The following is a 72089-nucleotide window of genomic DNA, read 5'->3' on the forward strand; positions in this document are numbered from 1 at the left end:
TTTGACTAAGAAGTAAAAAGAAAATCTTGAATAATATCTCACCTGGAATTTAGGTTTGGTTTAGTGCTGATCTAGGATCAGGTTTGCCTTTCAGATCATAATGAACAAGATATGGGGGACCTGATCCTAAATCAACACCCGTACTCTGAGACACTTTGTGAATACAGGCCCTGGAGTGTGTTTTACATGGCATTTAGTTTTCAGAATGTTTTTACATTGAAATAATAATAATACAGTATTTTATTTAACTCACGGACTCTACAAGATGTGTAAATACGTCAATTTTCAGTGCATTTGTAAGGTAAAATATAAGTTACAACATATTGCAACACTGCAATGATGCTCAAAACCAAACGTATTGAATTTCCGAAAAACACACTCAAATATATGCACGGTATTTGTCGCAAATGTGAAGAGTATCAGTGAGTAAACTGGCAAATTATGGGAATGTTTATGTGACGTGAGTATTTGTGAAAAACTTGCAATGTGAATAGTCAAATTAGAGAAATTACAATTTATAGTCAAACTATAGGCAAACATATAGTAGTCATTAAAGTAAGCATTGTCCACGTCAGAACAACCTATAGGTGTAACGGTTTTCTTCGTGAGAAGGAGAGTCGGACCAAAATGCAGCGTGTAGATTGCGATCCATGTTTTAATGAACAAACGTAAAACACGAATCAATGCAAACACTACAAAATAAAGAACGTGATGAACGTAACGAAAACCTAAAACAGCCTATCTGGTGAAAAACACATAGACAGGAACAATCACCCACAAACACACAGTGAAACCCAGGCTACCTAAATATGGTTCCCAATCAGAGACAATGACGAACACCTGCCTCTGATTGAGAACCATATCAGGCCGAACATAGAACTAGACAAACTAGACATGTAACATAGAATGCCCACTCAGATCACACCCTGACCAATCAAAACATAGAAAATACAAAGTAAACTATGGTCAGGGCGTGACAGTACCCCCCCCCCAAGGTGCGGACTCCGGCCGCAAAACCTGAACCTATAGGGGAGGGTCTGGGTGGGCATCTGTCCGCGGTGGCGGCTCTGGCGCTGGACGTGGACCCCACTCCATGACAGTTTTAATCCCCCTCCTAAACGTCCCTAAATAGGTTACCCACCACAATGATAACATGGGACAGAGGGACAGCTCGGGACAGAGGTAACTCGGGACAGATGGGTAGCTCAGCACTGAGAGGAAGCTCAGCACTGAGAAGAAGCTCAGCACTGAGAGGAAGCCCAGGCAGGTAGTAGAAACTACCAGAACCTGGCTGGCTGGCGGTTTCAGCAGATCCTGGTCGACTAGCAGATCTGGAAGAATCTGGTCGACTGGCGGATCTGGGAGAATCTGGTCGACTGGCGGATCTGGGAGAATCTGGTCGACTGGCGGATCTGGGAGAATCTGGTCGACTGGCGGATCTGGGAGAATCTGGTCGACTGGCGGATCTGGGAGAATCTGGTCGACTGGCGGATCTGGGAGAATCTGGTCGACTGGCGGATCTGGGAGAATCTGGTCGACTGGCGGATCTGGGAGAATCTGGTCGACTGGCGGATCTGGGAGAATCTGGACGACTGGCAGATCTGGGAGAATCTGGACGACTGGCAGATCTGAGAGAGTCTGGACGACTGGCAGATCTGGAAGAGTCTGGTCGACTGGCAGATCTGGAAGAGTCTGGTCGACTGGCAGATCTGGAAGAGTCTGGTCGACTGGCAGATCTGGAAGAGTCTGGTCGACTGGCAGATCTGGAAGAGTCTGGACGACTGGCAGATCTGGAAGAGTCTGGACGACTGGCAGATCTGGAAGAGTCTGGACGACTGGCAGATCTGGAAGAGTCTGGACGACTGGCAGATCTGGAAGAGTCTGGACGACTGGCAGATCTGGAAGAGTCTGGTCGACTGGCAGATCTGGAAGAGTCTGGTCAACTGGCAGATCTGGAAGAGTCTGGTCGACTGGCAGATCTGGGAGAGTCTGGTCGACTGGCAGCTCTGGCTGCTCCATGCTGACTGGCTGCTCCATGATGACTGGCAGCTCTGGCTGCTCCATGCTGACTGGCTGCTCCATGCTGACTGGCAGCTCTGGCTGCTCCATGCTGACTGGCTGCTCCATGCTGACTGGCAGCTCTGGCTGCTCCATGCTGACTGGCTGCTCCATGCTGACTGGCTGCTCCATGCTGACTGGCTGCTCCATGCTGACTGGCGGCCCTGGCTGCTCCATGCTGACTGGCGGCCCTGGCTGCTCCATGCTGACTGGCGGCCCTGGCTGCTCCATGCTGACTGGCTGCTCCATGCTGACTGGCAGCTCTGGCTGCTCCATGCTGACTGGCTGCTCTGGCTGCTCCATGCTGACTGGCTGCTCCATGCTGACTGGCGGCCCTGGCTGCTCCATGCTGACTGGCGGCCCTGGCTGCTCCATGCTGACTGGCGGCCCTGGCTGCTCCATGCTGACTGGCGGCCCTGGCTGCTCCATGCTAACTGGCAGCTCTGGCGGCTCCTTGCAGACTGGCAGCTCTGGCGGCTCCTTGCAGACTGGCAGCTTTGGCGGCATCCTGCAGACAGGCAGCTCTGGCGGCTCCTTGCAGACTGGCAGCTCCTTGCAGACTGACAGCTCTATGCAGACTGGCAGCTCCTTGCAGACTGGCAGCTCCTTGCTAACTGGCAGCTCTATGCTAACTGGCAGCTCTATGCTAACTGGCAGCTCTATGCTAACTGGCAGCTCTATGCTAACTGGCAGCTCTATGCTAACTGGCAGCTCTATGCTAACTGGCAGCTCTATGCTAACTGGCAGTTCTGAACAGGCGGGAGACTCCGGCAGCGCTGTAGAGAAGGAAGGCTCTAACAGCGCTAAACAGGCGGGAGACTCCGACAACGCTGGAGAGGAGGAGGGCTCCGACAGCGCTGGACAGGCGAGGCGCACTGTAGGCCTGATGCGTGGTGCTGGCACTGGTGGTACTGGGCCGAGGACACGCACAGGAAGCCTGGTGCGGGGAGCTGCTACCGGAGGGCTGGGGTGTGGAGGTGGTACTGGAAAAACCGGACCGTGCAGGCGCACTGGAGCTCTTGAGCACCGAGCCTGCCCAACCTTACCTGGTTGAATGCTCACAGTCGCCCTGCCAGTGCGGCGAGGTGGAATAGCCCGCACTGGGCTATGCAGGCGAACCGGAGACACCGAGCGCAAGGCTGGTGCCATGTAAGCCGGCCCAAGGAGACGCACTGGGGACCAGCTGCGTAGAGCCGGCTTCATGGCATTAGGCTCGACGCTCAATCTAGCCCGGCAGACACGCGGAGCTGGAATATACCGCACCGGGCTATGCACCCGCACTGGAGACACCGTGCGCACCACTGCATAACACGGTGTCTGTCCGGTCTCTCTAGCCCCCCGGTAAGCACAGGGAGTCTGCCCAGGTCTCCTACCTGGCGTAGCCATACTCCCTGTTAGCCCCCCCCCAATAAATTTTTGGGGCTGCCTCTCGGGCTTCCTTGCCAGCCGTGTTCCCTCATATCGCCGGCTCCTCTCTCCGGCTGCCTCTGCTCTCCTAAGTGCCGCCACCTGTTCCCATGGGAGGCGATCTCTTCCAGCCAGTATCTCCTCCCAAGTGTAACAGCCCTTGCCATCTAAAACGTCCTCCCATGTCCATTCCTCTTTACGCTGCTGTTGCTGCCTGTTTACACGCTGCTTGGTCCGTTGGTGGTGGGTGATTCTGTAACGGTTTTCTTCGTGAGAAGGAGAGTCGGACCAAAATGCAGCGTGTAGATTGCGATCCATGTTTTAATGAACAAACGTAAAACACGAATCAATGCAAACACTACAAAATAAAGAACGTGATGAACGTAACGAAAACCTAAAACAGCCTATCTGGTGAAAAACACATAGACAGGAACAATCACCCACAAACACACAGTGAAACCCAGGCTACCTAAATATGGTTCCCAATCAGAGACAATGACGAACACCTGCCTCTGATTGAGAACCATATCAGGCCGAACATAGAACTAGACAAACTAGACATGTAACATAGAATGCCCACTCAGATCACACCCTGACCAATCAAAACATAGAAAATACAAAGTAAACTATGGTCAGGGCGTGACAATAGGGCAAGAACCTCTGTTTCTGAAGAGGGACAGTAGACATCAAATCACATTTTATTTGTCACATACACATGTTTAGCCGATGATAATATGAGTGTAGCGAAATGCTTCTAGTTGCGACCATGCAGTAATATCTAACAAGGATTCTAACAATTCCACAACAACTACCTTATACACACTAGTATAAAGGAATGAACAAGAATATTTACATAAAAATATACAGTGGGGCAAAAAAGTATTTAGTCAGCCACCAATTGTGTAAGTTCTCCCACTTAAAAAGATGAGAGAGGCCTGTAATTTTCATCATAGGTACACTTCAACTATGACAGACAAAATGAGAAAAAAAATCCAGAAAATCACATTGTAGGATTTTTAATGAATTTATTTGCAAATTATGGTGGAAAATAAGTATTTGGTCAATAACAAAAGTTTATCCTTGTCCTTGATGATCTTTTTGGCCTTCCTGTGACATCGGGTGGTGTAGGTGTCCTGGAGGGCAGGTAGTTTGCCACCGGTGATGCGTTGTAGAAAATCTTAAGACAGTTGTGCTACAAGTCATCTAATGCTATGAGCAAATGTTAATAAGCAATTTTTATGATGACGATAAAAGTAATTCGGTAGGATTTCTCTATTAAGAGGAAGGGAGTGGCATTTATAGGGAACTCTATACTTCTAGAGTTTCGTTTCCGCAGCTTTCATAGCCATATAACCTTGCATGTTGCACCATACTTTAAACCTGCAATAAAATGAACCAATGGAAACATGTCAAATGAGTTCAGCTAACTGCTCATGAATCTTTTGACATTATCTGAGATGGAAAATGTATGTAATTACATTATCAAAAAAAATGTTATTAGTCACATGCACAGAATACAACAGTCTGTCTGTGAACAATTGTTGGAAAAATTACCTGTGTCATACACAAAGTAGATGCCCTAACCGACTTGCCAAAACTATAGTTTGTTAACAAGAAATTTGTGTAGTGGTTGAAAAACTAGTTTTAATGACTCCAACCTAAGTGTATGTAAACTTCCGACTTCAACTATATGTACAGCCACTGTGGGGACCACGTCATCGATGCACTTATTTATGAAGCCAGTGACTGATGTTGTGTACTCCTCAATGTCATCGGAAGAATCCCGAAACATATTCCAGTCTGTGCTATCTTATGGCCGTATACAGGTGATTGAGTGCGGTCTTAGTGCCATCATTGGTTTGTGGTGGTAAATAAACAGCTACAAAGAATATAGATGAAAAATCTCAATGTAAATAGTGTGGTCTACAGCTTATCAAGAGATATTTTACCTCAGGCGAGCAAAACCTTGAGACTTCCTTATTATTTTGTGCACCAGCTGTTGTTTACTAATATACTGTAGGCAGATTACCCACTAGCCGTCGGATCCTTACAAGGAACCCAGAGCTACGTCCCCGATATCTCCGTCTCATTCTCCTGTGAATGACGGGGATGAGGGCCTTGTCGGGTGTCTGATTAAAACCTTCGTGTTGGACTCATTAAAGAAAAAAATCTTCTTCCAGTACGAGGTGAGTAATCGCTGTCCTAATGTATAGAAGCTATTTTCGGTCATAAGAGACGGCAGAAACATTATGTACAAAATAGGTTACACATAACGCGAAAAAACACACAATAGCACAATTGGTTAGGGGACCGTAAAACGAACAACAAAGCGGCAGCCATCTCTTCCGGCGCCATTATATTGGGATGTGAAGTTACAAAAACGTTATATTGAAATATTTCATTCAATAAAGGATTGTATTTAACGAGCAAGGAAAATATAGACGATGTGGGAAAGCAGTCCTAATTATCTATTTGTTTTTGTTGAAATAACTGTTAGAAAACTGTACTAATGATTCATTCTCTACCACCCAAAACAGCAAATACAGCCTCATCAACTGATTTCACTATAACATCTAAAGAGAAAATTCATCCACCAACAGATGGGATAACAACATTTAAAATGGGGCTGAAAAACCCAGACAGACTCAAAACAAATATAAATGCATCTGTGAGGAATATGGTGGCAGCAACAAGTGCCTTGCAGGAAATAAAACCCTCACAACCTCCTACGGTTACAAATGAGTCTGCCACTAATAATGAACAATCTTCAGCAGTCAAGGAAGGGAAAATATCGGCCACTACCGTTGGACTCTCATCTACCCAGAGAACTGAAAGTACAACTGCAGAGCCAACTGACTCCACAACTGCAGCGGGAACGACCCTTGAAGATCACACAACAACGTTAGAAATGTCAACAATTCCAGCTGAAACAACTACCATTGTTACACAAGAACCATCAGCTAGCCCAGATACTGTGACAAGCCCATCTCCCACAATCACTACTGGTCACACAACAGTGCCCTCTGATGTTACAAGTGAGTCTCTAACTAGCACTGCTGGTACCTCAACATCAGGTGAGGCATCAACAACTTCTGAAGCAAACACATCTGCTGAACAATCGACAGCGACTTCAGCTGGTTTAACAAGTGCAACTGTGGAAGCTACGTTTTCAACATCGGGAGTGACCATGACACCAGCATCAACCGAAGACACAATGGAAACAACTACAGCTATGTCATCAAGTGTAACAGAAACTTCAACCAGTACCTCGACGGAAACAAGTCCCTCACAACATTCTACGATTACCAGTGAGCCTGCCACTACAAATGAACTAACTTCAGCAGTCACGGGCGGGCAAATATCTTCCACTACCGTTGGACTCTCATCTACCCAAGGATCTGAAAGTACAACTGCAGAGCAAACTGACTCCACAACTGCAGCGGGAACGACCCTTGAAGATCACACAACAACGTTAGAAATGTCAACAATTCCAGCTGAAACAACTACCATTGTTACACAAGAACCATCAGCTAGCCCAGATACTGTGACAAGCCCATCTCCCACAATCACTACTGGTCACACAACAGTGCCCTCTGATGTTACAAGTGAGTCTCTAACTAGCACTGCTGGTACCTCAACATCAGGTGAGGCATCAACAACTTCTGAAGCAAACACATCTGCTGAACAATCGACAGCGACTTCAGTTGGTTTAACATGTGCAACTGTGGAAGCTACGTTTTCAACATCGGGAGTGACCATGACACCAGCATCAACCGAAGACACAATGGAAACAACTATAGCTATGTCATCAAGTGTAACAGAAACTTCAACCAGTACCTCGACGGAAACAAGTCCCTCACAACATTCTACGATTACCAGTGAGCCTGCCACTACAAATGAACTAACTTCAGCAGTCACGGACGGGCAAATATCTTCCACTACCATTGGACTCTCATCTACCCAGGGATCTGAAAGTACAACTGCAGAGCCAACTGACTCCACAACTGCAGCGGGAACGACCCTTGAAGATCACACAACAACTTTAGAAATAACAACAATTCCAGCTGAAACAACGACGATTGTTACACAAGAACCATCAGCTAGCCCAGATACTGTGACAAGCCCATCTCCCACAAGCACTACTGGTCACACAACAGTGCCCTCTGATGTTACAAGTGAGTCTCTAACTAGCACTGCTGGTACCTCAACATCAGGTGAGGCATCAACAACTTCTGAAGCAAACACATCTGCTGAACAATCGACAGCGACTTCAGCTGGTTTAACAAGTGCAACTGTGGAAGCTACGTTTTCAACATCGGGAGTGACCATGACACCAGCATCAACCGAAGACACAATGGAAACAACTATAGCTATGTCATCAAGTGTAACAGAAACTTCAACCAGTACCTCGACGGAAACAAGTCCCTCACAACATTCTACGATTACCAGTGAGCCTGCCACTACAAATGAACTAACTTCAGCAGTCACGGACGGGCAAATATCTTCCACTACCATTGGACTCTCATCTACCCAGGGATCTGAAAGTACAACTGCAGAGCCAACTGACTCCACAACTGCAGCGGGAACGACCCTTGAAGATCACACAACAACTTTAGAAATAACAACAATTCCAGCTGAAACAACGACGATTGTTACACAAGAACCATCAGCTAGCCCAGATACTGTGACAAGCCCATCTCCCACAAGCACTACTGGTCACACAACAGTGCCCTCTGATGTTACAAGTGAGTCTCTAACTAGCACTGCTGGTACCTCAACATCAGGTGAGGCATCAACAACTTCTGAAGCAAACACATCTGCTGAACAATCGACAGCGACTTCAGCTGGTTTAACAAGTGCAACTGTGGAAGCTACGTTTTCAACATCGGGAGTGACCATGACACCAGCATCAACCGAAGACACAATGGAAACAACTATAGCTATGTCATCAAGTGTAACAGAAACTTCAACCAGTACCTCGACGGAAACAAGTCCCTCACAACATTCTACGATTACCAGTGAGCCTGCCACTACAAATGAACTAACTTCAGCAGTCACGGACGGGCAAATATCTTCCACTACCATTGGACTCTCATCTACCCAGGGATCTGAAAGTACAACTGCAGAGCCAACTGACTCCACAACTGCAGCGGGAACGACCCTTGAAGATCACACAACAACTTTAGAAATAACAACAATTCCAGCTGAAACAATGACGATGGTTACACAAGAACCATCAGCTAGCCCAGATACTGTGACAAGCCCATCTCCCACAATAACTTCTGGTCACACATCAGTGCCCTCTGACGTTACAAGTGAGTCTGTAACTAGCACTGCTGGTACCTCAACATCAAGTGAGGCATCAACAACAACTTCTGAAGCAAACACATCTGCTGAAGAATCGACAGCGACCTCAGCTGGTTTAACAAGTGCAGCTGTGGAAGCTACGTTTTCAACATCGGGAGTGACCATGACACCAGCATCAACCAAAGACACAATGGAAACAACTACAGCTATGTCATCAAGTGTAACAGAAACTTCAACCAGTACCTCGACGGAAACAAGTCCCTCACAACATTCTACGATTACCAGTGAGCCTGCCACTACAAATGAACTAACTTCAGCAGTCACGGACGGGCAAATATCTTCCACTACCATTGGACTCTCATCTACCCAGGGATCTGAAAGTACAACTGCAGAGCCAACTGACTCCACAACTGCAGCAGGAACGACCCTTGAAGATCACACAACAACTTTAGAAATAACAACAATTCCAGCTGAAACAACAACGATTGTTACACAAGAACCATCAGCTAGCCCTGATACTGTGACAAGCCCATCTCCCACAAGCACTACTGGTCACACAACAGTGCCCTCTGATGTTACAAGTGAGTCTCTAACTAGCACTGCTGGTACCTCAACATCAGGTGAGGCATCAACAACTTCTGAAGCAAACACATCTGCTGAACAATCGACAGCGACTTCAGCTGGTTTAACAAGTGCAACTGTGGAAGCTACGTTTTCAACATCGGGAGTGACCATGACACCAGCATCAACCGAAGACACAATGGAAACAACTACAGCTATGTCATCAAGTGTAACAGAAACTTCAACCAGTACCTCAACGGAAACAAGTCCCTCACAACATTCTACGATTACCAGTGAGCCTGCCACTACAAATGAACTAACTTCAGCAGTCACGGACGGGCAAATATCTTCCACTACCGTTGGACTCTCATCTACCCAAGGATCTGAAAGTACAACTGCAGAGCAAACTGACTCCACAACTGCAGCGGGAACGACCCTTGAAGATCACACAACAACGTTAGAAATGTCAACAATTCCAGCTGAAACAACTACCATTGTTACACAAGAACCATCAGCTAGCCCAGATACTGTGACAAGCCCATCTCCCACAATCACTACTGGTCACACAACAGTGCCCTCTGACGTTACAAGTGAGTCTCTAACTAGCACTGCTGGTACCTCAACATCAGGTGAGGCATCAACAACTTCTGAAGCAAACACATCTGCTGAAGAATCGACAGCGACTTCAGCTGGTTTAACAAGTGCAACTGTGGAAGCTACGTTTTCAACATCAGGAGTGACCATGACACCAGCATCAACCAAAGACACAATGGAAACAACTACAGCTATGTCATCAAGTGTAACAGAAACTTCAACCAGTACCTCGACGGAAACAAGTCCCTCACAACATTCTACGATTACCAGTGAGCCTGCCACTACAAATGAACTAACTTCAGCAGTCACGGACGGGCAAATATCTTCCACTAACGTTGGACTCTCATCTACCCAAGGATCTGAAAGTACAACTGCAGAGCAAACTGACTCCACAACTGCAGCGGGAACGACCCTTGAAGATCACACAACAACGTTAGAAATGTCAACAATTCCAGCTGAAACAACTACCATTGTTACACAAGAACCATCAGCTAGCCCAGATACTGTGACAAGCCCATCTCCCACAATCACTACTGGTCACACAACAGTGCCCTCTGACGTTACAAGTGAGTCTCTAACTAGCACTGCTGGTACCTCAACATCAGGTGAGGCATCAACAACTTCTGAAGCAAACACATCTGCTGAACAATCGACAGCGACTTCAGCTGGTTTAACAAGTGCAACTGTGGAAGCTACGTTTTCAACATCGGGAGTGACCATGACACCAGCATCAACCGAAGACACAATGGAAACAACTACAGCTATGTCATCAAGTGTAACAGAAACTTCAACCAGTACCTCAACGGAAACAAGTCCCTCACAACATTCTACGATTACCAGTGAGCCTGCCACTACAAATGAACTAACTTCAGCAGTCACGGACGGGCAAATATCTTCCACTACCGTTGGACTCTCATCTACCCAAGGATCTGAAAGTACAACTGCAGAGCAAACTGACTCCACAACTGCAGCGGGAACGACCCTTGAAGATCACACAACAACGTTAGAAATGTCAACAATTCCAGCTGAAACAACTACCATTGTTACACAAGAACCATCAGCTAGCCCAGATACTGTGACAAGCCCATCTCCCACAATCACTACTGGTCACACAACAGTGCCCTCTGACGTTACAAGTGAGTCTCTAACTAGCACTGCTGGTACCTCAACATCAGGTGAGGCATCAACAACTTCTGAAGCAAACACATCTGCTGAAGAATCGACAGCGACTTCAGCTGGTTTAACAAGTGCAACTGTGGAAGCTACGTTTTCAACATCAGGAGTGACCATGACACCAGCATCAACCAAAGACACAATGGAAACAACTACAGCTATGTCATCAAGTGTAACAGAAACTTCAACCAGTACCTCGACGGAAACAAGTCCCTCACAACATTCTACGATTACCAGTGAGCCTGCCACTACAAATGAACTAACTTCAGCAGTCACGGACGGGCAAATATCTTCCACTAACGTTGGACTCTCATCTACCCAAGGATCTGAAAGTACAACTGCAGAGCAAACTGACTCCACAACTGCAGCGGGAACGACCCTTGAAGATCACACAACAACGTTAGAAATGTCAACAATTCCAGCTGAAACAACTACCATTGTTACACAAGAACCATCAGCTAGCCCAGATACTGTGACAAGCCCATCTCCCACAATCACTACTGGTCACACAACAGTGCCCTCTGACGTTACAAGTGAGTCTCTAACTAGCACTGCTGGTACCTCAACATCAGGTGAGGCATCAACAACTTCTGAAGCAAACACATCTGCTGAACAATCGACAGCGACTTCAGCTGGTTTAACAAGTGCAACTGTGGAAGCTACGTTTTCAACATCGGGAGTGACCATGACACCAGCATCAACCGAAGACACAATGGAAACAACTACAGCTATGTCATCAAGTGTAACAGAAACTTCAACCAGTACCTCGACGGAAACAAGTCCCTCACAACATTCTACGATTACCAGTGAGCCTGCCAATACAAATGAACTAACTTCAGCAGTCACGGGCGGGCAAATATCTTCCACTACCGTTGGACTCTCATCTACCCAAGGATCTGAAAGTACAACTGCAGAGCAAACTGACTCCACAACTGCAGCGGGAACGACCCTTGAAGATCACACAACAACGTTAGAAATGTCAACAATTCCAGCTGAAACAACTACCATTGTTACACAAGAACCATCAGCTAGCCCAGATACTGTGACAAGCCCATCTCCCACAATCACTACTGGTCACACAACAGTGCCCTCTGACGTTACAAGTGAGTCTCTAACTAGCACTGCTGGTACCTCAACATCAGGTGAGGCATCAACAACTTCTGAAGCAAACACATCTGCTGAACAATCGACAGCGACTTCAGCTGGTTTAACAAGTGCAACTGTGGAAGCTACGTTTTCAACATCGGGAGTGACCATGACACCAGCATCAACCAAAGACACAATGGAAACAACTACAGCTATGTCATCAAGTGAAACAGAAACTTCAACTAGTACCTCGACGGAAACAAGTCCCTCACAACATTCTACGATTACCAGTGAGCCTGCCACTACAAACAAACTAACTTCAGCAGTCACGGACGAGCAAATATCTTCCACTACCGTTGGACTCTCATCTACCCAAGGATCTGAAAGTACAACTGCAGAGCAAACTGACTCCACAACTGCAGCGGGAACGACCCTTGAAGATCACACAACAACGTTAGAAATGTCAACAATTCCAGCTGAAACAACTACCATTGTTACACAAGAACCATCAGCTAGCCCAGAGACTGTGACAAGCCCATCTCCCACAATCACTACTGGTCACACAACAGTGCCCTCTGATGTTACAAGTGAGTCTCTAACTAGCACTGCTGGTGCCTCAACATCAGGTGAGGCATCAACAACTTCTGAAGCAAACACATCTGCTGAACAATCGACAGCGACCTCAGCTGGTTTAACAAGTGCAACTGTGGAAGCTACGTTTTCAACATCGGGAGTGACCATGACACCAGCATCAACCGAAGACACAATGGAAACAACTATAGCTATGTCATCAAGTGTAACAGAAACTTCAACCAGTACCTCGACGGAAACAAGTCCCTCACAACATTCTACGATTACCAGTGAGCCTGCCACTACAAATGAACTAACTTCAGCAGTCACGGACGGGCAAATATCTTCCACTACCGTTGGACTCTCATCTACCAAGGGATCTGAAAGTACAACTGCAGAGCCAACTGACTCCACAACTGCAGCGGGAACGACCCTTGAACATCACACAACAACTTTAGAAATGTCAACAATTCCAGCTGAAACAACGACGATTGTTACACAAGAACCACCAGCTAGCCCAGAGACTGTGACAAGCCCATCTCCCACAATCACTTCTGGTCACACAACAGTGCCCTCTGACGTTACAAGTGAGTCTCTAACTAGCACTGCTGGTGCCTCAACATCAGGTGAGGCATCAACAACTTCTGAAGCAAACACATCTGCTGAACAATCGACAGCGACTTCAGCTGGTTTAACAAGTGCAACTGTGGAAGCTACGTTTTCAACATCGGGAGTGACAATGACACCAGCATCAACCGAAGACACAATGGAAACAACTACAGCTATGTCATCAAGTGTAACAGAAACTTCAACCAGTACCTCGACGGAAACAAGTCCCTCACAACATTCTACGATTACCAGTGAGCCTGCCACTACAAATGAACTAACTTCAGCAGTCACAGGCGGGCAAATGTCTTCCACTACCGTTGGACTCTCATCTACCCAGGGAACTGAAAGTACAACTGCAGAGCAAACTGACTCCACAACTGCAGCGGGAACGACCCTTGAAGACCACACAACAACGTTAGAAATGTCAACAATTCCAGCTGAAACAACTACCATTGTTACACAAGAACCATCAGCTAGCCCAGATACTGTGACAAGCCCATCTCCCACAATCACTACTGGTCACACAACAGTGCCCTCTGATGTTACAAGTGAGTCTCTAACTAGCACTGCTGGTACCTCAACATCAGGTGAGGCATCAACAACTTCTGAAGCAAACACATCTGCTGAACAATCGACAGCGACTTCAGTTGGTTTAACAAGTGCAACTGTGGAAGCTACGTTTTCAACATCGGGAGTGACCATGACACCAGCATCAACCGAAGACACAATGGAAACAACTATAGCTATGTCATCAAGTGTAACAGAAACTTCAACCAGTACCTCGACGGAAACAAGTCCCTCACAACATTCTACGATTACCAGTGAGCCTGCCACTACAAATGAACTAACTTCAGCAGTCACGGACGAGCAAATATCTTCCACTACCGTTGGACTCTCATCTACCCAGGGATCTGAAAGTACAACTGCAGAGCCAACTGACTCCACAACTGCAGCGGGAACGACCCTTGAAGATCACACAACAACGTTAGAAATGTCAACAATTCCAGCTGAAACAACTACCATTGTTACACAAGAACCATCAGCTAGCCCAGATACTGTGACAAGCCCATCTCCCACAATCACTACTTGTCACACAACAGTGCCCTCTGATGTTACAAGTGAGTCTCTAACTAGCACTGCTGGTGCCTCAACATCAGGTGAGGCATCAACAACTTCTGAAGCAAACACATCTGCTGAACAATCGACAGCGACCTCAGCTGGTTTAACAAGTGCAACTGTGGAAGCTACGTTTTCAACATCGGGAGTGACCATGACACCAGCATCAACCAAAGACACAATGGAAACAACTACAGCTATGTCATCAAGTGTAACAGAAACTTCAACTAGTACCTCGACGGAAACAAGTCCCTCACAACATTCTACGATTACCAGTGAGCCTGCCACTACAAATGAACTAACTTCAGCAGTCACGGACGAGCAAATATCTTCCACTACCGTTGGACTCTCATCTACCCAAGGATCTGAAAGTACAACTGCAGAGCAAACTGACTCCACAACTGCAGCGGGAACGACCCTTGAAGATCACACAACAACGTTAGAAATGTCAACAATTCCAGCTGAAACAACTACCATTGTTACACAAGAACCATCAGCTAGCCCAGATACTGTGACAAGCCCATCTCCCACAATCACTACTGGTCACACAACAGTGCCCTCTGATGTTACAAGTGAGTCTCTAACTAGCACTGCTGGTACCTCAACATCAGGTGAGGCATCAACAACTTCTGAAGCAAACACATCTGCTGAACAATCGACAGCGACTTCAGTTGGTTTAACAAGTGCAACTGTGGAAGCTACGTTTTCAACATCGGGAGTGACCATGACACCAGCATCAACCGAAGACACAATGGAAACAACTATAGCTATGTCATCAAGTGTAACAGAAACTTCAACCAGTACCTCGACGGAAACAAGTCCCTCACAACATTCTACGATTACCAGTGAGCCTGCCACTACAAATGAACTAACTTCAGCAGTCACGGACGGGCAAATATCTTCCACTACCGTTGGACTCTCATCTACCCAGGGATCTGAAAGTACAACTGCAGAGCCAACTGACTCCACAACTGCAGCGGGAACGACCCTTGAAGATCACACAACAACGTTAGAAATGTCAACAATTCCAGCTGAAACAACTACCATTGTTACACAAGAACCATCAGCTAGCCCAGATACTGTGACAAGCCCATCTCCCACAAGCACTACTGGTCACACAACAGTGCCCTCTGATGTTACAAGTGAGTCTCTAACTAGCACTGCTGGTGCCTCAACATCAGGTGAGGCATCAACAACTTCTGAAGCAAACACATCTGCTGAACAATCGACAGCGACTTCAGCTGGTTTAACAAGTGCAACTGTGGAAGCTACGTTTTCAACATCGGGAGTGACAATGACACCAGCATCAACCGAAGACACAATGGAAACAACTACAGCTATGTCATCAAGTGTAACAGAAACTTCAACCAGTACCTCGACGGAAACAAGTCCCTCACAACATTCTACGATTACCAGTGAGCCTGCCACTACAAATGAACTAACTTCAGCAGTCACGGGTGGGCAAATGTCTTCCACTACCGTTGGACTCTCATCTACCCAGGGAACTGAAAGTACAACTGCAGAGCAAACTGACTCCACAACTGCAGCGGGAACGACCCTTGAAGATCACACAACAACTTTAGAAATAACAACAATTCCAGCTGAAACAACGACGATTGTTACACAAGAACCACCAGCTAGCCCAGAGACTGTGACAAGCCCATCTCCCACAATCACTTCTGGTCACACAACAGTGCCCTCTGACGTTACAAGTGAGTCTCTAACTAGCACTGCTGGTGCCTCAACATCAGGTGAGGCATCAACAACTTCTGAAGCAAACACATCTGCTGAACAATCGACAGCGACCTCAGCTGGTTTAACAAGTGCAACTGTGGAAGCTACGTTTTCAACATCGGGAGTGACCAAGACACCAGCATCAACCAAAGACACAATGGAAACAACTACAGCTATGTCATCAAGTGTAACAGAAACTTCAACTAGTACCTCGACGGAAACAAGTCCCTCACAACATTCTACGATTACCAGTGAGCCTGCCACTACAAATGAACTAACTTCAGCAGTCACGGACGAGCAAATATCTTCCACTACCGTTGGACTCTCATCTACCCAGGGATCTGAAAGTACAACTGCAGAGCCAACTGACTCCACAACTGCAGCGGGAACGACCCTTGAACATCACACAACAACTTTAGAAATAACAACAATTCCAGCTGAAACAACGACGATTGTTACACAAGAACCACCAGCTAGCCCAGAGACTGTGACAAGCCCATCTCCCACAATCACTTCTGGTCACACAACAGTGCCCTCTGACGTTACAAGTGAGTCTCTAACTAGCACTGCTGGTGCCTCAACATCAGGTGAGGCATCAACAACTTCTGAAGCAAACACATCTGCTGAACAATCGACAGCGACCTCAGCTGGTTTAACAAGTGCAACTGTGGAAGCTACGTTTTCAACATCGGGAGTGACCATGACACCAGCATCAACCGAAGACACAATGGAAACAACTACAGCTATGTCATCAAGTGTAACAGAAACTTCAACCAGTACCTCAACGGAAACAAGTCCCTCACAACATTCTACGATTACCAGTGAGCCTGCCAATACAAATGAACTAACTTCAGCAGTCACGGGCGGGCAAATATCTTCCACTACCGTTGGACTCTCATCTACCCAAGGATCTGAAAGTACAACTGCAGAGCAAACTGACTCCACAACTGCAGCGGGAACGACCCTTGAAGATCACACAACAACGTTAGAAATGTCAACAATTCCAGCTGAAACAACTACCATTGTTACACAAGAACCATCAGCTAGCCCAGATACTGTGACAAGCCCATCTCCCACAATCACTACTTGTCACACAACAGTGCCCTCTGATGTTACAAGTGAGTCTCTAACTAGCACTGCTGGTGCCTCAACATCAGGTGAGGCATCAACAACTTCTGAAGCAAACACATCTGCTGAACAATCGACAGCGACCTCAGCTGGTTTAACAAGTGCAACTGTGGAAGCTACGTTTTCAACATCGGGAGTGACCATGACACCAGCATCAACCAAAGACACAATGGAAACAACTACAGCTATGTCATCAAGTGTAACAGAAACTTCAACTAGTACCTCAACGGAAACAAGTCCCTCACAACATTCTACGATTACCAGTGAGCCTGCCACTACAAATGAACTAACTTCAGCAGTCACGGACGAGCAAATATCTTCCACTACCGTTGGACTCTCATCTACCCAGGGATCTGAAAGTACAACTGCAGAGCCAACTGACTCCACAACTGCAGCGGGAACGACCCTTGAAGATCACACAACAACTTTAGAAATAACAACAATTCCAGCTGAAACAACTACCATTGTTACACAAGAACCATCAGCTAGCCCAGATACTGTGACAAGCCCATCTCCCACAAGCACTACTGGTCACACAACAGTGCCCTCTGATGTTACAAGTGAGTCTCTAACTAGCACTGCTGGTGCCTCAACATCAGGTGAGGCATCAACAACTTCTGAAGCAAACACATCTGCTGAACAATCGACAGCGACTTCAGCTGGTTTAACAAGTGCAACTGTGGAAGCTACGTTTTCAACATCGGGAGTGACAATGACACCAGCATCAACCGAAGACACAATGGAAACAACTACAGCTATGTCATCAAGTGTAACAGAAACTTCAACCAGTACCTCGACGGAAACAAGTCCCTCACAACATTCTACGATTACCAGTGAGCCTGCCACTACAAATGAACTAACTTCAGCAGTCACGGGTGGGCAAATGTCTTCCACTACCGTTGGACTCTCATCTACCCAGGGAACTGAAAGTACAACTGCAGAGCAAACTGACTCCACAACTGCAGCGGGAACGACCCTTGAAGATCACACAACAACTTTAGAAATAACAACAATTCCAGCTGAAACAACGACGATTGTTACACAAGAACCATCAGCTAGCCCAGAGACTGTGACAAGCCCATCTCCCACAAGCACTACTGGTCACACAACAGTGCCCTCTGATGTTACAAGTGAGTCTCTAACTAGCACTGCTGGTACCTCAACATCAGGTGAGGCATCAACAACTTCTGAAGCAAACACATCTGCTGAACAATCGACAGCGACTTCAGCTGGTTTAACAAGTGCAACTGTGGAAGCTACGTTTTCAACATCGGGAGTGACCATGACACCAGCATCAACCGAAGACACAATGGAAACAACTATAGCTATGTCATCAAGTGTAACAGAAACTTCAACCAGTACCTCGACGGAAACAAGTCCCTCACAACATTCTACGATTACCAGTGAGCCTGCCACTACAAATGAACTAACTTCAGCAGTCACGGACGGGCAAATATCTTCCACTACCGTTGGACTCTCATCTACCCAGGGATCTGAAAGTACAACTGCAGAGCCAACTGACTCCACAACTGCAGCGGGAACGACCCTTGAAGATCACACAACAACTTTAGAAATAACAACAATTCCAGCTGAAACAACTACCATTGTTACACAAGAACCATCAGCTAGCCCAGATACTGTGACAAGCCCATCTCCCACAAGCACTACTGGTCACACAACAGTGCCCTCTGATGTTACAAGTGAGTCTCTAACTAGCACTGCTGGTGCCTCAACATCAGGTGAGGCATCAACAACTTCTGAAGCAAACACATCTGCTGAACAATCGACAGCGACTTCAGCTGGTTTAACAAGTGCAACTGTGGAAGCTACGTTTTCAACATCGGGAGTGACAATGACACCAGCATCAACCGAAGACACAATGGAAACAACTACAGCTATGTCATCAAGTGTAACAGAAACTTCAACCAGTACCTCGACGGAAACAAGTCCCTCACAACATTCTACGATTACCAGTGAGCCTGCCACTACAAATGAACTAACTTCAGCAGTCACAGGCGGGCAAATGTCTTCCACTACCGTTGGACTCTCATCTACCCAGGGAACTGAAAGTACAACTGCAGAGCAAACTGACTCCACAACTGCAGCGGGAACGACCCTTGAAGATCACACAACAACTTTAGAAATAACAACAATTCCAGCTGAAACAACGACGATTGTTACACAAGAACCATCAGCTAGCCCAGAGACTGTGACAAGCCCATCTCCCACAAGCACTACTGGTCACACAACAGTGCCCTCTGATGTTACAAGTGAGTCTCTAACTAGCACTGCTGGTACCTCAACATCAGGTGAGGCATCAACAACTTCTGAAGCAAACACATCTGCTGAACAATCGACAGCGACTTCAGCTGGTTTAACAAGTGCAACTGTGGAAGCTACGTTTTCAACATCGGGAGTGACCATGACACCAGCATCAACCGAAGACACAATGGAAACAACTACAGCTATGTCATCAAGTGTAACAGAAACTTCAACCAGTACCTCAACGGAAACAAGTCCCTCACAACATTCTACGATTACCAGTGAGCCTGCCAATACAAATGACCTAACTTCAGCAGTCACGGGCGGGCAAATATCTTCCACTACCGTTGGACTCTCATCTACCCAAGGATCTGAAAGTACAACTGCAGAGCAAACTGACTCCACAACTGCAGCGGGAACGACCCTTGAAGATCACACAACAACGTTAGAAATGTCAACAATTCCAGCTGAAACAACTACCATTGTTACACAAGAACCATCAGCTAGCCCAGATACTGTGACAAGCCCATCTCCCACAATCACTACTGGTCACACAACAGTGCCCTCTGACGTTACAAGTGAGTCTCTAACTAGCACTGCTGGTACCTCAACATCAGGTGAGGCATCAACAACTTCTGAAGCAAACACATCTGCTGAACAATCGACAGCGACTTCAGCTGGTTTAACAAGTGCAACTGTGGAAGCTACGTTTTCAACATCGGGAGTGACCATGACACCAGCATCAACCAAAGACACAATGGAAACAACTATAGCTATGTCATCAAGTGAAACAGAAACTTCAACCAGTACCTCGACGGAAACAAGTCCCTCACAACATTCTACGATTACCAGTGAGCCTGCCACTACAAATGAACTAACTTCAGCAGTCACGGACGGGCAAATATCTTCCACTACCGTTGGACTCTCATCTACCCAAGGATCTGAAAGTACAACTGCAGAGCAAACTGACTCCACAACTGCAGCGGGAACGACCCTTGAAGATCACACAACAACGTTAGAAATGTCAACAATTCCAGCTGAAACAACTACCATTGTTACACAAGAACCATCAGCTAGCCCAGATACTGTGACAAGCCCATCTCCCACAAGCACTACTGGTCACACAACAGTGCCCTCTGATGTTACAAGTGAGTCTCTAACTAGCACTGCTGGTGCCTCAACATCAGGTGAGGCATCAACAACTTCTGAAGCAAACACATCTGCTGAACAATCGACAGCGACTTCAGCTGGTTTAACAAGTGCAACTGTGGAAGCTACGTTTTCAACATCGGGAGTGACCATGACACCAGCATCAACCAAAGACACAATGGAAACAACTATAGCTATGTCATCAAGTGAAACAGAAACTTCAACCAGTACCTCGACGGAAACAAGTCCCTCACAACATTCTACGATTACCAGTGAGCCTGCCACTACAAATGAACTAACTTCAGCAGTCACGGACGGGCAAATATCTTCCACTACCGTTGGACTCTCATCTACCCAAGGATCTGAAAGTACAACTGCAGAGCAAACTGACTCCACAACTGCAGCGGGAACGACCCTTGAAGATCACACAACAACGTTAGAAATGTCAACAATTCCAGCTGAAACAACTACCATTGTTACACAAGAACCATCAGCTAGCCCAGATACTGTGACAAGCCCATCTCCCACAAGCACTACTGGTCACACAACAGTGCCCTCTGATGTTACAAGTGAGTCTCTAACTAGCACTGCTGGTGCCTCAACATCAGGTGAGGCATCAACAACTTCTGAAGCAAACACATCTGCTGAACAATCGACAGCGACTTCAGCTGGTTTAACAAGTGCAACTGTGGAAGCTACGTTTTCAACATCGGGAGTGACCATGACACCAGCATCAACCGAAGACACAATGGAAACAACTACAGCTATGTCATCAAGTGTAACAGAAACTTCAACCAGTACCTCAACGGAAACAAGTCCCTCACAACATTCTACGATTACCAGTGAGCCTGCCAATACAAATGACCTAACTTCAGCAGTCACGGGCGGGCAAATATCTTCCACTACCGTTGGACTCTCATCTACCCAAGGATCTGAAAGTACAACTGCAGAGCAAACTGACTCCACAACTGCAGCGGGAACGACCCTTGAAGATCACACAACAACGTTAGAAATGTCAACAATTCCAGCTGAAACAACTACCATTGTTACACAAGAACCATCAGCTAGCCCAGATACTGTGACAAGCCCATCTCCCACAATCACTACTGGTCACACAACAGTGCCCTCTGACGTTACAAGTGAGTCTCTAACTAGCACTGCTGGTACCTCAACATCAGGTGAGGCATCAACAACTTCTGAAGCAAACACATCTGCTGAACAATCGACAGCGACTTCAGCTGGTTTAACAAGTGCAACTGTGGAAGCTACGTTTTCAACATCGGGAGTGACCATGACACCAGCATCAACCAAAGACACAATGGAAACAACTATAGCTATGTCATCAAGTGAAACAGAAACTTCAACCAGTACCTCGACGGAAACAAGTCCCTCACAACATTCTACGATTACCAGTGAGCCTGCCACTACAAATGAACTAACTTCAGCAGTCACGGACGGGCAAATATCTTCCACTACCGTTGGACTCTCATCTACCCAAGGATCTGAAAGTACAACTGCAGAGCAAACTGACTCCACAACTGCAGCGGGAACGACCCTTGAAGATCACACAACAACGTTAGAAATGTCAACAATTCCAGCTGAAACAACTACCATTGTTACACAAGAACCATCAGCTAGCCCAGATACTGTGACAAGCCCATCTCCCACAATCACTACTGGTCACACAACAGTGCCCTCTGATGTTACAAGTGAGTCTCTAACTAGCACTGCTGGTGCCTCAACATCAGGTGAGGCATCAACAACTTCTGAAGCAAACACATCTGCTGAACAATCGACAGCGACCTCAGCTGGTTTAACAAGTGCAACTGTGGAAGCTACGTTTTCAACATCGGGAGTGACCATGACACCAGCATCAACCAAAGACACAATGGAAACAACTACAGCTATGTCATCAAGTGTAGCAGAAACTTCAACTAGTACCTCGACGGAAACAAGTCCCTCACAACATTCTACGATTACCAGTGAGCCTGCCACTACAAATGAACTAACTTCAGCAGTCACGGACGAGCAAATATCTTCCACTACCGTTGGACTCTCATCTACCCAAGGATCTGAAAGTACAACTGCAGAGCAAACTGACTCCACAACTGCAGCGGGAACGACCCTTGAAGATCACACAACAACGTTAGAAATGTCAACAATTCCAGCTGAAACAACTACCATTGTTACACAAGAACCATCAGCTAGCCCAGATACTGTGACAAGCCCATCTCCCACAAGCACTACTGGTCACACAACAGTGCCCTCTGATGTTACAAGTGAGTCTCTAACTAGCACTGCTGGTGCCTCAACATCAGGTGAGGCATCAACAACTTCTGAAGCAAACACATCTGCTGAACAATCGACAGCGACTTCAGCTGGTTTAACAAGTGCAACTGTGGAAGCTACGTTTTCAACATCGGGAGTGACCATGACACCAGCATCAACCGAAGACACAATGGAAACAACTATAGCTATGTCATCAAGTGTAACAGAAACTTCAACCAGTACCTCGACGGAAACAAGTCCCTCACAACATTCTACGATTACCAGTGAGCCTGCCACTACAAATGAACTAACTTCAGCAGTCACGGACGGGCAAATATCTTCCACTACCGTTGGACTCTCATCTACCCAGGGATCTGAAAGTACAACTGCAGAGCCAACTGACTCCACAACTGCAGCGGGAACGACCCTTGAAGATCACACAACAACTTTAGAAATAACAACAACAATTCCAGCTGAAACAACGACCATTGTTACACAAGAACCATCAGCTAGCCCAGATACTGTGACAAGCCCATCTCCCACAAGCACTACTGGTCACACAACAGTGCCCTCTGATGTTACAAGTGAGTCTCTAACTAGCACTGCTGTTACCTCAACATCAGGTGAGGCATCAACAACTTCTGAAGCAAACACATCTGCTGAACAATCGACAGCGACTTCAGCTGGTTTAACAAGTGCAACTGTGGAAGCTACGTTTTCAACATCGGGAGTGACCAGGACACCAGCATCAACCGAAGACACAATGGAAACAACTATAGCTATGTCATCAAGTGAAACAGAAACTTCAACCAGTACCTCGACGGAAACAAGTCCCTCACAACATTCTACGATTACCAGTGAGCCTGCCACTACAAATGAACTAACTTCAGCAGTCACGGACGGGCAAATATCTTCCACTACCGTTGGACTCTCATCTACCCAGGGATCTGAAAGTACAACTGCAGAGCCAACTGACTCCACAACTGCAGCGGGAACGACCCTTGAACATCACACAACAACTTTAGAAATAACAACAATTCCAGCTGAAACAACGACGATTGTTACACAAGAACCACCAGCTAGCCCAGAGACTGTGACAAGCCCATCTCCCACAATCACTTCTGGTCACACAACAGTGCCCTCTGACGTTACAAGTGAGTCTCTAACTAGCACTGCTGGTGCCTCAACATCAGGTGAGGCATCAACAACTTCTGAAGCAAACACATCTGCTGAACAATCGACAGCGACCTCAGCTGGTTTAACAAGTGCAACTGTGGAAGCTACGTTTTCAACATCGGGAGTGACCATGACACCAGCATCAACCAAAGACACAATGGAAACAACTACAGCTATGTCATCAAGTGTAACAGAAACTTCAACTAGTACCTCGACGGAAACAAGTCCCTCACAACATTCTACGATTACCAGTGAGCCTGCCACTACAAATGAACTAACTTCAGCAGTCACGGACGAGCAAATATCTTCCACTACCGTTGGACTCTCATCTACCCAAGGATCTGAAAGTACAACTGCAGAGCAAACTGACTCCACAACTGCAGCGGGAACGACCCTTGAAGATCACACAACAACGTTAGAAATGTCAACAATTCCAGCTGAAACAACTACCATTGTTACACAAGAACCATCAGCTAGCCCAGATACTGTGACAAGCCCATCTCCCACAATCACTACTGGTCACACAACAGTGCCCTCTGATGTTACAAGTGAGTCTCTAACTAGCACTGCTGGTGCCTCAACATCAGGTGAGGCATCAACAACTTCTGAAGCAAACACATCTGCTGAACAATCGACAGCGACCTCAGCTGGTTTAACAAGTGCAACTGTGGAAGCTACGTTTTCAACATCGGGAGTGACCATGACACCAGCATCAACCAAAGACACAATGGAAACAACTACAGCTATGTCATCAAGTGTAACAGAAACTTCAACTAGTACCTCGACGGAAACAAGTCCCTCACAACATTCTACGATTACCAGTGAGCCTGCCACTACAAATGAACTAACTTCAGCAGTCACGGACGAGCAAATATCTTCCACTACCGTTGGACTCTCATCTACCCAAGGATCTGAAAGTACAACTGCAGAGCAAACTGACTCCACAACTGCAGCGGGAACGACCCTTGAAGATCACACAACAACGTTAGAAATGTCAACAATTCCAGCTGAAACAACTACCATTGTTACACAAGAACCATCAGCTAGCCCAGATACTGTGACAAGCCCATCTCCCACAAGCACTACTGGTCACACAACAGTGCCCTCTGATGTTACAAGTGAGTCTCTAACTAGCACTGCTGGTGCCTCAACATCAGGTGAGGCATCAACAACTTCTGAAGCAAACACATCTGCTGAACAATCGACAGCGACTTCAGCTGGTTTAACAAGTGCAACTGTGGAAGCTACGTTTTCAACATCGGGAGTGACCATGACACCAGCATCAACCGAAGACACAATGGAAACAACTATAGCTATGTCATCAAGTGTAACAGAAACTTCAACCAGTACCTCGACGGAAACAAGTCCCTCACAACATTCTACGATTACCAGTGAGCCTGCCACTACAAATGAACTAACTTCAGCAGTCACGGACGGGCAAATATCTTCCACTACCGTTGGACTCTCATCTACCCAGGGATCTGAAAGTACAACTGCAGAGCCAACTGACTCCACAACTGCAGCGGGAACGACCCTTGAAGATCACACAACAACTTTAGAAATAACAACAACAATTCCAGCTGAAACAACGACCATTGTTACACAAGAACCATCAGCTAGCCCAGATACTGTGACAAGCCCATCTCCCACAAGCACTACTGGTCACACAACAGTGCCCTCTGATGTTACAAGTGAGTCTCTAACTAGCACTGCTGTTACCTCAACATCAGGTGAGGCATTAACAACTTCTGAAGCAAACACATCTGCTGAACAATCGACAGCGACTTCAGCTGGTTTAACAAGTGCAACTGTGGAAGCTACGTTTTCAACATCGGGAGTGACCAGGACACCAGCATCAACCGAAGACACAATGGAAACAACTATAGCTATGTCATCAAGTGAAACAGAAACTTCAACCAGTACCTCGACGGAAACAAGTCCCTCACAACATTCTACGATTACCAGTGAGCCTGCCACTACAAATGAACTAACTTCAGCAGTCACGGACGGGCAAATATCTTCCACTACCGTTGGACTCTCATCTACCCAGGGATCTGAAAGTACAACTGCAGAGCCAACTGACTCCACAACTGCAGCGGGAACGACCCTTGAACATCACACAACAACTTTAGAAATAACAACAATTCCAGCTGAAACAACGACGATTGTTACACAAGAACCACCAGCTAGCCCAGAGACTGTGACAAGCCCATCTCCCACAATCACTTCTGGTCACACAACAGTGCCCTCTGACGTTACAAGTGAGTCTCTAACTAGCACTGCTGGTGCCTCAACATCAGGTGAGGCATCAACAACTTCTGAAGCAAACACATCTGCTGAACAATCGACAGCGACCTCAGCTGGTTTAACAAGTGCAACTGTGGAAGCTACGTTTTCAACATCGGGAGTGACCATGACACCAGCATCAACCAAAGACACAATGGAAACAACTACAGCTATGTCATCAAGTGTAACAGAAACTTCAACTAGTACCTCGACGGAAACAAGTCCCTCACAACATTCTACGATTACCAGTGAGCCTGCCACTACAAATGAACTAACTTCAGCAGTCACGGACGAGCAAATATCTTCCACTACCGTTGGACTCTCATCTACCCAAGGATCTGAAAGTACAACTGCAGAGCAAACTGACTCCACAACTGCAGCGGGAACGACCCTTGAAGATCACACAACAACGTTAGAAATGTCAACAATTCCAGCTGAAACAACTACCATTGTTACACAAGAACCATCAGCTAGCCCAGATACTGTGACAAGCCCATCTCCCACAATCACTACTGGTCACACAACAGTGCCCTCTGATGTTACAAGTGAGTCTCTAACTAGCACTGCTGGTGCCTCAACATCAGGTGAGGCATCAACAACTTCTGAAGCAAACACATCTGCTGAACAATCGACAGCGACCTCAGCTGGTTTAACAAGTGCAACTGTGGAAGCTACGTTTTCAACATCGGGAGTGACCATGACACCAGCATCAACCAAAGACACAATGGAAACAACTACAGCTATGTCATCAAGTGTAACAGAAACTTCAACTAGTACCTCGACGGAAACAAGTCCCTCACAACATTCTACGATTACCAGTGAGCCTGCCACTACAAATGAACTAACTTCAGCAGTCACGGACGAGCAAATATCTTCCACTACCGTTGGACTCTCATCTACCCAAGGATCTGAAAGTACAACTGCAGAGCAAACTGACTCCACAACTGCAGCGGGAACGACCCTTGAAGATCACACAACAACGTTAGAAATGTCAACAATTCCAGCTGAAACAACTACCATTGTTACACAAGAACCATCAGCTAGCCCAGATACTGTGACAAGCCCATCTCCCACAAGCACTTCTGGTCACACAACAGTGCCCTCTGATGTTACAAGTGAGTCTCTAACTAGCACTGCTGGTGCCTCAACATCAGGTGAGGCATCAACAACTTCTGAAGCAAACACATCTGCTGAACAATCGACAGCGACTTCAGCTGGTTTAACAAGTGCAACTGTGGAAGCTACGTTTTCAACATCGGGAGTGACCATGACACCAGAATCAACCAAAGACACAATGGAAACAACTACAGCTATGTCCTCAAGTGTAACAGAAACTTCAACCAGTACTTCGACGGAAACAAGTCCCTCACAACATTCTACTATTACCAGTGAGCCTGCCACTACAAATGAACTAACTTCAGCAGTCACGGGCGGGCAAATATCTTCCACTACCGTTGGACTCTCATCTACCCAAGGATCTGAAAGTACAACTGCAGAGCAAACTGACTCCACAACTGCAGCGGGAACGACCCTTGAAGATCACACAACAACGTTAGAAATGTCAACAATTCCAGCTGAAACAACTACCATTGTTACACAAGAACCATCAGCTAGCCCAGAGACTGTGACAAGCCCATCTCCCACAAGCACTACTGGTCACACAACAGTGCCCTCTGATGTTACAAGTGAGTCTCTAACTAGCACTGCTGGTACCTCAACATCAGGTGAGGCATCAACAACTTCTGAAGCAAACACATCTGCTGAACAATTGACAGCGACTACAGCTGGTATAACAAGTGCAACTGTGGAAGCTACGTTTTCAACATCGGGAGTGACCATGACACCAGCATCAACCGAAGACACAATGGAAACAACTACAGCTATGTCATCAAGTGTAACAGAAACTTCAACCAGTACCTCGACGGAAACAAGTCCCTCACAACATTCTACGATTACCAATGAGCCTGCCACTACAAATGAACTAACTTCAGCAGTCACGGGCGGGCAAATATCTTCCACTACCGTTGGACTCTCATCTACCCAAGGATCTGAAAGTACAACTGCAGAGCAAACTGACTCCACAACTGCAGCGGGAACGACCCTTGAAGATCACACAACAACGTTAGAAATGTCAACAATTCCAGCTGAAACAACTACCATTGTTACACAAGAACCATCAGCTAGCCCAGAGACTGTGACAAGCCCATCTCCCACAATCACTTCTGGTCACACAACAGTGCCCTCTGACGTTACAAGTGAGTCTCTAACTAGCACTGCTGGTGCCTCAACATCAGGTGAGGCATCAACAACTTCTGAAGCAAACACATCTGCTGAACAATCGACAGCGACTTCAGCTGGTTTAACAAGTGCAACTGTGGAAGCTACGTTTTCAACATCGGGAGTGACCATGACACCAGAATCAACCAAAGACACAATGGAAACAACTACAGCTATGTCCTCAAGTGTAACAGAAACTTCAACCAGTACTTCGACGGAAACAAGTCCCTCACAACATTCTACGGTTACCAGTGAGCCTGCCACTACAAATGTACTAACTTCAGCAGTAACGGACGGGCAAATATCTTCCACTACCGTTGGACTCTCATCTACCCAGGGATCTGAAAGTACAACTGCAGAGCCAACTGACTCCACAACTGCAGCGGGAACGACCCTTGAAGATCACACAACAACTTTAGAAATAACAACAATTCCAGCTGAAACAACGACGATTGTTACACAAGAACCATCAGCTAGCCCAGAGACTGTGACAAGCCCATCTCCCACAATCACTTCTGGTCACACAACAGTGCCCTCTGACGTTACAAGTGAGTCTCTAACTAGCACTGCTGGTGCCTCAACATCAGGTGAGGCATCAACAACTTCTGAAGCAAACACATCTGCTGAACAATCGACAGCGACCTCAGCTGGTTTAACAAGTGCAACTGGGGAAGCTACGTTTTCAACATCGGGAGTGACCATGACACCAGCATCAACCAAAGACACAATGGAAACAACTACAGCTATGTCATCAAGTGTAACAGAAACTTCAACCAGTACCTCGACGGAAACAAGTCCCTCACAACATTCTACGATTACCAGTGAGCCTGCCACTACAAATGAACTAACTTCAGCAGTCACGGACGGGCAAATATCTTCCACTACCGTTGGACTCTCATCTACCCAAGGATCTGAAAGTACAACTGCAGAGCAAACTGACTCCACAACTGCAGCGGGAACGACCCTTGAAGATCACACAACAACGTTAGAAATGTCAACAATTCCAGCTGAAACAACTACCATTGTTACACAAGAACCATCAGCTAGCCCAGATACTGTGACAAGCCCATCTCCCACAATCACTACTGGTCACACAACAGTGCCCTCTGACGTTACAAGTGAGTCTCTAACTAGCACTGCTGGTACCTCAACATCAGGTGAGGCATCAACAACTTCTGAAGCAAACACATCTGCTGAACAATCGACAACGACCTCAGCTGGTTTAACAAGTGCAACTGTGGAAGCTACGTTTTCAACATCGGGAGTGACCATGACACCAGCATCAACCAAAGACACAATGGAAACAACTATAGCTATGTCATCAAGTGTAACAGAAACTTCAACCAGTACCTCGACGGAAACAAGTCCCTCACAACATTCTACGGTTACCAGTGAGCCTGCCACTACAAATGAACTAACTTCAGCAGTCACGGACGGGCAAATATCTTCCACTACCGTTGGACTCTCATCTACCCAAGGATCTGAAAGTACAACTGCAGAGCAAACTGACTCCACAACTGCAGCGGGAACGACCCTTGAAGATCACACAACAACGTTAGAAATGTCAACAATTCCAGCTGAAACAACTACCATTGTTACACAAGAACCATCAGCTAGCCCAGATACTGTGACAAGCCCATCTCCCACAAGCACTACTGGTCACACAACAGTGCCCTCTGATGTTACAATTGAGTCTCTAACTAGCACTGCTGGTGCCTCAACATCAGGTGAGGCATCAACAACTTCTGAAGCAAACACATCTGCTGAAGAATCGACAGCGACTTCAGCTGGTTTAACAAGTGCAACTGTGGAAGCTACGTTTTCAACATCGGGAATGACAATGACACCAGCATCAACCGAAGACACAATGGAAACAACTACAGCTATGTCATCAAGTGTAACAGAAACTTCAACCAGTACCTCCCCGGAAACAAGTCCCTCACAATCTTCTACGATTACCAGTGAGCCTGCCACTACAAATGAACTAACTTCAGCAGTCACGGACGGGCAAAAATCTTCCACTACCGTTGGACTCTCATCTACCCAGGGAACTGAAAGTACAACTGCAGAGTCAACTGACTCCACAACTGCAGTGGGAACGACCCTTGAAGATCACACAACAACGTTAGAAATGACAACAATTCCAGCTGAAACAACAACCATTATTACACAAGGACCATCAACTAGCCCAACAATAGAAGCAATAACCACAACACAGTCTCCAACTCCCACATCTACCACACCCTTTCTAACTACTCAAACTACATTACCTTTCACAACCACACCCAACACACCATCAACTACATCAACTACCCCACCTACCACACCTTCTACAACTACCCTAACTACATCAACTACACATTCTACTACATCTATCCCAACTGCCCCTTCTACTACACCTATCCCAACTACCCCTTCTACTACCCCTTCTACTACACCTAACCTAACTACAACACCTACCCCAACTACCCCTTATACTACACCTATCCCAACTACCCCTTCTAATACACCTACCCGTTCTACTACACCTACCCCAACTATCCCTTCTACTACACCTATCCCAACTACCCCTTCTAATACACCTACCCCTTCTACTACACCTACTTCAACTACCCCAACTAACCCTTCTACTGCATCCAGTCCAACTTCTACAACTGCATCTGCTTCATTGACGTCAACTTCACTCTCAACAACTGGACCTCCGATAATTGTGACTGTGGGTGAGTGATCACATGACCTGATCAGGAAATACTCTGTGATACTACTAGGGTTTGGAGGTTTTTTGTCAGTAAAAAAATGCCAGTCCTATGGAATATATTGTCCTGGTTTATCTAACTACTACTGGTCCATAAATGGTCTAATTGTTGTTCCTTATCGTCCTATTCATGTCAATGAACTACAGACACTATTGAAGTATCAACAGATGTCACTGTTAGACTCAACAAAACATTTAAAGAAGAATACAGTCACCCGTCAACACAGGAATACCAAGATTTTACAAAAAATTTCACCAACGATGTAAGTGCCTAATTTACATAAACTATTTTTTTAATGATACATGTATAATCTTAATGAGCTCATTAATAGTAACTAACTGAGCTACAACAACTTATGTTTTCCAGATGACCTTACTGTACAACCGCACTATTAACAATTTTATCGACATAGTAATAATAGGACTCAGGTATGTGAACATTTGAGGAAACGTCGCAACAAAGAGGCAGTATGCATGTACATTAAACACTTACTTTAAAAGGTTAGTTGAACCTCTTTTTAGAACGTCTATTTAAAATGTGGAACCTTTTTTTGGAATCTCTTCGCTCTCTATCAGGAATGGCAGTGTAGTGGTGGAGCATGTGGTTCTACTGCGCATAGAGAATGGGAAGAACCTAAGTAATGAGATTGCTGAGTCAGAAAAACAAATCAAGGACATTCTCAACGCGGCCAAAAACTGCACCACAGGTCAGTAACTGACTACAAATCAAATCAAAATCAAATTTATTTATATAGCCCTTTTTACATCAGCTGATATCTCAAAGTGCTGTACAGAAACCCAGCCTAAAACTCAAAACAGCAAGCATACAGGTGTAGAAGCACGGTGGCTTGGAAAAAGCCAACCTAGAAAGGCCAAAACCTAGGAAGAAACCTAGAGAGGAACCAGGCTATGAGGGGTGGCCAGTCCTATTCTGGCTGTGCCGGGTGTAGATTATAATTATGGCCAAAATGTTCAAATGTTCATAAATTATCAGCATGGTCAAATAATAATAATCACAGTAGTTGTTGAGGGTGCAACAAGTCAGCACCTCAGGAGTAAGTGTCAGCTGGCTTTTCATAGCCGATCATTGAGAGTATCTCTACCGCTCCTGCTGTCTCTAGAGAGTTGAAAACAGCAGGTCTGGGACAGGTAGCATGTCCAGTGAACAGGTCAGGGTTCCATAGCCGCAGGCAGAACAGTTGAAACTGGAGCAGCAGCAGGGCCGGGTGGACTGGAGACAGGAAGGAGTCATCATGCCAGGTAGTCCTGAGGCATGGTCCGAGGGCTCAGGTCCTCCTCCGAGAGAGAGAAAGAAAGAAAGAAAAATTTGAGAGAGCATACTTAAATTCACACAGGACACCGGATAAGACAGGAGAAGTACTCCAGATATAACAGACTGACCCTAGCCCCCCGACACAAACTACGGCAGCATAAATACTGGAGGCTGAGACAGGAGGGGTCAGGAGACACTGTGGCCCCATCCTATGATACCCCCAGACAGGGCCAAACAGGCAGGATATAACCCCACCCACTTTGCCAAAGCACAGCCCCCACACCACTAGAGGGATATCTTCAACCACCAACTTACAATCCTGAGACAAGGCCGAGTATAGCTAGTCAGACTACAGACACTTACGATATTAGAAACCGGTTAAGTAGGCCAGAGCGAAACACTCTGAATTTATGAATGGACAATCTGTCAATGTTCTGAATTTCCGAACACCCCGAGAGCGCACTCTGGCACTCCAGATTTGAATTTACGATCACACCCACCGTTGTTAAAATCACATATTAGACCTGGGTTAGCTGACCAATGTGTATGAAATTACAGAAAAGTAAGAAAAATTACCACTCGTAGACTTTACATTGACAAAAAAATTCTACTGCGTTATTAAAATATGGTATTATTGACAAATCACGTGTCAAATCATTTGTTTTGTATAACAAACCTTTCTGTTGCATTCACAGGCCAAGTAGGCTGTATTGGGGTGGACATAATTGGAGATGTCATAGTAAAAAATTCTACATTTGATAAAGAATGTAAGTACACTAAAGCCTATATTTGTGAGTCAACACCAGGGTATCTATGGATATCCTTTCAACACATTTTAGTGAATGAGGTTATACTGTAAAGCTGTTCCCACCAGGGTTGGGGTCAGTTACTGTAATTCAGAACACCAAGAGTGTGCAAAGCTGTCACCAAGGCAAAAGGTGGCTACTTTCAAGAATTTAAAATATAACCTATTTTGAATTGTTTAACACTTTTTGGTTACTACATTATTCCATGTGTTATTTCATAGTTTTGATGTCGTCACTATTATTCAACGATGTAGAAAATAGTACAAATAAAGAAAAACCCTTGAATGAGTAGGTTTGTCCAAACCTTTGAAAAATTCCAATTCATCTCCTGCATTGACTTTTAACATAACATAATTTTGAACTTTGAACTTAATATTCTTTTTAACTTACCATTGTCTTTGTGTAGCGGTATGCGACACGACCAAACTAGATAAGGACTTGAGGATATACTACCATGCAGCACAAATAGATGGGCGACTGGTCTGTGTCTCTCCCTGTGCCCCCGGACACAACAGGGAAAAGAACTGCAACACCGGCACCTGTAGTATGTCAAGGGACGGTCCGGTCTGCAGGTAAGACTTCTTATGACTTCTTATGACATAACATTGCATAAAATAAAACATATAGCCAACATACAACATATAGCCAACATACAACATATAACCAACATACAACATATAGCCAACATTCAACATATAGCCAACATTCAACATATAGCCAACATTCAACATATAGCCAACATTCAACATATAGCCAACATTCAACATATAGCCAACATACAACATATAGCCAACATACAACATATAGCCAACATACAACATATAGCCAACATACAACATATAGCCAACATATAGACAACATACAACATATAGACAACATACAACATATAGACAACATACAACATAGAGACAACATATAGACAACATACAACATATAGCCAACATACAACATATAGCCAACATATAGCCAACATACAACATATAGACAACATACAACATATAGCCAACATATAGCCAACATACAACATATAGACAACATACAACATATAGACAACATACAACATATACACAACATACAACATATAGCCAACATACAACATATAGCCAACATACAACATATAGCCAACATACAACATATAGCCAACATACAACATATAGCCAACATACAACATATAGCCAACATACAACATATAGCCAACATACAACATATAGCCAACATACAACATATAGACAACATACAACATATAGACAACATGCAACAAATAGCCAACATACAACATATAGCCAACATACAACATATAGCCAACACACTACATAGAGCCAACATATAGCCAACATACTAAATATAGCCAATATACTACATGTAGCCAACATACAACATATACAACATATATCCAACATACAACATCTAGCCAACACACTACATATAGCAACATATAGCCAACATACAACACATACAACATATAGCAACATATAACACATACAACATATTGCCAACATATAGCCAACATACTAGTCAACATATAGCCAACATAAAACCAACACAATGACTCCACTTAACCCTCCATCCTTCTGTGTCCCATCCACCACCCACACAGATGTAACCAGGACTACTGGTACCTAGACTCCGATTGCTTCGGTCCTATCCTGAAGAGGGACCTCTTTGCCGCGCTACTGACCCTGGCAGGACTGGCGATAGCAGCCGTGGGGGTCATGGTGGTCTATGTGCCCTGGCATAGACGACAATTACATAGGTGAGACTGACTACACATCAACACAGCAGCTAAAAATATCAGGGACAACACAAAGAGTGACATAAATGTTTACGTGCAGTAAGTGAAGCCTTCAACATCTAGTCATGAGAGATCCCTTCACCACCTAGTCACGAGAGAAGCCTTCACCATCTAGTCATGAGAGAAGCCTTCACCATCTAGTCATGAGAGATCCCTTCACCATCTAGTCACGAGAGAAGCCTTCACCATCTAGTCATGAGAGATCCCTTCACCACCTAGTCACGAGAGAAGCCTTCACCATATAGTCACAAGAGATCCCTTCACCACCTAGTCACGAGAGAAGCCTTCACCATCTAGTCACGAGACAAGCCTTCACCATATAGTCACAAGAGATCCCTTCACCACCTAGTCACGAGAGAAGCCTTCACCATCTAGTCATGAGAGATCCCTTCACCACCTAGTCACGAGAGAAGCCTTCACCATCTAGTCACGAGACAAGCCTTCACCATATAGTCACAAGAGATCCCTTCACCACCTAGTCACGAGAGAAGCCTTCACCATCTAGTCACGAGAGATCCCTTCACCACCTAGTCACGAGAGAAGCCTTCACCATCTAGTCATGAGAGATCCCTTCACCATCTAGTCACGAGACAAGCCTTCACCATCTAGTCACGAGAGAAGCCTTCACTATCTAGTCATGAGAGAAGCCTTCACTATCTAGTCACGAGAGAAGCCTTCACCACCTAGTCATGAGAGAAGCCTTCACTATCTAGTCACGAGAGAAGCCTTCACCACCTAGTCATGAGAGAAGCCTTCACCATCTAGTCACGAGAGAAGCCTTCACCATCTAGTCACAAGAGAAGCCTTCACCACCTAGTCACGAGAGAAGCCTTCACCACCTAGTCACGAGAGAAGCCTTCACTATCTAGTCACGAGAGAAGCCTTCACCACCTAGTCACGAGACAACCCTTCACCATCTAGTCACGAGAGATCCCTTCACCATCTAGTCACGAGAGAAGCCTTCACCACCTAGTCACGAGAGAAGCCTTCACCACCTAGTCATGAGAGAAGCCTTCACTATCTAGTCACGAGAGAAGCCTTCACCACCTAGTCACGAGAGAACCCTTCACCATCTAGTCACGAGAGAACCCTTCACCACCTAGTCACGAGAGAACCCTTCACCACCTAGTCACGAGAGAACCCTTCACCACCTAGTCACGAGAGAACCCTTCACCATCTAGTCATGAGAGAACCCTTCACCATCTAGTCATGAGAGAAGCTAATGTGTGGATTTGTAAAGCTAAAACAACAGGAGTAAGATGTTGGCACAGACAACAAGCCTGGAGGTGAAACACAACATATGTAATACAAAGCTATGCATTTGTTTAGAATTTGGATATGATGAACTCTGACCTCCACCACATATTGTCACGCCCTGGCCATAGAGAGGCCTTTTATTCTCTATTTTGGTTAAGCCAGGGTGTGACTAGGGTGGGCATTCTATGTTATTTTTTCTGTGTTTTTGCATTTCTTTGTTTTTGGCCGGGTATGGTTCTCAATCAGGGACAGCTGTCTGTCGTTGTCTCTGATTGAGAACCATACTTAGGTAGCTCTTGTCCACATGGGTTTTGTGGGTAGTTTAGTATCTGTACCAGACAGAACTGTTTCGGTTATTCTTTTTTTTTGTATTTAGTGTTCAGTTGCTAAAAATGAATTATAAACACGCTGCACCTTGGTCCTCACCTTCTTCTCTTGAATGCCGTGACACATATATATTTAACTGTAAGAGGTTGGAACTTTGAAACCTGGTTGAGGATGTACATTTTTTTTTTTTTAGCAATCAATGACACCAACCAATTATTCTCAAGACAATGATCATACTACAATGATCAGCAATGTACGCTCATAAAGTAAGTTTCTTCTCTCCCCCTTCAGGGTGAAAGATATTCATACTGGACAAGTTAACCAGTGGCTGGAGGAAGACTTTGAATGGCCCAACAGGCCAAATACAGGTGGCCACTTGGTTGGTTCAAGTAGTACCACAGTCCTAACAGGTACACTGTCTAAAGCCTACTCTGCCTCACCTGTCAGGTTATTGCTCAAATTGTGTCTTAAGCGGTACATTTATAATATGCCATTCTTATACATTCTTTTACTTTTATCTGACCTAGTTTTGATTCTGTGCTCTTTTATGATCCTATTCTGGATGTTATATTTCTTACTGTTTGAAATTGAACACTGAAGAAGAACTTGTCAGTGAGCATTTCTCTGTATTGTTTCCACCTGCTGTTTTCTGTGGACGTAACACGTGAACTTTGATTTCATTTTACTTTCAACAGTGTGGCATAATGCTACCCCCTTCTGGAAAATGTATTTTAAAATATTCTTATCTGTAGAGTACCTTGGCATGTTTTTTAACATGAGTATCTTCAGTGGACCGTTTGTAAATATCCTTTTTGTCCCCTTTTATACAGAGAATGAGCCTAACCCACCTTATGGGGGCCGAGTGGGCATGCAGTACGACGCAGAGGGAGATTCCCTGTCATCCTCCAGTACAAGACTGCAGTCTCCCTACCATGGAACACAGGCACAGGTGGGGATCTATTTTAGGTATCCTAGATGCCATCTCCTGCTGTGGTGCCTTTGAGCAAGGCACTTGACTTAACCCATGGTTCACCCTTGTTTCCGACCCCTCCGTGTGTGTGGGAGACGAGTGCATGTTACTTAAAGGGTTTAAAGGCAACATTTTTTTTTAAATTCCATGTTCTGAAAATGACAATGGACAATCAAGTCTTCTATTTCTTCTTCAAAAGGTGTCCAAGAGGCCTGAGATCATCTACCATGACTACAGTTCCTGGGGTGCTGATAGGGATGCCATTCAAGTCATACAGACTACTGCCACCTCGTCAGGGCAGCATTTTACATTGAGTGACCCTGGCAGCCAATCAGAGGTGGGAATGGAATGTTCATCATAATGCTGTCAAATATATATGTAATAGGTATGGTTGGCCCTCGTGAACTGTTTCAGCCTTCTGGGTGTGCTCTTTCCAAGTAAATTACTACATGATTGAGGACACAGGAGCTAGTGATCACTTTATTTTTATTTTATTTTTTATTTTACCTTTATTTAACCAGGCAAGTCAGTTAAGAACAAATTCTTATTTTCAATGACGGCCTGGGAATAGTGGGTTAACTGCCTGTTCAGGGGCAGAACGACAGATTTGTACCTTGTCAGCTCGGGGGTTTGAACTCACAACCTTCCGGTTACTAGTCCAACGCTCTAACCACTAGGGTACCCTGCCGCCCCACTTTAGAAACCTATTCCATACTCAAATACCTGTTTTTTTTTTTATATTCCCTGACAGCTTAGGATCAGCATACCGGAGATAAGGACATATTCTGAGATCTAGTGGGACATCCTCAACTCTTAAACAGAACTGGACAAAGAACAGGATAATACATTTAAAGAAGTGTTTCTCATCGACCAACGGAATAAAGCAGAAAGAAAAAGGATCTCTTAACGGACAGTCTCCTCTTTGGGAGCGAAGCCTGAATAACGGTTGTGGGACAATGCTTTATTAACACTACACAGGATTGTCCAAAGAAGTATGGACTCACTGATACAGGAGGATGTGAAACCCAACCTCAGCTTCACTAATTGAATAATCTGCTCTCAAATCTATTACCTATCAGGAAACAACATGTTTTATATGCTATACTTCAGTGACGCATGTTTACAATAAATCTGCACAATGATATGTTGCTTGTACCAGTTTACCAATTAGCGTGGCTTCTTTTGCACTTTGGTACCACAACAAATTAATGTTGTAATACCACATGTATATAACAATCTGTCTTTATATAGAACAGACATTGCACTGTGGTAGTTCTTATAAAATCAAAACATATTTAAAATGTGTACCAAAAACTAAGTTATTTTTGTAAACTGCATAATGTCGAACAATATTGTATTATTGGTATCACACATTAATAGAACAATAAACACATCTGATGAAATTGGCAGTGAAATGAACAATGAATGAAGGCCAAAGTGAGCCATTTCTAATCAGTGCCGCATCCTCTTGATCTTGTTGTTTGGCTGCATGTTCAACGTTCCTTGGCTGTGCACTCATTTCATCTTTTCCTGTGCTCAAGCTCTAATTTGTTACTCCTACTTTGCCTTTAGTTCTAACTCCCTCGGTTGAACATCTACGGGCCTCACACCACTACCCGTAGCACTCTTATCATCAGTCCTCCACCAATCAGCACTTTGACTACTGCTTTTGGATTGGCTGATGCCACTTTGATGTCATAATTCTTAGCGATGATGCGCAGACTCACCTTCGTACATGTATCTATCTCCCATGTAGGGTTTTCCACAAATGCTTCCAACGAGCCTGTGTGATTTTGCAACTTATAAAATGATTCCACTAGTCTTATAACCCATTAGGGTGGATGTCAGTGACAGCAACTCTACCACAAGTGTATTTTGAACACTCAAATATCTGAGCACATCAGAGCCTCACAGTCGGAGATTAGAGCAACTATCACAGGAAACAAAATCCCGGCCGAGCCCCCTTTCTGTTAAGTTCCCCAGCAAGAAACCAAAACATTTCACTCAAACAGAAGGAGGAACTAACAAAGAGTCACTAACAACCAAAACAAAAGGGAAGCGGGGATGATCATCTAAAATATTGTTTTTAGGAATATCTAATAGTGAGCGTCAACTGACGGTGTTAATCCTTCACATTTCTCAAGACAACTAGAGCACTGGGCCAGCACAGGTGAAACACCTTCTGACGAAAGAGATGGACAAGCCAGCACAGGTGAAACACCTTCCCACTAAAGAGATGGACAAGCCACCACAGGTGAAACACATACTGACTAAAGAGATGGACATGTCAGCACAGGTGAAACACATACTGACTAAAGAGATGGACAAGTCAGCACAGGTGAAACACATACTGATTAAAGAGATGGACAAGTCAGCACAGGTGTAACATACTGACTAACGATGAGACACCAATCGGTGCGCCTCACGTGCTGACACGTTAACGTCCAACCTCTAAATATAAATGGAAAAACCAAAGCCTGTAACAGGTCAGTTATGGATGGATGTGTAGGTTCAGAATTTGTTGTTGGCATGTCATGCCTAAGTTCACTAATCATGCCAATAAAAAAATAATCAAATTAGTTGGCAATTTCAGTTGGTTTTGTCATAAATGAGCCATCTTATTCAATGAATGATGGAGGCAAGTTTGCCTTTTTGGCAAAAAATGTAATTTAAGGTGCTCCAAAGCTTTTGACTATCATTCTTTACATAATTCATGTTTATGTCATAGTATAGTTTATTTTTATTTTTATTCAGTTTAGTCAGATGGATTTCTCAATTTGCAGTAAGTTTGCCAATCGGCAGTGCAGCCAGACTGATCTGCCATTCTTTTTGCTTCATCGCTCTCAACCATGCTTAAAAGTAACTGGAATAAGCAATTTCATAAATGTGTCAAGTGCAGCATCTGGTTGCTCCTCATTACACACCCCAGACCAGCAAATATTCTTTACATCTTTAACATAGGAATAACTACAAAACTTATTATATGACCTCTTATACACTATACTAGGCCTAGCCTTTCGAACGTTTCTTTTCCCAGATATGGCTACTATATTATGATGACTACATCTGATGAATTTGGACACTGCATTAGAATGCCCATCTGCTAGCCTGCTAGCCGCAGCCCGCTAGCTGTCTAGAGCATATTGGAATGTTTGCTGAAGAGATCCATCAGCCATTTTCTTGGGCCACTATACCTACTTTGCCAATTGGACTGAACCACTTTGCTACACGGAACTCTACTACTCCATCATGACTGGTCTATTCAACGTAACCGCACGAGGAGGCTATAACAGACTTCCTCTGTCGCGACGTCCCTCTAAGGCCCTTCTGCTAGCTTGCTAGCCTCGGCCTGCTAGCTGTTTGAAACGCTCTGTCTCCAGCCAGCCTAACTATTCACTGTACCCCTAAGATCACTCGGCTATGCATGCCTCTCCCTAATGTCAATATGCCTTGTCCATTGCTTTTCTGGTTAGTGATTATTGTCTTATTTCAGTGTAGCGCCTCTAGCCCTGCTCAATATGCCTTAGCCAACCCTTTAGCCAACCCACACATGTGGTGACATCAGCTTGTTTAAATGTTTCTAGAGATAATATCTCTCTCATCATCACACAATGCCTAGGTTTACCTCCACTGTGTCCACATCCTACCATACCTTTGTCTGTACACTATGCCTTGAATCTATTCTATTGCGCCCAGAAACCTGCTCCTTTTACTCTCTGTTCCCAAACGTACTAGACAACCAGTTCTTATAGCCTTCAGCCGAACCCTTATCCTACACCTCGGGTGATGTAGAGGTTAATCCAGGCCCTGCAGTACCTAGTTCCACTCCTGATCCCAAGGTGCTTTCCTTTGTTGACTTCTGTAACCGTAAAAGCCTTGGTTTCTTGCATGTTAATATTAGAAGCCTCCTCCCTAAGTTTGTTTTATTCACTGCCCTAGCATACTCTGCCAACCCGGATGTCCTAGCCGTGTCTGAATCGTGGCTTAGGAAGCCCACCAAAATCCCTGAAATTTCCATCCCTAACTATAACATTTTCCGTACAAGATAGAATTGCCAAAGGGGGCGGAGTTGCAATCTACTGCAGAGATAGTCTGCAGAGTTCTGTCTTACTATCCAGGTCTGTACCCAAACAATTCGAGCTTCTACTTTTAAAAATCCACCTTTCCAGAAACAAGTCTCTCACCGTTGCCGCATGCTATAGACCACCCTCTGCCCCCAGCTGTGTGCTGGACACCATATGTGAATTGATTGTGCCCCATCTATCTTCAGAGCTCATGCTGCTAGGTGACCTAAACTGGGACATGCTTAACACCCCAGCCATCCTATAATCTAAGTTTGATGCCCTCAATCTCACACAAATGATCAATGAACCTACCAGGTACAACCCCAAATCCGTAAACACAGGCACCCTCATAGATATCATCCTAACCAACTTGCCTCCAAATACACCTCTACTGTTTTCAACCAAGATCTCAGCGACCACTGCCTCATTGCCTGCATCCGTAATGGGTCTGCGGTCAAACAACCACCCCTCATCACTGTTAAACGCTCCCTAAAACACTTCAGCTAGCAGGCCTGTCTAATCGACCTGGCCCGGGTATCCAGAATGATATTGACCTCATTCCATCAATAGAGGATGCCTGGTTAATCTTTAAAAGAGCTTTCCTCGCCATCTTAAATAAGCATGCCCCATTCATAAAAAAACAAAAACAGGAACAGAAATAGCCCTTGGTTCACTCCAGACCTAACTGCCCTTGACCAGCACAAAACATCATGTGGCGTACTGCATTAGCATCGAATAGCCCCCACAATATGCAACTTTTCAGGAAAGTTAGGAGTTAGGAAAGGAAAGTTAGGCAGTTAGGAAAGCAAAGACTAGATTTTTCAAACAGAACTTTGCATCCTGTAGCACTAACTCCAAAAAGTTCTGGGACACTGTAAAGTAAATGGAGAATGAGAGCACATCTTCCCAGCTGCCCATTGCACTGAGGCTAGGAAACACTGTCACCACCGATAAATCTGCGATAATTGATCATTTCAATAAGCATTTCTCTACGGCTGGCCATTCTTTCCACCTGGCTACCCCTACCCTGGTCAACAGCCCTGCAGCCCTCACTGCAACTTGCCCAAGCCTCCCCCATGTCTCCTTCACTCAAATCCAGATAGGCAATGTTCTGAAAGAGCTGCAAAATCTGGTCCTCTACAAATAAGCCGGGCTAGACAATCTGGACACTCTCTTCCTAAAATTATCCACCAAAATTGTTGCAACCTCTATAACTAGCTTGTTTAACCTCTCTTTCGTATCGTCTGAGATCCCAAAGATTGGAAAGCTGCCGTCATCATCCCCCTCTTCAAAAGGGGAGACACTCTAGACCCAAACTGCTACAGACCTATGTCTACCCTACCCTGCCTTTCTAAAGTCTATTAACAAATAGATCACCGACCATTTTGAATCCCACCGTACCTTCTCCGCTATGCAATCTGGTTTCTAAACTGGTCATGGGTGCACCTCAGCCACGCTCAAGGTCCTAAACGACATCATAACCGCCATCGATAAGAGACAATACTGTGCAGCTGTATTCATTGACCTGGCCAAGGCTTTCAACTCTGTCAATCACCACATTCTTATCAGCAGACTCGACAGCCTTGGTTTCTCAAATGACTGCCTTGCCTGGTTCACCGACTACTTCTCTGACAGAGTTCAGTGTGTCAAATCGGAGGGCCTGTTGTCCGGACCTCTGGCAGTTTCTATGGGAGTGCCACAGGGTTCAATCCTCGGGCTGACTCTTTTCTCTGTATATATCAATGATGTCGCTCTTGCTGCTGATGATTCTCTGATCCACCTCTACGCAGACGACACCATTCTGTAAACATCAACACCATTATCCCAGAAACCCTAGACCCACTCCAATTTGCATACCACCCAAACAGATCCACAGATGATGCAATCTCTATTGCACTCCACACTGCCCTGTCCCACCTGGACAAAAGGAACACTTATGTGAGAATGCTATTCATTGACTGCAGCTCAGTGTTCAACACCATAGTACTCTCAAAGGTCATCACTAAGCTAAGGATCCTGCGACTAAACACCTCCTTCTGTAAATGGATCCTGGACTTCCTGACGGGCTGCCCCCAGGTGGTGAGGGTAGGTAGCAACACATCTGCCACGCTTATCCTCAACACTGGATCTCCCCAAGGGTGCGTGCTCAGTCCCCTCCTGTACTCCCTGTTCCCCCACGACTGCATGGCCACACACGACTCCAACACCATCATTAAGTTTGCAGACGACACAACAGTGGTAGGCCTGATCACCAACAATGACGAGACAGCCTATAGGGAGGAGATCAGAGACCTGGCCGGGTGGTGCCAGAATAACAACCTATCCCTCAAACATAACCAACACTAAGGAGATGATTGTAGACTACAGGAAAAGGAGGACCAAGCACACCCCATTCTCATCGATGGGGCTGTAGTGGAGCAGGTTGAGAGCCTCAAGTTCCTTGAATGGTCCAAACACACCAAGATAGTTGTGAAGAGGGCACCACAAAGCCTATTCCCCCTCAGGAACCTAAAAAGATTTGGCATGGGTCCTGAGATCCTCAAAAGGTTCTACAGCTGCAACATCGAGAGCATGGTTGCATCACTGCCTGGTACGGCAATTTCTCAGCCTCTGACCGCAAGGCACTCCAGAGGGTAGTGCGTACGGACCAGTACATCACTGGGGCCAAGCTTCCTGCCATCCAGGACCTCAATACCAGGCGGTGTCAGAGGAAGGCCCTAAAAATTGTCAAAGACCCCAGCCACCCCAGTCATAGACTGTTCTCCTACTACCACATGGCAAGTGGTACTGGAGTGCCAAGTCTAGGACAAAAAGGCTTCTCAGCAGTTTTTACCCCCAAGCCATAAGACTCCTGAATAGGTAACCAAATGGCTACCCGGACTATTTGCATTGTGTGCCCCCCCCACCTCTCTTTTTACGCTGCTGCTACTCTGTTTATCATATACAGTGCCTTGCGAAAGTATTCGGCCCCCTTGAACTTTGCGACCTTTTGCCACATTTCAGGCTTCAAACATAAAGATATAAAACTGTATTTTTTTGTGAAGAATCAACAACAAGTGGAACGACATTTATTGGATATTTCAAACTTCTTTAACAAATCAAAAACTGAAAAATTGCGCGTGCAAAATTATTCAGCCCCCTTAAGTTAATACTTTGTAGCGTCACCTTTTGCTGCGATTACAGCTGTAAGTCGCTTGGGGTATGTCTCTATCAGTTTTGCACATCGAGAGACTGACATTTTTTCCCATTCCTCCTTGCAAAACAGCTCAAGCTCAGTGAGGTTGGATGGAGAGCATTTGTGAACAGCAGTTTTCAGTTCTTTCCACAGATTCTCGATTGGATTCAGGTCTGGACTTTGACTTGGCCATTCTAACACCTGGATATGTTTATTTTTGAACCATTCCATTGTAGATTTTGCTTTATGTTTTGGATCATTGTCTTGTTGGAAGACAAATCTCCGTTCCAGTTTCAGGTCTTTTGCAGACTCCATCAGGTTTTCTTCCAGAATGGTCCTGTATTTGGCTCCATTCATCTTCCCATCAATTTTAACCATCTTCCCTGTCCCTGCTGAAGAAAAGCAGGCCCAAACCATGATGCTGCCACCACCATGTTTGACAGTGGGGATGGTGTGTTCAGCTGTGTTGCTTTTACGCCAAACATAACATTTTGCATTGTTGCCAAAAAGTTCAATTTTGGTTTCATCTGACCAGAGCACCTTCTTCCACATGTTTGGTGTGTCTCCCAGATGGCTTGTGGCAAACTTTAAACGACACTTTTTATGGATATCTTTAAGAAATGGCTTTCTTCTTGCCACTCTTCCATAAAGGCCAGATTTGTGCAATATACTTTTGTTTGTTTTTTGTTGTCCTATGGACAGAGTCTCCCACCTCAGCTGTAGATCTCTGCAGTTCATCCAGAGTGATCATGGGCCTCTTGGCTGCATCTCTGATCAGTCTTCTCCTTGTATGAGCTGAAAGTTTAGAGGGACGGCCAGGTCTTGGTAGATTTGCAGTGGTCTGATACTCCTTCCATTTCAATATTATCGCTTGCACAGTGCTCCTTGGGATGTTTAAAGCTTGGGAATGTCATGTATTGTCATGTTGTGTCTTTCTGTCCTTTCCTTTCACCCTGTCTCCCTCTGCTGGTCGTATTAGGTTACCTTTTCTCCCCCGCTTTCCCCCAGCTGTTCCTTGTCTCCTCTTGACTACCTCGTCACCCCTTCTCCCACCTGTTCCCCTTTTCCCTCTGATTAGTCCCCTATATCTCTCTCTGTTTTTGTTCCTGTCCTTGTCGGATTCTTGTTTGTTGTGTTTCATGCCTGAGCCAGACTATCGTCATGTTTGCTGTAACCTTGTCCTGTCCTGTCGGAATCTGCCGGTCTATCTGAGCCTACCTATGTTTGGTTATTAAAGAAGCTCTGTTTAAGTTAGTTCGCTTTTGGGTCCTCATTCACTCACCGTAACAGAAGAATCCGACCAAGAATGGACCCAGCGACTCCGGATCCTCTCCACTCAGCCGTCGAGATCCAGGGAGCGATGCTAGGCAGACACGAGCAGGAATTGTCTGCTGCTCGACATGCCGTTGAGACCCTGGCCACCCAAGTCTCCAACCTCACAGAACAGGTTCACCATCTCCGCCTCGATCCACCGGCCACTTCCAGGGCTTTCGAACCTCCGGAGCCCAGAATCAATAACCCGCCGTGTTACTCTGGGGAGCCCACTGAATGCCGCTCGTTCCTCACCCAGTGTGATATTGTGTTTTCTCTCCAGCCCAACACTTACTCCAGGAGCACTGCTCGTGTCGCCTACGTCATATCTCTCCTTATTGGACGGGCTCGTGAGTGGGGCACGGCAATCTGGGAGGCAAGGGCTGAGTGTACTAACCAGTATCTGGACTTTAAGGAGGAGATGATACGGGTTTTTGATCGATCTGTTTTTTGGGAGGAGGCTTCCAGGGCCCTGTCTTCCCTATGTCAAGGTAATCGATCCATAACAGACTACTCTATTGAGTTTCGCACTCTTGCTGCCTCCAGTGGCTGGAATGAGCCGGCTTTGCTCGCTCGTTTTCTGGAGGGTCTCCGCGCAGAGGTAAAGGATGAGATTCTCTCCCGGGAGGTCCCTGCCAGCGTGGATTCCCTGATTGAACTCGCTATTCGCATTGAGCGACGGGTTGATCTTCGTCACCGAGCTCGTGGAAAGGAGCTTGCGTTCTCCGTTGCCCCCCTCTCCGCATCACTACCATCTTCCTCTGCCGGCTCGGGAGCTGAGCCTATGCAGCTGGGAGGTATCCGCATCTCGACTAAGGAGAGGGAACGGAGAATCACCAACCGCCTCTGTCTCTATTGCGGTTCTGCTGGTCATTTTGTCACTTCATGTCCAGTAAAAGCCAGAGCTCATCAGTAAGCGGAGGGCTACTGGTGAGCGCTACTACTCCTGTCTCTCCTTCAAGATCCTGCACTACCTTGTCGGTCCATCTACGCTGGACCGGTTCGTCAGCTTCCTGCAGTGCCTTAATAGACTCTGGGGCGGAGGGCTGTTTTATGGACGAGACCTGGGCTCGGGAACATGACATTCCTCTCAGACATTTAAGGGAGTCCACGGCCTTGTTCGCCCTGGATGGTAGTCCTCTCCCCAGGATTCAGCGTGAGACGCTACCTTTAACCCTCACTGTTTCTGGTAATCATAGCGAAACCATTTCTTTTTTGATTTTTCGTTCACCTTTTACACCTGTTGTTTTGGGCCATCCCTGGCTAGTTTTTCATAATCCTTCCATTAATTGGTCTAGTAATTCTATCCTCTCCTGGAACGTCTCTTGTCATGTGAAATGTTTAATGTCTGCTATCCCTCCTGTTTCCTCTGTCTCTTCTTCACAGGAGGAGCCTGGTGATTTGACAGGGGTGCCGGAGGAATATCACGATCTGCGCACGGTGTTCAGTCGGTCCAGGGCCACCTCTCTTCCTCCACACCGGTCGTATGATTGTAGTATTGATCTCCTTCCGGGAACCACTCCCCCCCGGGGTAGACTATACTCTCTGTCGGCTCCCGAACGTAAGGCTCTCGAGGATTATTTGTCTGTAGCTCTTGACGCCGGTACCATAGTCCCCTCCTCCTCTCCCGCCGGAGCGGGGTTTTTTTTTGTCAAGAAGAAGGACGGGTCTCTGCGCCCCTGCATAGATTATCGAGGGCTGAATGACATAACAGTTAAGAATCGTTATCCGCTTCCTCTTATGTCTTCAGCCTTCGAGATCCTGCAGGGAGCCAGGTTTTTCACTAAGTTGGACCTTCGTAACGCTTACCATCTCGTGCGCATCAGGGAGGGGGACGAGTGGAAGACGGCGTTTAACACTCCGTTAGGGCACTTTGAATACCGGGTTCTTCCTTTCGGCCTCGCTAACGCTCCAGCTGTCTTTCAGGCATTAGTCAATGATGTCCTGAGAGACATGCTGAACATCTTTGTTTTCGTTTACCTTGACGATATCCTGATTTTTTCACCGTCACTCCAGATTCATCTTCAGCACGTTCGACGTGTCCTCCAGCGCCTTTTAGAGAATTGTCTTTTTGTGAAGGCTGAGAAGTGCACTTTTCATGCCTCCTCCGTCACATTTCTCGGTTCTGTTATTTCCGCTGAAGGCATTAAGATGGATCCCGCTAAGGTCCAAGCTGTCATTGATTGGCCCGCCCCTAAGTCACGCGTCGAGCTGCAGCGCTTTCTCGGCTTCGCGAACTTCTATCGTCGTTTCATCCGTAATTTCGGTCAGGTGGCAGCTCCTCTCACAGCCCTTACTTCTGTCAAGACGTGCTTTAAGTGGTCCGTTTCCGCCCAGGGAGCTTTTGATCTTCTCAAGAATCGTTTTACATCCGCTCCTATCCTTGTTACACCTGACGTCTCTAGACAGTTCGTTGTCGAGGTTGACGCGTCAGAGGTGGGCGTGGGAGCCATTCTTTCTCAGCGCTCCCTCTCTGACGACAAGGTCCACCCATGCGCGTATTTTTCTCATCGCCTGTCGCCGTCGGAACGTAACTATGATGTGGGAAACCGCGAACTGCTCGCCATCCGGTTAGCCCTAGGCGAATGGCGACAGTGGTTGGAGGGGGCGACCGTTCCTTTTGTCGTTTGGACTGACCATAGGAACCTTGAGTACATCCGTTCTGCCAAACGACTTAATGCGCGTCAGGCGCGTTGGGCGCTGTTTTTCGCTCGTTTCGAGTTCGTGATTTCTTATCGTCCGGGCTCTAAGAACACCAAGCCTGATGCTTTATCTCGTCTCTTCAGTTCTTCAGTAGCCTCCACTGACCCCGAGGGGATTCTCCCTGAGGGGCGTGTTGTCGGGTTGACTGTCTGGGGAATTGAGAGGCAGGTAAAGCAAGCGCTCACTCACACTCCGTCGCCGCGCGCTTGTCCTAGGAACCTTCTTTTCGTTCCCGTTCCTACTCGTCTGGCCGTTCTTCAGTGGGCTCACTCTGCCAAGTTAGCCGGCCACCCTGGCGTTCGGGGTACGCTTGCTTCCATTCGCCAGCGTTTTTGGTGGCCCACCAGGGAGCATGACACGCGTCGTTTCGTGGCTGCCTGTTCGGTCTGCGCGCAGACTAAGTCCGGTAACTCCCCTCCTGCCGGCCGTCTCAGGCCGCTTCCCATTCCCTCTCGACCGTGGTCTCACATCGCCTTAGATTTTGTCACCGGACTGCCTTCGTCAGCGGGGAAGACTGTTATTCTTACGGTTGTCGATAGGTTCTCTAAGGCGGCTCATTTCATTCCCCTTGCTAAGCTTCCTTCTGCTAAAGAGACGGCACAAATCATCATCGAGAATGTTTTCAGAATTCATGGCCTTCCGTCAGACGTCGTTTCGGACAGAGGTCCGCAATTCACGTCTCAATTTTGGAGGGAGTTTTGCCGTTTGATTGGGGCTTCCGTCAGTCTCTCTTCCGGCTTTCACCCCCAGTCTAACGGTCAAGCAGAACGGGCCAATCAGACTATTGGTCGCATCTTACGCAGTCTTTCTTTTCGCAACCCTGCGTCTTGGTCAGAACAGCTCCCCTGGGCAGAATACGCCCACAACTCGCTTCCTTCGTCTGCGACCGGGCTATCTCCTTTTCAGAGTAGCCTCGGGTACCAGCCTCCGCTGTTCTCATCTCAGTTCGCCGAGTCCAGCGTCCCCTCCACTCAGGCTTTTGTCCAACGTTGCGAGCGCACCTGGAAGAGGGTCAGGTCTGCACTTTGCCGTTATAGGACGCAGACTGTGAGGGCTGCTAATAAGCGTAGAACTAAGAGTCCTAGATATTGTCGCGGTCAGAGAGTTTGGCTCTCCACTCAGAACCTTCCCCTTAAGACGGCTTCTCGCAAGTTGACCCCGCGGTTCATTGGTCCGTTCCGTATTTCTCGGGTCATTAATCCTGTCGCAGTTCGACTTCTTCTTCCGCGATACCTTCGTCGCGTCCACCCGGTCTTCCATGTCTCCTGTATTAAGCCCGTTCTTCGCGCCCCCGCTCGTCTTCCCCCCCCCCCCCCCCATCCTTGTCGAGGGCGCACCCATCTACAGGGTCCGCAGGATCTTGGACATGCGTCCTCGGGGCCGTGGTCACCAGTACCTCGTTGATTGGGAGGGGTACGGTCCTGAGGAGAGGAGTTGGGTTCCCTCTCGGGACGTGCTGGACCGTGCGCTGATCGAGGATTTCCTCCGTTGCCGCCAGGTTTCCTCCTCGAGTGCGCCAGGAGGCGCTCGGTGAGTGGGGGGGTACTGTCATGTATTGTCATGTTGTGTCTTTCTGTCCTTTCCTTTCACCCTGTCTCCCTCTGCTGGTCGTATTAGGTTACCTTTTCTCCCCCGCTTTCCCCCAGCTGTTCCTTGTCTCCTCTTGACTACCTCGTCACCCCTTCTCCCACCTGTTCCCCTTTTCCCTCTGATTAGTCCCCTATATCTCTCTCTGTTTTTGTTCCTGTCCTTGTCGGATTCTTGTTTGTTGTGTTTCATGCCTGAGCCAGACTATCGTCATGTTTGCTGTAACCTTGTCCTGTCCTGTCGGAATCTGCCGGTCTATCTGAGCCTACCTATGTTTGGTTATTAAAGAAGCTCTGTTTAAGTTAGTTCGCTTTTGGGTCCTCATTCACTCACCGTAACAGGGAAATCGTTTTGTATCCAAATCCGGCTTTAAACTTCTTCACAACAGTATCTCGGACCTGCCTGGTGTGTTCCTTGTTCTTCATGATGCTCTCTGCGCTTTTAACGGACCTCTGAGACTATCACAGTGCAGGTGCATTTATACGGAGACTTGATTACACACAGGTGGATTGTATTTATCATCATTAGTCATTTAGGTCAACATTGGATCATTCAGAGATCCTCACTGAACTTCTGGAGAGAGTTTGCTGCACTGAAAGTAAAGGGGCTGAATAATTTTGCACGCCCAATTTTTCAGTTTTTGATTTGTTAAAAAAGTTTGAAATATCCAATAAATGTCGTTCCACTTCATGATTGTGTCCCACTTGTTGTTGATTCTTCACAAAAAAATACAGTTTTATATCTTTATGTTTGAAGCCTGAAATGTGGCAAAAGGTCGCAAAGTTCAAGGGGGCCGAATACTTTCGCAAGGCACTGTATGCACAGTCACTTTAACTATACATTCATGTACATACTACCTCAATTGGGCAGACCAAGCAGTGCTTACGCACATTGGCTAACCGGGCTATCTGCATTGTGTCCCACCCACCACCCGCCAACTCCTTTTTTACGCTACTGCTACTCTCTGTTCATCATATATGTGTAGTCACTTTAACCATATCTACATGTACATACTACGCAATCAGCCTGACTAACTGGTGTCTGTATGTAGCCTTGCAACTTTTATAGCCTCACTACTGTGAGTGTCACACTTGCTCCTTTCGGTCTCAAACTTATCTGTCATGGTTTGCAGATAGAGGTCTTGAGTACAGAGCGAGAGATTCAGTGATGAGATTTCCTCCACTTGCTTAGAAAGCAATATTTCCATCTTCATCACCTGAGTTCTCTCATCATTCATTAGGTCAGCGACTTCAATGAGTTCTGCTGATTTGTCATCCAACTTTGTCATTGTGTTCATTAACTGATCATCTTAAGTCTGCAGCGTTTTGAGTAGAACCGTGTTACTTTGAGTAACGTTCAACAGAACTGCATGCACATTATCAAGTTGAGCACCCCTGTTTGTAGATAACTCTTCAGATTGATCTAGTTTGGCGTGGATATCATCGTATTTAGTTTTGGCTAAATCGAGTTGTTCCTGTAGCATATGATTTTGTTCATGTAGAAGAAGATTTTGTTGAAGAGCTTGTGCTTGTTCATCGTCATACGTTTTTGCAATTACATTTAATTGTTCAGTTTTCAAGCGCAGTTCCATAACTAGCAGAATTTATCCCTTTTCTGCATTTGTCATTGGTTTCCCGGTTCTCTCCACCTGTCCCTTTATGTCTACCATTACATGCTCGTGCTTCAGCTGTGCACTGCGGTATTGGACAGATGCCAATCTCAGATAGCAAGACATCAGGGCTAGACTGGAGAGAACGTTTACGAGGCCTGCGCCCGATGGTTGATTTTGGAAAGTGTTGTTGTCTGCTTTTCCACTAATGGCATCATTAGGGTTGGTATCGCTGCTGAGGTCAGAGATCAATCCATTTGCGGGTGGAGGTTCACTAATTAGCGGGCGAGTGGGGACTACCCCCTCTGATAGCGAGTGGGGACTACCCCCTCTGATAGCGAGTGGGGACTACCCCCTCTGATAGTGAGTGGGGACTACCCCCTCTGATAGCGAGTGGGGACTACCCCCTCTGATAGCGAGTGGGGACTACCCCCTCTGATAGCGAGTGGGGACTACCCCCTCTGGTAGCGAGTGGGGACTACCCCCTCTGGTAGCGAGTGGGGACTACCCCCTCTGGTAGCGAGTGGGGACTACCCCCTCTGATAGCGAGTGGGGACTACCCCCTCTGGTAGCGAGTGGGGACTACCCCCTCTGGTAGCGAGTGGGGACTACCCCCTCTGGTAGCGAGTGGGGACTACCCCCTCTGATAGCGAGTGGGTACTACCCCATCTGATAGCGAGTGGGGACTACCCCCTCTGGTAGCGAGTGGGGACTACCCCCTCTGATAGCGAGTGGGGACTACCCCCTCTGATAGCGAGTGGGGACTACCCCCTCTGATAGCGAGTGGGGACTACCCCCTCTGGTAGCGAGTGGGGACTACCCCCTCTGGTAGCGAGTGGGGACTACTCCCTCTGGTAGCGAGTGGGGACTACCCCCTCTGATAGCGAGTGGGGACTACTCCCTCTGGTAGCGAGTGGGGACTACCCCCTCTGATAGCGAGTGGGGACTACCCCCTCTGATAGCGAGTGGGGACTACCCCCTCTGGTAGCGAGTGGGGACTACCCCCTCTGATAGCGAGTGGGGACTACCCCCTCTGGTAGCGAGTGGGGACTACCCCCTCTGATAGCGAGTGGGGACTACCCCCTCTGATAGCGAGTGGGGACTACCCCATCTGGTAGCGAGTGGGGACTACCCCCTCTGATAGCGAGTGGGGACTACCCCCTCTGATAGCGAGTGGGGACTACCCCCTCTGGTAGCGAGTGGGGACTACCCCCTCTGGTAGCGAGTGGGGACTACCCCCTCTGGTAGCGAGTGGGGACTACCCCCTCTGATAGCGAGTGGGGACTACCCCCTCTGGTAGCGAGTGGGGACTACCCCCTCTGGTAGCGAGTGGGGACTACCCCCTCTGGTAGCGAGTGGGGACTACCCCCTCTGGTCGCGAGTGGGGACTACCCCCTCTGATAGCGAGTGGGGACTACCCCCTCTGGTAGCGAGTGGGGACTACCCCATCTGGTAGCGAGTGGGGACTACCCCCTCTGATAGCGAGTGGGGACTACCCCCTCTGATAGCGAGTGGGGACTACCCCCTCTGGTAGCGAGTGGGGACTACCCCCTCTGGTAGCGAGTGGGGACTACCCCCTCTGGTAGCGAGTGGGGACTACCCCCTCTGATAGCGAGTGGGGACTACCCCCTCTGGTAGCGAGTGGGGACTACCCCCTCTGGTAGCGAGTGGGGACTACCCCCTCTGGTAGCGAGTGGGGACTACCCCCTCTGGTCGCGAGTGGGGACTACCCCCTCTGATAGCGAGTGGGGACTACCCCCTCTGGTAGCGAGTGGGGACTACCCCCTCTGGTAGCGAGTGGGGACTACCCCCTCTGGTAGCGAGTGGGGACTACCCCCTCTGATAGCGAGTGGGGACTACCCCATCTGATAGCGAGTGGGGACTACCCCCTCTGGTAGCGAGTGGGGACTACCCCCTCTGATAGCGAGTGGGGACTACCCCCTCTGATAGCGAGTGGGGACTACCCCCTCTGATAGCGAGTGGGGACTACCCCCTCTGGTAGCGAGTGGGGACTACCCCCTCTGGTAGCGAGTGGGGACTACTCCCTCTGGTAGCGAGTGGGGACTACCCCCTCTGATAGTGAGTGGGGACTACTCCCTCTGGTAGCGAGTGGGGACTACCCCCTCTGATAGCGAGTGGGGACTACCCCCTCTGATAGCGAGTGGGGACTACCCCCTCTGGTAGCGAGTGGGGACTACCCCCTCTGATAGCGAGTGGGGACTACCCCCTCTGGTAGCGAGTGGGGACTACCCCCTCTGATAGCGAGTGGGGACTACCCCCTCTGATAGCGAGTGGGGACTACCCCCTCTGATAGCGAGTGGGGACTACCCCCTCTGGTAGCGAGTGGGGACTACCCCCTCTGGTAGCGAGTGGGGACTACCCCCTCTGGTAGCTTGCACATTATTAGAACATTTTGAAAGGAAAAAATGTTTTTCCTAATTTTCCAAAGTTTGGTTTTGGAATATATTGGGAGCTGCAAAGACGATTTTAATCTATTTATAGACGTTAATGAACCATCAGTACTTGACAGTACTGTGGAAGTTGGACGTGAATGAATTTGCAAAAGCAAATTGAATTAATCAATGATAATGATTAATCATGCCTGGATAGGCGGTCTGGAAATTAAACGTTAAATTAACCTGGGAAGTTGGTTCATCTAGGTTACTATTGCAAAGCTTAAAGTGTCTCATTTAACTGGAAGAACCTAGAAAGGTATGAGTGAGACAATAATACCCAAGCAATTGAGATTGCTGGATTATCATAAAGGTAATGTTAGGTACATTTACCACTATGGTACACTTTCCCCTCAGGCCAAAGCCATATGGGATTCCCGCTGGAGGCGGGACTGATTGATTGTGCTTTGCAGAAGCAGATTTTACTGATTGACCAAATTTAATGAATAATCAAACCTGAATTGGCTATCTGGGAATTAAACTTTAAATTAACCTGGGAAGTTGGTTCATCTAGGTTACTATTGTAAAGCTTAAGGTGTCTCATTTAACTGGAAGAACCTAGAAAGGTATGTTCAACAATTTAAATAAATCAATTGAATGAGACGATAATACCCAAGCAATTGGGATTGCTGGATTATTTTAACGTGATCCACGTTTGGATTTCCAACACTTCTTTTAAGAGATGTACTTGCGATTCTTCACCACCAGTGACGCAGAATGCTGAAATCAAATGGAAGTACAAAGGGCGGGACTTCCATCGCGAAAGGCGGATGAATTTAAACAGAACACAGGAAGTGAATAATGTTCCCTCTCTGTTAGCTTAGCATCTCGTGCCAGCTAATCCTACGTTGTTCAGAAATATCAAGCACAAAATAAGGTCCTCTCACCATGGAAAGGGTGGGTTTACTAGTGACTCACATTAAACCATTCGGCATACTTTTAAAAAATGGTTTATTTCATTTATTTTATTTTATTAATAACAAAACAATATACAGTGCCTTGCGAAAGTATTCGGCCCCCTTGAACTTTGCGACCCTTTGCCACATTTCAGGCTTCAAACATAAAGATATAAAACTGTATTTTTTTGTGAAGAATCAACAACAAGTGGGACACAATCATGAAGTGGAACGACATTTATTGGATATTTCAAACTTCTTTAACAAATCAAAAACTGAAAAATTGGGCGTGCAAAATTATTCAGCCCCTTTACTTTCAGTGCAGCAAACTCTCTCCAGAAGTTCAGTGAGGATCTCTGAATGATCCAATGTTGACCTAAATGACTAATGATGATAAATACAATCCACCTGTGTGTAATCAAGTCTCCGTATAAATGCACCTGCACTGTGATAGTCTCAGAGGTCCGTTAAAAGCGCAGAGAGCATCATGAAGAACAAGGAACACACCAGGCAGGTCCGAGATACTGTTGTGAAGAAGTTTAAAGCCGGATTTGGATACAAAAAGATTTCCCAAGCTTTAAACATCACAAGAAGCACTGTGCAAGCGATAATATTGAAATGGAAGGAGTATCAGACCACTGCAAATCTAGCAAGACCTGGCCGTCCCTCTAAACTTTCAGCTCATACAAGGAGAAGACTGATCAGAGATGCAGCCAAGAGGCCCATGATCACTCTGGATGAACTGCAGAGATCTACAGCTGAGGTGGGAGACTCTGTCCATAGGACAACAATCAGTCGTATATTGCACAAATCTGGCCTTTATGGAAGAGTGGCAAGAAGAAAGCCATTTCTTAAAGATATCCATAAAAAGTGTCGTTTAAAGTTTGCCACAAGCCACCTGGGAGACACACCAAACATGTGGAAGAAGGTGCTCTGGTCAGATGAAACCAAAAGTGAACTTTTTGGCAACAATGCAAAACGTTATGTTTGGCGTAAAAGCAACACAGCTGAACATACCATCCCCACTGTCAAACATGGTGGTGGCAGCATCATGGTTTGGGCCTGCTTTTCTTCAGCAGGGACAGGGAAGATGGTTAAAATTGATGGGAAGATGGATGGAGCCAAATACAGGACCATTCTGGAAGAAAACCTGATGGAGTCTGCAAAAGACCTGAGACTGGGACGGAGATTTGTCTTCCAACAAGACAATGATCCAAAACATAAAGCAAGATCTACAATGGAATGGTTAAAAAATAAACATATCCAGGTGTTAGAATGGCCAAGTCAAAGTCCAGACCTGAATCCAATCGAGAATCTGTGGAAAGAACTGAAAACTGCTGTTCACAAATGCTCTCCATCCAACCTCACTGAGCTCGAGCTGTTTTGCAAGGAGGAATGGGAAAAAATTTCAGTCTCTCGATGTGCAAAACTGATAGAGACATACCCCAAGCGACTTACAGCTGTAATCGCAGCAAAAGGTGGCGCTACAAAGTATTAACTTAAGGGGGCTGAATAATTTTGCACGCCCAATTTTTCAGTTTTTGATTTGTTAAAAAAGTTTGAAATATCCAATAAATGTCGTTCCACTTCATGATTGTGTCCCACTTGTTGTTGATTCTTCACAAAAAAATACAGTTTTATATCTTTATGTTTGAAGCCTGAAATGTGGCAAAAGGTCGCAAAGTTCAAGGGGGGCGAAAACTTTCGCAAGGCACTGTATAAAGCTCATGTGCTTGAGCAGGCATACATAGGCATACATAGATTACAGACAATAGACAATCGGCTAGGGGGTACAATAATCACATTACAATTACACAAGGACCTTAAGGGACATGCATATACTTACAATTCTAACAGCTTTTTTGTTAGTAGAGCATTTAACCGTCTTAAAATACAGTTCAATTTCTTTTTGTAGGGTACGAAAATGTGGTTTTCTGTTTGTAAATTTACATTTGTGTATATGAAATTTAGCCAAAAGAATAATGAAATTAATTACATAAAAATGATGTAAAGAATCCAAACAGTACATCTCTCCACAATTGTGTAAAATCTTCATAAATGTGTTCAATTATAAACCTATTGATGTCTTGCCACAGTTTTCTTACATGCATACAATAACAAAAAATATACAAAACTGTTTCTGGGTGGTCATTACAAAAGGAACAATTTGAGTTGATGTTTTCCTTAAACTTCTTCATATAGTGGTTGGCAGGATAATATTTATGAATAATTTTGAAGGAAACTTCCTTCATTTTGTTAACAAGTAGGTATGTGTGTGGCAACATCCAAACTTTTTTCCAACAGATATTATCAATAAATCAATTCCAATAAGGCATGACATAAGGTATAGATACAACATCCTGCTGAAACAAGGATCGTATCGCTCTGTTGTTGAATGGACCAAAAGAGAAACAAATCTTTCCTATTGATGAGTCAACAGGGTCAATAGAAGGTAGGCTCTGAGGGCCAGGTCTTGACACGTTCCTGAATAACATAGCAACACCTGAGGGAATGTCATCTAAAACAATTGCAAAATCTTTAGGTGTTACAGGGACCTTGTAAAGTGATAAGAATTCTTTATAACTGAGTAAAAGACCCTCTGCATTTACCAGTTGGCTCACCAATAGGATATTGTTTCGGAACCAATATTCTAAAAACAGAGAGGTATTTTTATACAATATATTCTGATTATTACATATATAATATCTGTGTGGAGAAAATGTGTGTTTATAAATTAAGGACCATGACAAGAAAACCTGCCAATGAAAAGCAGAAAGTTTCACTGGAACTTTGTCAATATTATAATTGCAAAACAACATGAAGTTAAGGCCACCAAAAGTAGAGAAGACATGATGAGGAATAAAATTCCAGATAGAAGTGGGTCATTTTAGGAATTGTTTTATCCAACTGATCTTAAAAGTATTATTTAAAGTAGTAAAGTCCAGAAAATTCAGTCCACCATTCTCAAAGTGTTCATTACAACAGTTTTCCTAATGTAATGGGTACGGTTTCTCCAAAGAAAGTTGAAAAGCATCTGGTCTATCTCCTTGCTTATTTTACGGTCAAGATATAAAGATAGAGCACCATATGTTAGTCTAGCGATACCTTCAGCCTTGGTTATTAGGACTACCTTTTAAAGATAAGTCCCTCCGTAGCCATTGATTTAGTTTCTTCTGATCCTTTGTAATGGTTATGCCTAAATAGGTAAGTTCTTATTTTACTGGAATACCATAATATGAAGGTGTCACACAATCTTTGAGTTCACATTTATTCATGTTAAGATATAGACCAGATGCTTTGGAAAAGGATTGTATAACATTGATCGATATGGGAATTTGGTTAGCGTCTTTCAGTGTAGTATCGTCAGCCAGCTGGCTTATAATAATTTATTTACCAGCTATGGAAATACCTTGTACAGGACTATTATTTAAAGAATTTGCAAGAAGTTGGGTGATTAATAAAAACAGGTACGGAGAGATAGGACAACCTTGCCTAATTCCTCTCTTTAACTCAAATCTAGGTGAGGTGCCATATTTCAATTTGATAGAGCTGTTACCATTTGCATAGAGAGTCTTAATAGCCTTACAGAAAAAATCCCCAAAGCCAAGTCTCTCAAGGGAGTGGAAGAGAAACTGATCAGTGTTATTAACCCCTGACTCATTGTAGGAGGGGGAACATTGTTTTTAATACTCTCTAAAAAGACTTCAAATAGGAAGGTTCAGAAAATTGTTCAGAAAATAATTTGTAAAATTCTGATGTAATTCCATCAACACCTGGTGATATATTGTTCTTTAGATGTTTGATAGACTCTATAATCTCTTCAACTTTGATGGGTTCATCACACTGTTTAGATTCTATATCACTGATAGAGTGAACATTATTCAGTGAGTTAAAAAACACATCGGTGGATTCCTGACAGTACGTTGAGCTATACAATTTTCTGTAAAAATTGCTGCAGTATTTAGCGATTTTAATTTTTGGTCATCTGTAATAACACCATCAATGTTTAACTTATGGATAGTGTTATTTTTAACCTGTCTACGATATTGGTTCCCAGCTGGGAACCTACCCTCCCACGTTCAGCTGAAACGGCGGCGCATGGAACGCAAAAATATTCTTAAAAATATTTAACCTCCACACATTAACAAGTCCAATAGCTCAAATGAAAGATAAACACCTTGTTCATCTAGCCAGCAAGTCAGATTTCTAAAATGTTTTACGGTGAAAACATAGCACATATATATGTAAAACCACCACCAGACACAGCTCATTTGAATAGCCAAAACATGCAATCAACAAACGCAGGATTAAAAAATAAATCGCTCACTAACCTTTTGAAACTCTTCATCAGATGACAGTAATATGACATGTTACACAGTACATTTTTTTTTTCAATAATATGCCATTTATATCCATAAATGTCCATTTACAGTGAGTTCACGTTCAGAAATGACTCGAAAATGCCCGCAGGAAATCTAGGTAGCGCGGCAAGATAACGTAAATAGACATCATAAACTTTGACTAAATATACATGTTCTACATATAGTTAGAAAGATACACTGCTTCTTTATGCAACCGCTTTGTTAGATTCATTTTTAACGTTACAGAAATCGCACACTATTCAATATGCTGAGACGGCGCTCAGTTCCAAGCTACATTTCTACGTAATGTTGGAGTCAACAGAAACACAGATTTAAGCATAAATATTCCCTTACCTTCGATGGTCTTCATTCAGAATGTTCTGGAAGGCTTCATACTTACCCAATACATCGTTTGGTTTCAAGTCTTGCGTCTTTGTATTAGCTACTGCTAATAACATCAGCTGAAATGCACCCAAAACGTCCTCTGGTCCGGAAAAGTTGCGCATCAAAACTTCAAAATTACATATTATATGTCGACTAAACAGGTCAAACTAAGTGCAGAAGCAAGCTTTATGATGTTTTAGACACGCAAAACAAACTTCAATTCAATCGGCCATCGTCTGCCCTTCTCTTGAGTGCTGGAACAAAGGAATGGCTGGGACCAATTCGCGCCCCTACGCACAGCCTATTTTCTCGTGGCACGCACTAATTTCACTCCCATAGGGTCAATTCTCGCGGGATTTGAACGATTCAAAGCTCTACTGAAAGAGGACATCTAGCGGAAGAGATAGAAAGTCTCCCCAGAATCATAACTGGTTGGGAAGGGTGGGGGCCATGACGTCAAAGTTGCTCCAACTTTCATGGCCACAAAAACTAGTTTGGAAGAATGCCTGCCCTGTGAGTTCTGCTATACTTACAGACATAATTCCAACGGTTTTAGAATCTTTAGAGTGTTTTCTATCCAATAATAATTTTTATTTGCATATATTAGCAATTTTTGACAGATTTCTTTTTCAGTTTACTAGGGGTACCCAATCTCTCCAATGGGGGCATATGTCTGCCATATCCTTAACAGGTTTTAAGAGTGAAATTTCTCAAGTCTAAAGAAATAGGATGAATTCTGTTCTCCCTCCTCAGTCAATTTTTTCCTAGATCTAATAAAGGCTCCTTCTGCTTTTAATTTATATACAGTGCCTTGCGAAAGTCTTCGGCCCCCTTGAACTTTGCTACCTTTTGCCACATTTCAGGCTTCAAACATAAAGATATAAAACTGTATTTTTTTGTGAAGAATCAACAACAAGTGGGACACAATCATGAAGTGGAACGACATTTATTGGATATTTGAAACTTTTTTAACAAATCAAAAACTGAAAAATTGGGTGTGCAAAATTATTCAGCCCCCTTAAGTTAATACTTTGTAGCGCCACCTTTTGCTGCGATTACAGCTGTAAGTCGCTTGGGGTATGTCTATCAGTTTTGCACATCGAGAGACTGAAATTTTTTCCCATTCCTCCTTGCAAAACAGCTCAAGCTCAGTGAGGTTGGATGGAGAGCATTTGTGAACAGCAGTTTTCAGTTCTTTCCACAGATTCTCGATTGGATTCAGGTCTGGACTTTGACTTGGCCATTCTAACACCTGGATATGTTTATTTTTGAACCATTCCATTGTAGATTTTGCTTTATGTTTTGGATCATTGTCTTGTTGGAAGACAAATCTCCGTCCCAGTCTCAGGTCTTTTGCAGACTCCATCAGGTTTTCTTCCAGAATGGTCCTGTATTTGGCTCCATCCATCTTCCCATCAATTTTAACCATCTTCCCTGTCCCTGCTGAAGAAAAGCAGGCCCAAACCATGATGCTGCCACCACCATGTTTGACAGTGGGGATGGTGTGTTCAGCTGTGTTGCTTTTACGCCAAACATAACGTTTTGCATTGTTGCCAAAAAGTTCAATTTTGGTTTAATCTGACCAGAGCACCTTCTTCCACATGTTTGGTGTGTCTCCCAGGTGGCTTGTGGCAAACTTTAAACGACACTTTTTATGGATATCTTTAAGAAATGGCTTTCTTCTTGCCACACTTCCATAAAGGCCAGATTTGTGCAATATACAACTGATTGTTGTCCTATGGACAGAGTCTCCCACCTCAGCTGTAGATCTCTGCAGTTCATCCAGAGTGATCATGGGCCTCTTGGCTGCATCTCTGATCAGTCTTCTCCTTGTATGAGCTGAAAGTTTAGAGGGACGGCCAGGTCTTGGTAGATTTGCAGTGGTCTGATACTCCTTCCATTTCAATATTATCGCTTGCACAGTGCTCCCTGGGATGTTTAAAGCTTGGGAAATCTTTTTGTATCTAAATCCGGCTTTAAACTTCTTCACGACAGTATCTCGGACCTGCATGGTGTGTTCCTTTCTCTTTATGATGCTCTCTGCGCTTTTAACGGACCTCTGAGACTATCACAGTGCAGGTGCATTTATACGGAGACTTGATTACACACAGGTGGATTGTATTTATCATCATTAGTCATTTAGGTCAACATTGGATCATTCAGAGATCCTCACTGAACTTCTGGAGAGAGTTTGCTGCACTGAAAGTAAAGGGGCTGAATAATTTTGCACGCCCAATTTTTCAGTTTTTGATTTGTTAAAAAAGTTTGAAATATCCAATAAATGTCGTTCCACTTCATGATTGTGTCCCACTTGTTGTTGATTCTTCACAAAAAAATACAGTTTTATATCTTTATGTTTGAAGCCTGAAATGTGGCAAAAGGTCGCAAAGTTCAAGGGGGCCGAATACTTTCGCAAGGCACTGTATATTATCCTGTTTATTTTGTAACTCAATTAGTTCCATCTTCTCCTCCCCCAAGAGGTCGACTGGGGACCTCTGAGAAAGGGAAGTTATCTTAATGATCACCTTTTCCTCCTCAGCTCTTCTGGTCTTAGCAAGATTACTACCATATTTTCTAAGATATTTGGACACCTCAAATTTAAAGAGCTCCCAGTTATTGCAATAAGATTTTTCTTCACAAGCCCTTTCCCAAAAGTGTGAGAGCAGATCTTTAACCTCAAACTTAACTATATCATTATTTAATAATGAGCTATTTAGCTTCCAGTAGGATGCTCTACCAAGGTTCGTATCAGAGGTAAATATTTTGATATCAATGTAAATATGGTCTGTGAGGGGAGTAGTACAAATATTTGTAGTAACACACTCACTATCAATACATTTGGATATAAGCCAAAAATATATTCTGGATTGTCTGGAGCCTGTTTTGTTATTCCAAGTGAAAGATCTTTTGGCCGGAAACCTCTCTCTCCATATATCAGTAAGATCAAACTTTTCCATAAAAAGTAACCAAATTCTGATTGGTTGGCCTACCTGGGGGCCATCTATCAGTTGAATTATCTATTGTAATGTTAAAGTCCCCACCTATCAATAATAACGAATTGGGAAATTTAGATAACCAATGAAGTATATGTTTCTCTATAGATTCAAGCAACTCATCATTCTCATGTTTGGTGTTGTACCCGTAGAAGTTTACAGTAATGAGTGTAATGTCATTGTAACTCATCATTCTCATGTTTGGTGTTGTACCAGTAGAAGTTTACAGTAATGAGTGTAATGTCATTGTAACTCATCATTCTCATGTTTGGTGTTGTACCAGTAGAAGTTTACAGTAATGAGTGTAATGTCATTGTAACTCATCATTCTCATGTTTGGTGTTGTACCCGTAGAAGTTTACAGTAATGAGTGTAATGTCATTGTAACTGTTCATTCTCATGTTTGGTGTTGAACCCGTAGAAGTTTACAGTAATGAGCGTACTGTCATTGTAACTGATCACAAGACAAATAAAGTGACCAAAGGGTTCACATTCCGAGTGTAGAATATTACCACCAAAGGTATTTTTCATTGTAGTGACACCGGCGGAGCGTTCAGATCCATGGGAGAGCCAAATATCGTTGCCCCACTGTGACCTCCAGAAGTTGGCATCAGCCAAAATTGAGTGAGACTCTTGAAAAAAGCAAAAATCTGTTTGAAATTGTTTAGCAAATAAAAATAAGGCTTCGTAACCCCCTAGCATTAAGAGATAATATAGACAAAGACAAAACAACAAATATTATTTAAAAGTATAAACTGTAGTAGGATGAGTCAAAGACGTAGGAGCAGTGAACATAAACGATAAGGAACCGAGATCTGCACTATTTAAGTCAATTTAAAGTGAAAATAGATTATTCCATAACCTTTGAGCTAGACGTTATCTGGCTTTGAAATTCAACTCAACTGGAAATTATGTTCAAGACCAAACCAAGGGTTCTTGTAGTAAGAGAGACTAAAAACCCTCTTTAATGTAATCAGGAACTATTCTGAGAAATAAAACAACAAATAATAATTTAAATAAAAGGGTACCTACTATTTTAAGTACATATGAAAACTGATCATAAAATAATTGAATAACAAAATGTTTTACATATAAACGTTCTTAAGACCTTTTTTGGAAATAAGTATTAATAACTAAATAGAACAATAACCATGCAAAGTCAGAGCAGACCTGTATGCCATTTAAAACAGTATCTTAATTACTGTATACATAAAACATAAATTCAGCTTTCAATCTTCTTCGTAAGTTTGTAAACAAAATAGGTCTTCTGGTCATACAAGAACAAACTAATAAATTGAAATACCTTAGTATTCCTGAAAAATAGTCACCTGATGCTTGTTAGGTAAACAGCATAAGGAAAATGAGAATACCATGGCTGAAACCATCAACCTGTTCCTTCTGGTGAGATTTTAGAGAGGAATATGGATTTCTGAACCGTTGATAAAACCTTGTCCTCCGACGAAGTAAGCAGCCTTCCCCTCACTTCATGCTATCTTGATCGTTGGCCACAACTTGTTCCTTCTTTCTAAGTCCTCCGGGCTGAGATGCTCGGCGAAACGCATACCATGGCTCTGAAGGAAGGCGTTCTTCCTAGCAGCTTTCCAGACAGCATCCCTGTAGAATCTGGTAGTGAATAGGATGATGATACCCCTGGGTCTTGAATCGTTTTGCTGTTGCTTCTTGCCGAGGCGATGCACAACGTCGATGGTATCACCAACTTTGTTCTTCTCTGCAGGCAAAACTTCTTGGCAGATGCGGATAGCCTCTCCTCGCACATCTTCATATTCTCCAGCAAGCCGTAGAGTCTCAGGTTCCATTTCCTTGTGTATTGTTCCAGATCAGTGAGACGTCTATGGTAGACATTGTTATTCTTCTCCACCCTTTCCACATTTTTTTCAACTTTTGCCACTCTCGTTTTCACATCCTTAATTTCACCACATGCAAACTCCACAGTCTGTTTCAAGCCTTCGATAACCATGGTGTTCGCGCCTACCATTTTCTCAAAGGCGTCACACCTGAAGTTGATGAGTAAGGAGGTTAGCCACGATGTCAGAGTTCATGTTGGGTTATTTGGAGGGTGGAGGTTTGCACGGAGTAACCGGTAAAGAGGGGAATTCGTCATCTTCAGCATTCGAAAGCATGATATTATCCATAGGCGAAGCGTAGTCATTGCAGTTGTCTATAAGCACGTTTCTCTCTTGTTGATTAGCAATAGAGCGGCTAACTTCTTCCTTTCTTTTTTTGTCACGACTTTGCATGGACATGCTGAAATAAATGATCCAATTATCATTCCAGTCACAGGAAAGGTCTTATATCTTGAACAAATAAAAATAGTAATGACTGTAAACTTTTCTTTTTTTTCACAATCTTTCTGAAGTTTGGTACGGAGCTCAGTAAAAAAGCGTCTGTTCAAGCCGCCATCTTGGCACCTTCCCCCACCATTCGGCATACTTTGCTAGCATTATGTTGACCGGAGTGACACGGTACATAATGGATATGTCTGTGACACGGTACATATGGATATGTCTGTAGTCAGTCCACACTGGTTTAGTGCGGTAGGCCGACAAAAATACTTCAGCTCAAACGCAGAAGATCTATCCTCTAATTCCGAACCTTACTGGCTCTATGAATTAATATTGACTGACAGAAGTAGTACCGTTTGGCCTAACAGACTAAATGTGGAATTTATCACTCATTGCTCTGACGCTAACGACCACTACCGGAGGCGCTCTGTAGCCTCTTCAAATGGGAACACACACACACACACACACAACCAATTTGAATGTATACAAAGCAGTCTGTTTGCACAATTCTGTTTGCACAATTGATATATAGAATTCCACAGCAAAGTCTAATTCTATCTTAGATTCCTTACAGGAGGCGTCATAAATGTTGTGTCTTTACTATCATTAAATTGAAGACTTAGTTTTATCAAAGATTCTCTGTAATTAGTATCACGCGATTAGACTGATTAATCATGTAACCGTAATTAACTAGGAAGTCGGGGCACCAAGGAAAATATTCAGATTACAAGGTTTTAATTAACCAATATACCCTTTCAGATATTTTCATATCTGATCCATAGTCTTCTGATTAATGAATTATTTACTTTACCTCACGTTAGTCTCATTCCAAACGACATAAATTGTTGGTTATCTGCACGAACCCAGTCTTCACTATGAGTCATCCATACATCAATTGTCTTAAATCATTTATTTATTACTAAGTAATTCACAGAAATGCATAAACAAAACAACACAGTAAATATGGTTACAAGAAATGATAGGAAATGTGCCCTAGTGGGCTAAACCGTCATCGCGGCTTGGTGGACAAAATGGGGAGTGGGGGTCAGCTGAGAAGTCACTACAGAGTTGATAATTATAACAATTGAAAAGCTAGTCCTTTGCACATGAACGCTCACTCATTCGGGAACAATTGCAATCAATATATATATTTACGCTCAGTGTGTCATCTTGATCGCTGGTGAAAAGTGGTTTCTTTTGTAGAATTGTCCGTCTCTCTCGCTCCCTCTCTCTCTCTCGGTTGTGGTTAGAGAGGATTGTTCAGAGAGACATTCCTTCATTCGTTATAGAATGGATGTTTTGGCGGTTGTCGTTCTTCGCGTTCAATGATACCGAATTCCTAGCTGCAGACTAGTAATTAATATCAAAGACTTGTTCTTCTACTTTCGGTATCGATAGTCTAAGAGTTTAACCACGTGGTATGGTTAAAAGATTCAGCAATGGTCTGCAACCTTCGTCCCCTCCTAATGGAGAAAAACATGGTCTGGTTGAGAATTTCTCAAAGTTGAGTTTTATTTGGAATTGCAGAAAAGGGGCTGTCCCAGGATGCCTGACCCTAACTGGGCTCAGGGGGGGGGGGGGGGGGGGGGTCCTCTGATTTAGTTAAACTCAAAAGGGAATTGGAATTTCCTTCATTAATCACACAATGTTACAAACAGTATCATACTAACTCATTCATCTTATACAACAATTAGATGTAAACCTCATATCTGAGGCTATTATATAAACAGCGTTATGGCAATGTGGCCACACCGTCTCCCATGAGCTTCCCCAAAATGTAACAAATGGACCAGTTCGTAGCTGGATTCTTCACCGATCTTTTATACCTTGTCCGGAACATGAAATTTGTTCGGACCTCCGGTTCTGTGAGGTGGAAGAAATTCCTATGTTCTCTATGAAACTTCACTCTCTCTCAATACTGTGTGGCCATGAGGCAGGGTCTTCTCAGGAATTTACGACCTCTCTCTGACCACAGCAGCCTAGTTGAAGGAGGCAGGGGGAGGCAGGGAGAGGGGGATAGGCTTGCTGTACCCAAAGAGGGCAAAGTCATGACACCTAGCTATTGTTCACCTAATTCCTTTTTTGCACTATTGGTTAGAGCCTGTAAGTAAGCATTTCACTTTAAGGTCTACACCTGTTGTATTCGGCGCGTGACAAATAAACTTTGATTTGATTCTGGCCCTTCGCTGGACACTGTGTTAACTAACCTCCAGACGAGCTTCAATGCCATACAACTTTCCTTCCGTGGCCTCCAACTGCTCTTAAATGCAAGTCAAACTAAATGCATGCTCTTCAACCGATTGCTGCCCGCACCTGCCCGCCCGTCCAGCATCACAACTCTGGACGGTTTAGACTTAGAATATATGGACAACTACATATACCTAGGTGTCTGGGTAGACTGTAAACTCTCCTTCCAGACTCACATTAAGCATCTCCAATCCAAAATTAAATCTAGAATCGGCTTCCAATTTCACAACAAAGCATTCTTCACTCATGCTGCCAAACATACCCTCGTAAAACTGACCATCCAACCGATCCTCTACAAAATCTACAAAATAGCCTCCAACACTCTACTCAACCAATTGGATGCAGTCTATCACAGTGCCATCCGTTTTGTCACCAAAGCCCCATATACAACCCACCACTGCGACCTGTACACTCTCGTTGGCTGGCCCTCGCTTCATACTCATCGCCAAACCCACTGGCTCCAGGTTATCTACAAGTCTTTGCTAGGTAAAACCCCGCCTTATCTCAGCTCAATGGTTACCAGAGCAGCACCCACCTGTAGCACGCGCTCCAGCAGGTATATCTCACTGGTTACCCCCAAATCCAATTCCTCATTTGGCCGCCTTTCCTTCCAGTTCTCTGCTGCCAATGACTGGAATGAACGGCAAAAATCACTGAAGTTGGAGACTCATATGTTCCTCACTAGCTTTAAGCACCGGCTGTCAGAGCAGCTCACAGAACACTGCCCCTGTACATAGCCTATCTGTAAATAGCTCATCCAACTACCTCATCCCCATACTGTATTTATTTATTTATCTTGCTCCTTTGCACTCCAGTATCTCTACTTGCACATTCATCTCCTGCACATCTATCACTCCAGTGCTTAATTGGTATATTGTAATTACTTTGCCACTATGGCCTATTTATTGCCTTACCTCCCCTATCCTACCTCATTTGCACACACTGCATATATACTTTTGCTATTGTATTATTGACTGTATGTTTGTTAATTCCATGTGTAACTCTGTTGCTGTATGTGTCAAACTGCTTTGCTTTATCCTGGCCAGGTCGTAGTTGTAAATGAGAACTTGTTCTCAACTTGCCTACCTGGTTAAATAAAGGTGAAGTAGAAAAATAAAAAATAAAAGAGCAGATGTCTACAGCAATAGTATAGATGTGATCAATACATGTGGATGATTTCATTCTTGTGCTGTTTGTTAATAGCCTGGTAGTTTGACTGATATCCTGAACCAGGTTTGAGGCACTGGTTACAGTTTGAAGCTTTTTCTTGAGCTTGATGAATACCTGTCAATATTTAGATCACCCAGAAAATATACTCTGTTGATGTCACATACATTATATTTACAAAAGTATGTTGGCACCCCTTCAAATTAGTGGATTCGGCTATTTCAGCCACACCCGTTGCTTACAGGTGTATAAAATCAAGCACACAGCCATGCAATCTCCATAGACAAACATTGACAGTAGAATGGCCTTCTTGAAGAGTTTAGGGACTTTAAATGTGGCACTGTCATAGGACAAGTCAGTTTGACAAATTTCTGCCCTGCTAGAGCTGCCCCGGTCAACTGAAACGTCTAGGAGCAACAATGGCTCAGCCGCGAAGTGGTAGCTGGCACAACGCCACAGAATGGGACCACTAAGTGCTGAAGCGTGTAAAAATGGCCTGTCCTTTGTTGCAACACTCACTATTGAGTTCCAAACTGCCTCTGGAAGCAAGGTCAGCACAAGAACTGTTAATTGAGAGCTTCATGAAATGGTTTTCCATTGCCGAGCAGCCGCACACAAGCCTATGATCACCATGCGCAATGCCAAGCGTCGGCTGGAGTGGTGTAAAGCTCGCCACCATTGGACTCTGGATCAGTGGAAACGTGTTCTCTGGAGTGATAAATCACGCTTCACCATCTGGCAGTCCGATGGATGAATCTGGGTTTGGCAAATGCCAGGAGAACTCTACCTGCCCCAATGCATAGTGTTAACTGTAAAGTTTGGTGGAGGATGAATAATGGTCTGGGGTTGTTTTTCATGGTTCGGCCTAGGTCCCTCAGTTCCAGAAAAGGAAAATCTTAAAGCTGCAGCATACCTTGACATTCTAGACCAGGCCCGGGCAACTCAAGTCCTTGTGTGCCTGATTGGTGTCACACTTTTTTCCAGACTCCAATAATCAATTAATTATGCTATTCAGTTAAAAATGCAATTAGTTTAAAATAAGGTTTGTTTGCTAGGGATGGGGGTAAAGTGTGACTCCAATCAGGCCCCCGAGGACTGGAATTGCCTAGGCCTGTTCTAGATGATACTGTGCTTCTAACTTTGTGGCAAGAGCTTGAAAAAGGCCCTTTCCTGATTCAATATGACAGTGCCCCTGTCCACAAAGCCAGGTCCGTACAGAAACGGTTTGTCGAGATCGGTGTGGAAGAACTTGACTGGCCTGCACACAGCCCTGACCTCAACCTCATCAAACACCCTTTGGGGTGAATTGGAACACTGACTGTGCACCAGGCCTAATGGCCCAACATCTATGCCCCGACATCACAAATGCTCTTGTGGCTGAATGGAAGCCAGTCCCCGCAGCAATGTTCCAACATCTAGTGGAAAGCTTTCCCAGAAGAGTGGAGGCTGTTATAGCAGCAAAGGGGGGACCAACTCCATATTAATGCCCATGATTTTGGAATGAGATGTTCGACCAACAGGTGTACACATACATGTAGTGTAGATTATCAAGCAATTCAAACATTGTATCTAGATACTTTCTGTTAGCACTTGGTGGTTTATAGCAGGCTTCAGGTGAGACATGTGAACCTCTAGCCATACTACTTCAACAGCATTTGACAAGAGATCCTCGCTAAGTTTTACAGGAATATGACTGAACAACAATGGCAACAAATCCACCATTGGCATTCCTGTCTCTTCTGAAGATATTGAAAAGATGTATTGCTACCACTGTATCAGCAAAGGTTATTATCTAAGTGAGTTTCAGAGATAGTCAGTATATGAGTGTTGTCTGTTACTAGCAAGTTATCGATTTCATGAACCTTCTTTCTTAGGCTACATAGTGTATGTTAATGTGGGCTATTTTTAGCACTTTTCTGGGAATATTTATTGTTTTTATTGCTTTACTGGGAGGCTTATCAGAGGTAGACATGACGTGATATGTTTGAGCCGATGTGGACTAGGGCAAACAGCCTCAGTCCAAAGTATAACTCAGGTTCACAGTCGGATGATTGCTGCTTAATCCCCTGTTTCCGCAGGAGGTTATTTGCCTTTTGGTAATACGAATTTGTTCTTAACTGACTTGCCTAGTTAAATAAATGTCAAATAAATGTAAATAAAATACAATAGCTGTATGACTGACAGAGGCATTCAGGGGAGTTAGAGGGACATACATTAGGTTACGTACTGCCAACACCCCTGGGACAATGTACATTTGCAGCACTACTACAACAACTCTGTGACACAATGGTAGGGATTATCTGAGCAGTGCTTGGGCCACTGATAAGTCATTGTCACAACGTAGCCGTGAAATGCTCAGAACGGATCCAGAATGTTTGCATGGCATCATGTTAAAATGTGAATTCACATGTGAAAGGTTGTGTGATCACGTGAAAATCCACATGTGAGATGTGAAACTTCATGTGATATATCATCACATGTGAAGTGTTCTAAAGCCACATGGTTTCACATGTGCAATATGTGAGAATTTCACATGTAAAAACATGGTGATTTTCCACATGTGGAATCATGTGTTTGTTTTTATAAGGGGGGTTGGCCATTTTGCTATTTTTTTCCAAATCGCAGAATGTATCTTAAAATGTGTACATTAAATTATTGTTTCATTTTTATTACCGTTGCAAGAGAACAGCAAACACTAAGGATGGGTCCTGATCAAACATTGCACAACATGCTCAAATGTGACCATGGCAGTTGGTTTGTTGAAGATAGTAGCTGTAATGTTCTGGGTGGAGTGGGTGAGAAGTCAGGCGCAGGACGCAGAGAGTTCAGGGTAGTGCTAATTTAATGCACAAAACAGTGAACATAAGCCAACCCCACAAAAACACAGGGCCCACAA

General features: G+C 44.9%; 1 protein-coding gene across 2 annotated transcripts; it reads left to right on the forward strand.

Annotated features, from left to right (window-relative positions):
- The first annotated feature begins 4532 nt into the window (after positions 1-4532).
- Positions 4533-39350, forward strand: LOC110531455 (uncharacterized). 2 transcript variants are annotated; one of them, XM_036987336.2, is made up of 11 exons: positions 4533-31481; positions 31664-31779; positions 31884-31945; positions 32093-32223; positions 33485-33556; positions 34002-34167; positions 35193-35348; positions 37263-37381; positions 37802-37920; positions 38141-38278; positions 38693-39350. In XM_036987336.2, the coding sequence occupies exons 1-11, from the start codon at positions 5975-5977 to the stop codon at positions 38735-38737; spliced, it is 26631 nt and encodes an 8876-aa protein (XP_036843231.2). In that variant the 5' UTR covers positions 4533-5974; the 3' UTR covers positions 38738-39350. The 2 variants fall into 2 exon arrangements, with proteins under 2 accessions (XP_036843231.2, XP_036843232.2); XM_036987337.2 differs by having other exon boundaries at positions 38698-39350.
- The last annotated feature ends 32739 nt before the right edge of the window (positions 39351-72089 follow it).

This window comes from Oncorhynchus mykiss, chromosome 9 (genome assembly GCF_057628025.1).
Source record: "Oncorhynchus mykiss isolate SJ-2025 chromosome 9, ASM5762802v1, whole genome shotgun sequence".
NCBI lineage: Eukaryota > Metazoa > Chordata > Actinopteri > Salmoniformes > Salmonidae > Oncorhynchus > Oncorhynchus mykiss.

Excerpts from the sequence above, each read along its gene's own strand:
- LOC110531455 (XM_036987336.2), top strand. The coding sequence starts at position 5,975 with ATGATTCATTCTCTACCACCCAAAACAGCAAATACAGCCTCATCAACT. Across the intron at positions 31,482-31,663 it reads TCCGATAATTGTGACTGTGG|ACACTATTGAAGTATCAACA; the intron begins GTGAGTGATCAC and ends AATGAACTACAG. Across the intron at positions 34,168-35,192 it reads AGGGACGGTCCGGTCTGCAG|ATGTAACCAGGACTACTGGT; the intron begins GTAAGACTTCTT and ends CCACCCACACAG.